This window comes from Haematobia irritans, chromosome 3, assembly GCF_050003625.1.
Source record: "Haematobia irritans isolate KBUSLIRL chromosome 3, ASM5000362v1, whole genome shotgun sequence".
NCBI lineage: Eukaryota > Metazoa > Arthropoda > Insecta > Diptera > Muscidae > Haematobia > Haematobia irritans.
In genome coordinates this window covers 215,864,704-215,936,792 of record NC_134399.1, presented here as the reverse complement: position 1 = coordinate 215,936,792, position 72,089 = coordinate 215,864,704, and the positions used below count along the sequence as shown (strand labels likewise).

Below are 72,089 nucleotides of genomic sequence, written 5' to 3'. Positions count from 1 at the left end.
AAAGCAACAAACAACAAATCCTATTTTGACTATACCCCACTAAATATTTTCAACATGTGTGTCCATTTCTTTTCATCATTGTTTGCCTAGAATGTTAAAGTGCTATATAAAGTAATTAAAGAACATATCAAGAGGTATTAGTAGAGGTTATCACATAGAAATTAATTTTTCTTTAACTGGTCTATATAAATTAACCCATATTAATAATTACTGTAAATATTACCCTAGTCTTATGTGCAAGACGTGGTGTATAAGCAAATATTTTGCATAAAATATTCCATCGCCAATTTTTTTGTAAGTTTAATTTAAATTTGTAATTATTTTTTATCCATTACTTTGAACTCATAGCTAGAAGCACTATATGCTCGTGGTATAATTAAAGTGACTTCCTGAAACCCCATTATATCCCAGGGATCCCACGCTCAGAATGGCCTGATTCAATCTAGCCCTTAGATTTCCATCGTTCAGTCTGTCCATGTGTTAGTTGTTCCTAAAATATAGTCGAAAGTTTTTAAGCAAATATGTTTAGAGTGCCATGCACTTAACTCTGCCCGACTTCGTTTTATTTTCTATAATAAATTTGGTTGAAAAAGTTTGTTCACTTCATATTTATTTGATCAAGAAATTATCATCATATACAAATTTCGAATGTTTTTAGTAGTAGCTACATATATTAGCTATCATCATCATGATTTTTGCAATATTATGAGTGCTGACAGACAAGCAAGCAAACCTCGGAAGACAATAACCACATCAATATAAAATGTTTGGGTATTGGTGACTAAGCGTTATTGTGGTATTGGCTCATTGACTAATGGCAAAAAAACCAAACGAAATCAAAAATGACAAATTTGTTCCTCTTCGACATATGTGCTACGATTGTCATAAAATGAATGTATTCGCCGTTGCTCCACATACACTTTACATTGATAGCTTTAAGTCGCCATACCATTATTGCCTGCAATCGAGAGATACAACGATAACATACAAATAATAGGGCTAAAATTGTGCCGCCTTTTTGAAATTGAATCAAGTCCAACTTACAGTCCATCTACAAGTATTCTAAGGTGCAATGTAAAATGATGCAACAGTCACTAATAACGAATGTTCGTTATATTCCTTGTGAGGAGTCGAACTGAACTGACTTTTTAGTACTGCCACTAAAATTTCCTACTCCAATAAACATAAGGAAAGTGACTTAAATATACTTTTTTCCTTCTTCTTTTTGTCGGTATTTTTTTCCTGAATCTTATTAAACGGTGATTAATGCACGGTTTAGGAAATTTAAAATGCGAATAGCTGCTTTAACAGCACGATAAATAGTACTATAACATAGACAAAACGGCATTTCGTATCACTTATTAGCAATTTAAATAAGAGATATAATTTTGTAAAAAAAGAAAGAAACAATTTGTAGTTTTCTTCCGGTATTGGATTATTCAAACTTTGATATTCATTGGGCATAAGTGGTTATTGTGCAAATCCAAAGCACTCGACCCAAAAATAATCTACAATAATTTGTAGAAAATTTTACCAAAAACTACCCAACAAAATATCTTATTTTGCCTAAATTCATTTGTATAGAAAATTTTATTTAAAAAAAATTAAATTAAATTTGTATAGCAAATTTTGTCATAATTTTATTTCTATAGAAAATTTTGTCAAAATGTTTATTTCTATAGAAAATTTTGTCAAAATTTTATTTCTATAGCAAATTTTGTCATAATTTTATTTCTATAGAACATTTTGTCAACATTTTTATTTCTATAGAAAATTTTGTCAAAATTTAATTTAGGTTAGGTTACGAACATAAAATGCTTACGAATTCAATTCATATATAATTTTAGTGACATTTTAAGTGTTAAAAATTTTATAACTTTAATCATACTCATATTTTCAGTCAGGTTCTATAGGTAAATTACTCATAAAATTTTTCGTGAGTCACCACATTTTTCGTGAGTCACCACATTTTTCGTGAGTCACGACATTTAAAAGATTTTCGTGCGTGAGTACAAATTTTCTTTTCGTGAACGTGAGTCCTACCAAAAAATATCGTGCGTGAGTGTGCGTGAATAAGATTTCTCCGTCGTGAGTGTGCGTGAGCGTGAGTAAAATATTACTCACGTGCACACCTCTACTTCTCTCATATCACTGAGTGCTGCCCGATTCCATGTTAAGCTCAATGGCAAGGGACCTCCTTTTTATAGCCGAGTCCAAACGGCGTTCCACATTGCAGTGAAACCACTTAGAGAAGCTTTGAAACCCTCAGAAACCAGCATTACTGAGGTGGGATAATCCACCGCTGAAAAACTTTTTGGAGTTCGGTCGAAGCAGGAATCGAGCCCACGACCTTGTGTATGCAAGGCGGGCATGCTAACCATTGCACCACGGTGGCCCCTTTTGTCAAAATTTTATTTTCTAGAAAATGTTGTCAAAATTTTATTTCTATAGAATTTTGTCAACATATTATTTCTACAGAAAATGTCTATTGAAAATTTTGTCAAAATTTTATTTCTATTGAAATTTTGTAAAAAAATTAATTTTTATAGAAAATGTTGTTAAAATTTTATTTCTTTAGGAAATTTTGTCAAAATTTTTGTTTCTATAGAAAATTTTGTCCAAATTTTTGTTTCTATAGAAAATTTTGTCAAAATTCTTGTTTCTATAGAAAATGTTGTCAAAATTTTATTTCTATAGAAAATGTTGTCAAAATTTTATTTCTACAGAAATTTTTTTCAGAATTTTATTTCTAAAGAAAATTTTATCAAAATTTTATTTCAATAGAGTTTTATCAAAATTTTATTTCTATAAAAAATTTTGTGAAAATTTTATTTCTACATAAAATTTTGTCAACATTTTATTTCTACAGATGTTCTGTCTATTGAAAATTTTGTCAAAATTTTATTTCTATTGAAAATTTTGTAAAAAATTTAATTTTTATAGAAAATGTTGTCAAAATTTTATTTCAATAGAAAATTTTATCAAAATTTTATTTCTATAGAAAATTTTATCAAAATTTTATTTCTATAAAAAATTTTGTCACAATTTCATTTCCATAGAAAATTTTTTCAAAATTTTTTTTCTATAGAAAATTTTGTCATAATTTTTTTTATATAGAATTTTTTTTTTTTCAAAATTTTTATTTCTATAGAAAATTTTGTCAACATTTTTTACTTCTGTAGAAAATTGTATCAAAACTTTTTTTTCTATAAAAAGTGTTCTCAAAAATTTTATTTCTATAGAAAATTTTGTGAAAACTTTTGTTTCTATAGAAAATTTTGTCATAATTTTATTTCTATAGAAAAATTTTTCAAAATTTGTTTCTACACACAAAAAAAATTTTTCTGATTCAATCACCATATTAATTGATCCAATTATTTTTTTAATTGAAATGTCTTCAATCACTTAAATGATAGTATCAATCACAGTTTTAATTGGGCATAGAAAAAATTCTTGATTAAAAAATTAATTGATTTTTCAGAAAAATTCAATTAATTTTTTAATTGATTCAATTAAAAATTTAATTGATGTTGATTGCAAAACTCAATTAATTTATTAATTAAAAAAGGTAACTATTTTTAATTACTTTCTGAATTGACTTAAAGTTTTTATTTGGATTAACAAATGATTGTTTGAAATATATTTTTAATTAAAAATTAAAAAGTTAATTGTATCAATTAATTTTTTAATTAAAAATTTTAAAATTTTCAATCATTGACTTAATTAACTTAATGTTTCTATCATGATTAAAAAGTTAATTGTATCAATAAATTTATTAATTGAAAAAAATTTCAACTTCAATTAACTTTTTAATTGGAAATATTTTGGTGATATTTTTTTCTATATATAGGAAATATTGTAAAAATGTTATTTCTTTAGGACATTTTGTCAAAATTTTACTTCTTTAGGAAATTTTGTCAAAGTTTTTGTTTCTATAGAAAATTTTGTCCAAATTTTTGTTTCTATAAAAAATGTAATGTTTTTATTTCTATAGAAATTGCTTATTTCTATAAAAAATTTTGTCAAAATTTTATTTCAATAGAAAATTTTGTCAAAATTTTTTTCGATAGAAAATTTTGTCGAAATTTTTTAAAAATTTCATGCAAATTTGATAAAAACTATGGTTTCTAAAAGCCCAAGAAGTAAAATCGGGAGATCGGTCTATTTGGGATATAAACCAAAACATGGACCAATACACGCCATTTTCGGCTCTCATATTTAAGGTCCTAAAATACCTGTAGATTTCTCATTTCAGGCAAATTGGATAAAAACTACGGATTCCAGAAACCTAAAAAATAAAATCATTTCTTGCACACCTATTTGTATTCCTAAAAACCTCCAGATATTCGATTTCAGGCAAAGTGGACAACAATTACGGTTTCTAGAAGCCCAAAAAGTAATATCGGGAGATCGGTCTATCTGATAGCTATATCAAAACATGGACCTATACTCACCATTTTCGGCATACCTTTTTATAGTCCTAAAATACTTCTAGATTTCCAATTTGAGGCAAGTTCGATAAAAGCTACGGTTTCTATAAGCCAAAGAATAAAATCTGAAGATCGGTCTATATGGGGGCTATATAAAAACATGGTCCGATACTCATCATTTTCAGCACACCTCTTTATGGTTTTAAAATACCTCTAGATTTCTAATTTCAGGCAAATTGGATAAAAACTACAGATTTTAGATGGCCAAGAAGTAAAAACGGGAGATCGGTCTATATGGGGGCTATACCAAAACATGGACCGATACTCACCATTTTCGGCACACCTCTTTATTGTTCTAAAATACCTCTAGATTTCCAATTTCAAGCAAATTGGATAAAAACTACGGATTCTATAAGCCCAAGACCCCAAATCGGGAGATCGGTCTATATGGGGGATATACCAAAACCTGGACCGATACTCACCAATTTTAGCACACCTCTTTATGGTCCTAAAATACCTCTAGATTTCAAATTTCAACCAAATTGGATAATAAGAAAGAAATCGGGAAATCGGTCTATATGGGGGCTATACCTAAACATCAACCGATAGTCACCATTTTTGGCACATCTCTTTGTGGTGCTAAAATACCTTTAGATTTCCAATTTCAGGCGAATTGGATAGAAACTATCGATTCTAGAAGCCCTAGAAATATAATCGGGAGATCGGTCTATATGGGGGCTATACCAAAACATGGACCGATACTCACCATTTTTGGCACACCTCTTTGTGGTCATAAAATACCTCTAGATTTCCAATTTCAGGCAAATTGGATAGAAACTAAGGTTTTTATAAGCCCAAGACCCCAAATCGGGAGGTCGGTTTATATGGGGACTATATCAAAACTTGGACCGATATAGCCCATCTTCGAACTTGACCTGCCTGCAGACGAAAGACGAGTTTGTGCGAAATTTCAGCACGACTGCTTTATTATTGAAGACTGTAGCGTGATTACAACAGACAGACAGACGGACAGACGGACATGGCTATATCGTCTTAGAATTTCTCCCTGATCAAGAATATATATACTTTATATAGTCGGAAATCGATATTTCGATGCGTTACAAACGGAATGACAAACTTATTATACCCCCGTCACCATTCTATGGTGGTGGGTATAAAAATATATGTATATATATAAAATTTATTGTCATACCAGCTTACGAACTGCAATAAGATCAAGATTTCGAAATACAACACCAGAAGACCGACCGGTCGGTTATCGTCTTCAAAATGTTAAAAAAATGAAAAAATAGGATTCGGCCAACGTGTATTTATGAACAAAAATTTACTTCTAATTACTCAAGTAAAACAAGTAAGGAAAGTCTAAAGTCGGGCGGGGCCGACTATATTATACCCTGCACCACTTTTGGTGGAACAAAATGTTAGTAAAAAAATATGGGAAACATTTAAATCTGAAGCAATTTTAAAGAAACTTCGCAAAAGTTTATTTATAATGTATCGCTCGATATATATGTATTAGAAGTTTAGGAAAATTAGAGTCATTTTTACAACTTTCCAACTAAGCAGTGGCGATTTTACAAGGAAAATGTTGGTATTTTGACCATATATGTCGAAATCAAAAAAACATAAAGGGTGATACGGTCAAAATTTGGTCAAGGGGAAACGCGTGTAAATCGGTGAAATAGTTTATTTAAAAAATCAAATTAAATTTCTTTTTCAAGTTCAATTAGTATAAAATTCAGGAAAAATATTCAGTTAGGCTTTCGCTTTTCCAAATCCGAATTGCCGGGCCTCACGCTTGACACCTACCATCAGATTTTGTACAGCCACCTTGTCCACCTTCTTCGCCGCAGAAAGCCAGTTTGCCTTGAACTGCTGCTCGTCCTTAGCAGTTTTTTGGTCTTCTTTAGGTTCCGCTTGACAATAGCCCAGTATTTCTCAATTGGACGGAGCTCTGGCGTGTTGGGAGGGTTCTTGTCCTTGGGAACCACCTGCACGTTGTTGGCGGCGTACCACTCCATGGCCTTTTTACCGTAATGGCAAGATGCCAAATCCGGCCAAAACAGTACGGAACAACCGTATTTCTTCAGGAAAGGCAGCAGACGATTATTCAAATACTTTTTCACGTAAATTTCTTGGTTGACAGTCCCGGAAGCTATGAAAATGCTGCTTTTCAAGCCACAGGTACAGATGGCTTGCCAAGCCAGATATTTCTTTGCGAACTTTGACAGTTTTATGTGCTTGAAAATATCTGCTACCTTTCCCCTTCCTTTTGCCGTATAAAACTCCTGTCCCGGAAGCTGCTTGTAGTCGGCTTTGACGTAGGTTTCGTCGTCCATTACCACGCAGTCAAACTTCGTTAGCATCGTCGTGTACAGCCTCCGGGATCGCGCTTTGGCCGTCGTATTTTGTTTATCATCGCGATTTGGAGTCACTACCTTCTTGTAAGTCGATAGTCCGGCTCGTTTTTCGCTCGATGCACGGTTGTAGACGAAACACCCAGCTTATTTGCGGCATCTCGGAGAGAGAGGTTTGGGTTTCGCTTGAAACTACCGGCAACTCTCTTTTTGTAGTCTCAGGGGCTTCCGGTTTTCGATTTCCCCCCGATCCAGACTTCCTGACTATCGACAAACGTTCCCCAAACACTTTAATTACTTTTGTTACGGTTGATTTGGCAACTTTCAGCGATTTTGCCAGCTTTGCGTGCGAGTAGCTCGGATTTTCGCGATGCGCGAGCAAAATTTTGATACGCTGCTCTTCTTGCTTGGACGGCATTTTGACAACTGAAGAGTGAATTCCAAAATCAAAATAGGAGCAACATTCTACACACACACCTTCAAAATGAGGGGTGTTCAGGTTTTTTAAATGCAAAATTGAAAGAAATACGTCAAGTTTATATTGACCAAATTTTGACCGCATCACCCTTTATATATGGGAGCTATATATAAATCTGAACCGATTTCAACCAAATTTGGCACGCATAGCTACAATGCTAATTCTACTCCCTGTGCAAAAGATATATCTAAATCTGAACCGATTTCAATCAAATTTGGCACGCATAGCTTCAATGCTAATTATACTTCCTGTGCAAAATGTCAATTAAATCGGAGTAAAAGATTGACCTCTGTAGTCATATAAGTGTAAATCGGGCGAAAGATATATATGGGAGCTATATCTAAATCTGAACCGATTTCAATAAAATTTGGCACACTTGACTATAGTACTAATTGTTCTTCTTGTGCAAAATTTTAAGCAAATTAGGGTAAAACTCTGGCTTCTGGGGCCATATAAGTCCATATCGGGCGAAATATATATATATGGGAGCTATATCTAAATCTGAACCGATTTCTTCAAAAATCAATAGGGTTCTGTTCTGAGCCAAAACACATACTTGTGCCAAATTTAAAGTCGATTGGACTAAAACTACGACCTAAACTTTGATTACAAAAATGTGTTCACGGACAGACGGACATGGCTATATCGACTCAGAAGCCCACCCTGAGCATTTTTGCACCATGGGTCTATCTCGTCTCCTTCTGGGTGTTGCAAACATATGCACTAACTTATAATACCCTGTTCCACAGTGTGGCGCAGGATGTACAAATTGGGTGATAGTTAAATATAAATATGAACCACCTTCATCATTTCTATATTTTTTGGGGTATTATTGTCCAAATCAGTGATGAACGCTAATGAGAGGGCAACTTTTAGGCCTCACGATATGATTTCAGAATTGTATAATAATGTTTAACCAAGATAAGTAAAATTTTAAATTAGCGCTTGGTACCCCAATATAAAATCCTGTGTTTGTTTCTTTTCCAAATGCTTGCTTTGCACCCCTTGGTACGTTTTTATATCCAACACCATAGAATGGTGACGGGGTGTCATTCCGTTTGTAACACATCGAAATATCGATTTCCGACTATATAAAGTATATATATATTCTTGATCAGGGAGAAATTCTAAGACGATTTAACCATGTCAGTCTGTCGCCTGTCTGTCTGTCTGTTGTAATCACGCTACAGTCTTCAATAATGAAGCAATCGCGCTGAAATTTGGCACAAACTCGTCTTGTGTCTGCAGGCAGGTCAAGCTCGAAGATCGGCTATATCGGTCCAGGTTTTGATATAGTCCCCATATAAACCGACCTCCCGATTTGGGGTCTTGGCCTTATAGAAACCGTAGTTTTTATCCAATTCGCCTGAAATTGGAAATCTAGAGGTATTTTAGAAATAAAAAGAGGTGTGCCAAAAATGATGAGTATCGGTCCATGTTTTGGTATCGCCCCCATATACACCGATCTCCCGATTTACTTCTTGGGCTTATAAAAATCGTAGTTTTTTTTTAATTTGCCTCAAATTGAAAATGTAGAGGTATTTTAGGACCATAAAAAGGTGTGCCGTAAATGGTGAGTATAGGTCCATGTTTTGATATAGCCCCCATATAGACCGATCTCTAAATTTTACTTATTGGGCTTATAGAAACCGTAGCTTTTATCCAATTTGCCTGAAATTGGAAATCTAGAGGTATTATAGGACCATAAATAGGCGCGCCGAAAATGCTGAGTATCATTCAATGTTTTAGTATAGCCCGATCTTCCGATTTTACTTTTGGGCTTATATAAACCGTAGTTTTTATCTGATTTGCCTGAAATTTAAATATACTGGAATTTAAGAATTAAAAAAAAAACGTATATCGGATTTAGTTTTTATCGGTCCATTTGGAAAGGCCGATATCACTTCTTAAGGGTATAGAACGCGCATTGATTATGAAAATTGCTTGAAACTTAATGTAAAAATTTCCAGATTTTACTTCTCGTAATCATTTAAATAATGGAAATGAAAATCTACAGATTTTAGATTTCAAATCAAGACGTAATTTCATCATTATCCTGCAAACTTACAAGATAATGATTTCTCTAACTTACAAGTTAATGATTTATCTAAAACTCAAACAAAAATGGTTCTTATTAATCCAGAATCATGTATAGTCTTCATAGGTAAAATCTTTAAATTTAGCTTCGGGAAGTGTACTGGTTGAACTGCTCTGCTTGGGAGATGAGATCAAACCCCCCTGAAATTTCAAGGAAAACTATTTATAATATTTGATTCATGGTGGTGTGTATTTAAGATTCCGCCCGGCCGAACTTACTGCTTTATATACTTGTTTTTTAATGATGTAGAAATAAACAGAATTTGATGTTAATCATTGTTGTAGAGACCTGGTTTATTATCTGAACTGATTTCAATAAAATCCCCACAAAAATACCCAAAATCAAAATCTTCGTCCCCACCCACAAAAATATACTCAATTTGAGGATAAATCCCCAATACTTGCAACATTGAGAGCCACACACAATAGCAATCGATCGAAAAATACCCACATATTGATCGACAAATACAAGATTTGATTTTTCAACCGAATTTTCCCAGCGCAGTGATATGGCTCAAAACAACTAGAGAAATGTCGTAAATCAACCTTTTGCGAAAAAATTAAATTTTTTGGTAAATCGACTCAAATCGGTCTTTCATGTTGATCAAAAATCCGCTAATAGAACTGAACTTTGAAAATAAAGGGAAATTTATACAATTTTTTTTAAGCAAATCCGAAAATAGGTGGAGAAACATACATTGCACTGGTAAATTTGCCCAGGTTTCACGGGTCCGGGAAATAAGCATCCAAGGAAACAAGGCCCCAAAACGGAAATAAAATAAAATCCCAAACTATTTTTAGGTTAGCCTGATATCAATGCAGACTGGTTCAACGTCCAAATCATTTAAACTAGAAATTATTACAATATTTATTCGAGCTTATTGGACAGGAATATTAAGGGAATTGACATTATTAAGTTACTGAAAAGAAAATGCCAGATACCCATCTCGCAAACATTTATATTGAAAACAAAAAATAGCGATTGTGGTACAAAATTCGCTCGAATTTTTACAATCTTTACTCTCGAACACAATCTATTTTTTTTTCTTTTATGATTTTTGGCACTTTGTTTCATTGTAGTGGGATTTTATTGCATAATCAAAATGAGGCTTAATATCATTACGAAACAAATACCCAATTTTCGAGGCATTATTTCATTTCCATTTTGGGGTCTTATTTTCCCGAGTCGGTTTCACAAGAAATTCTCAAGCCTTTTTGGATCAACATTGTTGTGTATCAATCACTTTATTATTACTCACTCACTCATTTTATAAAAATTAAGATTTTGATTACCTAATTAAATAAACAAATAAATAATTGCATTTATCATAGCTGATATGGAAGATTTTTCCCAAGACTTTTAATTATTATATGGTCATCAAATATTCACATTTTTAAGGGTAATCAAATAATAAATTAAAACAAACGTAATTTTTGAAAAATTCTTAAATATTTTTTCCCAATATTTGAAAAAGTCGAAAAATCTACCTCTTATTAAGGAATCCACATTTCAATTCTGATTACAATGCCTAAAAGCAACAAACAACAAATCCTATTTTGACTATACCCCACTAAATATTTTCAACATGTGTGTCCATTTCTTTTCATCATTGTTTGCCTAGAATGTTAAAGTGCTATATAAAGTAATTAAAGAACATATCAAGAGGTATTAGTAGAGGTTATCACATAGAAATTAATTTTTCTTTAACTGGTCTATATAAATTAACCCATATTAATAATTACTGTAAATATTACCCTAGTCTTATGTGCAAGACGTGGTGTATAAGCAAATATTTTGCATAAAATATTCCATCGCCAATTTTTTTGTAAGTTTAATTTAAATTTGTAATTATTTTTTATCCATTACTTTGAACTCATAGCTAGAAGCACTATATGCTCGTGGTATAATTAAAGTGACTTCCTGAAACCCCATTATATCCCAGGGATCCCACGCTCAGAATGGCCTGATTCAATCTAGCCCTTAGATTTCCATCGTTCAGTCTGTCCATGTGTTAGTTGTTCCTAAAATATAGTCGAAAGTTTTTAAGCAAATATGTTTAGAGTGCCATGCACTTAACTCTGCCCGACTTCGTTTTATTTTCTATAATAAATTTGGTTGAAAAAGTTTGTTCACTTCATATTTATTTGATCAAGAAATTATCATCATATACAAATTTCGAATGTTTTTAGTAGTAGCTACATATATTAGCTATCATCATCATGATTTTTGCAATATTATGAGTGCTGACAGACAAGCAAGCAAACCTCGGAAGACAATAACCACATCAATATAAAATGTTTGGGTATTGGTGACTAAGCGTTATTGTGGTATTGGCTCATTGACTAATGGCAAAAAAACCAAACGAAATCAAAAATGACAAATTTGTTCCTCTTCGACATATGTGCTACGATTGTCATAAAATGAATGTATTCGCCGTTGCTCCACATACACTTTACATTGATAGCTTTAAGTCGCCATACCATTATTGCCTGCAATCGAGAGATACAACGATAACATACAAATAATAGGGCTAAAATTGTGCCGCCTTTTTGAAATTGAATCAAGTCCAACTTACAGTCCATCTACAAGTATTCTAAGGTGCAATGTAAAATGATGCAACAGTCACTAATAACGAATGTTCGTTATATTCCTTGTGAGGAGTCGAACTGAACTGACTTTTTAGTACTGCCACTAAAATTTCCTACTCCAATAAACATAAGGAAAGTGACTTAAATATACTTTTTTCCTTCTTCTTTTTGTCGGTATTTTTTTCCTGAATCTTATTAAACGGTGATTAATGCACGGTTTAGGAAATTTAAAATGCGAATAGCTGCTTTAACAGCACGATAAATAGTACTATAACATAGACAAAACGGCATTTCGTATCACTTATTAGCAATTTAAATAAGAGATATAATTTTGTAAAAAAAGAAAGAAACAATTTGTAGTTTTCTTCCGGTATTGGATTATTCAAACTTTGATATTCATTGGGCATAAGTGGTTATTGTGCAAATCCAAAGCACTCGACCCAAAAATAATCTACAATAATTTGTAGAAAATTTTACCAAAAACTACCCAACAAAATATCTTATTTTGCCTAAATTCATTTGTATAGAAAATTTTATTTAAAAAAAATTAAATTAAATTTGTATAGCAAATTTTGTCATAATTTTATTTCTATAGAAAATTTTGTCAAAATGTTTATTTCTATAGAAAATTTTGTCAAAATTTTATTTCTATAGCAAATTTTGTCATAATTTTATTTCTATAGAACATTTTGTCAACATTTTTATTTCTATAGAAAATTTTGTCAAAATTTAATTTAGGTTAGGTTACGAACATAAAATGCTTACGAATTCAATTCATATATAATTTTAGTGACATTTTAAGTGTTAAAAATTTTATAACTTTAATCATACTCATATTTTCAGTCAGGTTCTATAGGTAAATTACTCATAAAATTTTTCGTGAGTCACCACATTTTTCGTGAGTCACCACATTTTTCGTGAGTCACGACATTTAAAAGATTTTCGTGCGTGAGTACAAATTTTCTTTTCGTGAACGTGAGTCCTACCAAAAAATATCGTGCGTGAGTGTGCGTGAATAAGATTTCTCCGTCGTGAGTGTGCGTGAGCGTGAGTAAAATATTACTCACGTGCACACCTCTACTTCTCTCATATCACTGAGTGCTGCCCGATTCCATGTTAAGCTCAATGGCAAGGGACCTCCTTTTTATAGCCGAGTCCAAACGGCGTTCCACATTGCAGTGAAACCACTTAGAGAAGCTTTGAAACCCTCAGAAACCAGCATTACTGAGGTGGGATAATCCACCGCTGAAAAACTTTTTGGAGTTCGGTCGAAGCAGGAATCGAGCCCACGACCTTGTGTATGCAAGGCGGGCATGCTAACCATTGCACCACGGTGGCCCCTTTTGTCAAAATTTTATTTTCTAGAAAATGTTGTCAAAATTTTATTTCTATAGAATTTTGTCAACATATTATTTCTACAGAAAATGTCTATTGAAAATTTTGTCAAAATTTTATTTCTATTGAAATTTTGTAAAAAAATTAATTTTTATAGAAAATGTTGTTAAAATTTTATTTCTTTAGGAAATTTTGTCAAAATTTTTGTTTCTATAGAAAATTTTGTCCAAATTTTTGTTTCTATAGAAAATTTTGTCAAAATTCTTGTTTCTATAGAAAATGTTGTCAAAATTTTATTTCTATAGAAAATGTTGTCAAAATTTTATTTCTACAGAAATTTTTTTCAGAATTTTATTTCTAAAGAAAATTTTATCAAAATTTTATTTCAATAGAGTTTTATCAAAATTTTATTTCTATAAAAAATTTTGTGAAAATTTTATTTCTACATAAAATTTTGTCAACATTTTATTTCTACAGATGTTCTGTCTATTGAAAATTTTGTCAAAATTTTATTTCTATTGAAAATTTTGTAAAAAATTTAATTTTTATAGAAAATGTTGTCAAAATTTTATTTCAATAGAAAATTTTATCAAAATTTTATTTCTATAGAAAATTTTATCAAAATTTTATTTCTATAAAAAATTTTGTCACAATTTCATTTCCATAGAAAATTTTTTCAAAATTTTTTTTCTATAGAAAATTTTGTCATAATTTTTTTTATATAGAATTTTTTTTTTTCAAAATTTTTATTTCTATAGAAAATTTTGTCAACATTTTTTACTTCTGTAGAAAATTGTATCAAAACTTTTTTTTCTATAAAAAGTGTTCTCAAAAATTTTATTTCTATAGAAAATTTTGTGAAAACTTTTGTTTCTATAGAAAATTTTGTCATAATTTTATTTCTATAGAAAAATTTTTCAAAATTTGTTTCTACACACAAAAAAAATTTTTCTGATTCAATCACCATATTAATTGATCCAATTATTTTTTTAATTGAAATGTCTTCAATCACTTAAATGATAGTATCAATCACAGTTTTAATTGGGCATAGAAAAAATTCTTGATTAAAAAATTAATTGATTTTTCAGAAAAATTCAATTAATTTTTTAATTGATTCAATTAAAAATTTAATTGATGTTGATTGCAAAACTCAATTAATTTATTAATTAAAAAAGGTAACTATTTTTAATTACTTTCTGAATTGACTTAAAGTTTTTATTTGGATTAACAAATGATTGTTTGAAATATATTTTTAATTAAAAATTAAAAAGTTAATTGTATCAATTAATTTTTTAATTAAAAATTTTAAAATTTTCAATCATTGACTTAATTAACTTAATGTTTCTATCATGATTAAAAAGTTAATTGTATCAATAAATTTATTAATTGAAAAAAATTTCAACTTCAATTAACTTTTTAATTGGAAATATTTTGGTGATATTTTTTTCTATATATAGGAAATATTGTAAAAATGTTATTTCTTTAGGACATTTTGTCAAAATTTTACTTCTTTAGGAAATTTTGTCAAAGTTTTTGTTTCTATAGAAAATTTTGTCCAAATTTTTGTTTCTATAAAAAATGTAATGTTTTTATTTCTATAGAAATTGCTTATTTCTATAAAAAATTTTGTCAAAATTTTATTTCAATAGAAAATTTTGTCAAAATTTTTTTCGATAGAAAATTTTGTCGAAATTTTTATTTGAATTTGAATTTTTGTTTCTATAGAAAATTTTGTCAACATTTTTGTTTCTATAGAAAATTTTGTCAACATTTTTGTTTCTATAGAAAATTTTGTCAAAATTTTTATTTCTATAGAAATTTTATTACTATCTGTCCATATCCATGACCGGTCAATTGCCTTATATGTAGTCAACAAAGTTGCTGTGTGCGCTCTTCAAGTGCGGAGCTTATCACAAATTGCAGTGACATGGACAGACGACTTGAAGAGGGAAGTATTTTCGATTTCCTCAAATAGTGTGGCTTAATTGACCGCATTGAATGCCTTCAATAGGTTGAGCGCTTCGGGGACCGTCCTGTCACACGGCTTGGCTGTTTGATTCTCCTATTTATGTATGCTGTAATGGCACGTAAAGCTTGGTAGTATTATGCACCTTACGGAATCACTGTTAATGGTTGGCAACTGGAAAATTCTCAAAAATATTCATTAGTCCAAGGGCAACAACTACTTTCTTAACTCTAGTAATCGATGGGTTCCTTTTCTGATACTCGGCATCTTCATATGAAATATATCACCTTACAAAATGGTGTGCATTTCATCCGAAATCTTCCTTGGATATCTTTCAGCCAAGATGGAATTCTTTCATTTTAATTTAAAATAAATGCACACATCTTCTCATTTCGGGAAATTCAACACCCTCTGCCCTTAAAAAAAACTACAACTATGCAAAAAACAACGCACTGTTACTTAAGTCAATTACCATTCTACACTAGAATCCCATAGTCTATAGGTGACAAAGTGTGTTACCAGTGTTTTGTAGCAAAACAACAAGAAAAACTAGATACTCGAAAAAACTAAAGCATGTCCTTCATTTCCGAAACACATAAAAGAGCCTCTTGGCGAAAAGTGGGGCAAGTTTACAATGAATGAGTGAGTGACTGAATGAATGGAAAACAAAAAGCGTGAAATTGTTTTGTACATAAAAAAGTAAAAAAAAAAGCAACAGAACAAAAAAACACCACCAACCAAAATAGAAAGGAGTTTAGTCAACTATTCTAGGAAAGAAAAAAAACAATGTCTAAAAATAAAATTAAATAAGAAATGTGATAAAGAATCCACAACAATGTCAAAAGAACGCGTCACTTTTGTTTTTAGTTTACACCAAAGAATGTGTGACGTTTTCCTTATTGGTCTAGTAAACATGGTCATATCAAACATTATAGGGACATTTAAGATTTATGACTAAATCGATTAATGACAATCTGGGGAAAAAACATTTAATTTTTTATTCTTATCAATTTCACTATTAATTTTACATGCAACAGTATGCCAAAGGGGTGGTGTAATGGTTGATACATCCATCTCATGAACTATTGACGAGTTCTACTCATTCCACACCGTAAATTTGATGGCATATACATACAATGAAAAATAAACCTTCAGGATGTTGAAGATGTCAAATCTATATAGGGGATGCCCTTTATGTTTCGGGATTAGAGCACAAAAGCAAATATTAATCGAAAATCGTTTTTCTTTTCCCGTTTTTCAAAATATTTCCCATTAAGATATTTGCTGCTCTGAGGTATCTCATGCATGCATTCTGTACGCATCAACTGCTTCGCTTCGTCATGTGTTGATCAGTCGACTACTGCTTAATATCGGCCTCATACGCGAGATCGTATTTTTGAGGCGTTTCTTTCGACCAATCGGTCTTTTTTGAGCAATTGACAAATTGCTTAGCTCCCAACGCGAACAAATTTTTATGACGGTTAAATGTTAATGCAATATCGATTGTATGCTGATCCCACTAATCGATGTCAATCGACATGTCTTCTTTTTTTGAGCGATAGACAAATTGTGTGGCGCCCAACGCAAACAAATTTTTTTGGCGGTTTAATGTTAATGCAATATCGATTGTACGCTGATCCCACTAATGTCTCAGGATGTCTCAATCTCAAGATAAATTTCCGCATCTGTCACGATGTCAATCGCCATGAGTCTTTTGTTTTTGAGCGATTGACAAATTGTTTGGCGTCCAACGCAAACAAGTTTTTTTGGCGGTTAAATGGTAATGCAATATTGATTGTACTCTGATCCCACTAATGCCTAAGGATGTCTCAATCTCACGATCGATGTCAATCGACATGTCTTCTTTTTTTGAGCGATTGACAAATTGTTTGGCGCCCAACACAAACAAATTTTTTTGGCGGTTAAATGTTAATGCAATATCGATTTATACTCGTCGCACTAATGCCTAAGGTAGTTTCTCACGATAGGTCTCACGACGATCTTGCAATATCAGTTGGCGCTCAGCACAACCTTCACGAAATTCATCTGAATTGAATCCATCGAGTCCCTAGCCGACACGCAATGATTTCATAATTGTAGAAACATGTTTTTTACCAATCTGAGTAATATTAAAAATTTGCACTTGAGCCCGCAAAAAATAAAACCATGTGTCCCTTTCAAGCTCAAATGTTCCATATCCCATTGCCTGCTGTGAAAAAAAGTGGAGCCAAATTTTGTTTTCTTGGAATTTTGATGATTCAATTCGCTTCTTTTTTCAATAAACAGAATTTCATATGATCCTGATTTATTATACTGAACCTATTTCGAAAAAAGTCGCAAGTTTATGGAAATTCCACGCCAAATTCCAAAGTCCTCAACTCAAAAATTTCGACGTCATTCACAAAATAAATATCCCGAATTTGGGGGATACTTGCAACTCTCGAAGTAAGCAACGGACCATGCAGGCCACACACATCTAGAGAAGCTCCGGCAGCTTGGTTGGGATGTTTTATTGTATGCATCTTATAGTTTGGATCTGGCCACAACAGATTCAGGTGAAAATTTTCGTCGCTGAAAGTCATGTCAAGCCAAGGAAGTCCAAAAAAATTAAATTTAAATGGAAACATGTATATTGCCACTTCTTAAATAAAATATGCTTCCAATATTAAAATATCCCCAAAAAAAAGTGGTAGAGAGTTGATTGCGGTGTATATGTTGTCATGAATTCCAAGGCAATGCCACTTAGTAAATATTTAATATCATCGTGTGTAAATATATTTAAAAGAAAAGTAAAAGTGTAAGAAAATCATAAAAAAACATAACATGGGAATAGTGAAGAACATGTGCTAAATCATTAATAGCGAAGCATGTTTAGTCTATGGTAAAAATATAGTATGGGGAATGACCCCCAAAAATCAACAAACTCACATACATACAAGCACGTCGAATCATCGCTCACGAAGAATTAGGTATAAAAACAAAACAGAGAAAAAAGCAAAACATCGATATAGAAAAAAATCTTGCATGCAACATTAACATGAAAATTTTGTCTGAGGTTAAACTATTGAGTAAATGGATGGGTGGTAAAGAATTAGTACTGGGAACTATAGGCACGCAAAGAAGGTGAACCAAAAAACAAAAAAGGTACCACCCCATCCTCCCATAGTACAGAGCAAATACTTTTGGCAAATATAATAAAAAAAAGCCTTTCTTACTAAAGCCAAAAAAGAAAACACTCATTGGCTACCAAACATACCCACAAACTCATTGACATAGAACCATGAGAAATATATTTCTTTAGAGTGAAATAAGAAACAAAATTCTGAAATGTGACGACAAGAATATGACAAACACTGTGAGAGAAATAAGGCAGCCATCCGACGACTGAATGAGAAAAATCGCAATGGTAAATGGCATTTTGTGGAAAATGAGAATACAAGAGGGAAAATTCAAAATTTCGTTGTTTCTGTCTCGGAAGGTATCGATGTAATATATAATCTAAACACACAAAAATAGTGATTAGGGGATGACGACTGTTGCATAAACAATAAACGATGACAGCATTGTGATTGTTTTTGCCAAAAAATATTAAAATGAAAATCATACAATTGAATTTCTTTTTTTTTTGGTATTTATTTAGGATTCCATTTATTATAGTTTTATGCTATTTAATGTCTACTTTTATCCAGATACAACCTTTCCTTTGTATACAACTCGCTTTCTTAAGGTTAATATCCTATTATTGGCCTCATTTGATTTATTGTGTTGTCTTAGTACATTGAAATTTAAATTGAATATATTAGAATCCTAATAATCTTAAACAAAAAACTTCCCCCATAATGTCTAAAAACTAGATTTTCTTTATTAAATGTGTGTTGTTGGAGGAAGATATTTAGCAAATACTTTTAAAATACGAAATACTTTTTTCTATCTAAATTGTAGATAAATCGTATTTTTATATTTACCACGTATGAACGAGAGGGTATCCGTTTACATTCTTGCATTTGGAAGGCAAAACGAAGTTTGAAATCAACAAATTTACACTTGGATTTTTTATTAGATGCCCCGAAAAGGCTACAACAGACGATATATATAATGGTTATAATGTAGTCCAGAATAATTTTATTTCTATAGAAAATATGTTTCAAAATTTCATTTCTATAGAAATTTGTTTCAAAATTTTATTTCTATAGAAAATTTTGTCAAAATTTTATTTCAATCAAAATGTTGTGAAATTTTTATTCTACTGAAAATTTTGTCAAACTTTTATTTCTATAGAAAATTTTGTCAAAATTGTTCTTTCTATAGAAAATTTTGTCAAAACTGTTGGTCTATAAAAAATTTTGTCAAAATTTTTGTTTCTATAAACATTTTGTCAAAACTTTTGTTTCTATAAAAATGTTGTCAAAATTTTTGTTTCTATAGAAAATTTTGTCAAAATTTTATTTCTATAGAAAATTTTGTCAAAATTTTATTTCTATAGAAAATGTTGTCAAAATTTTATTTCTATAGACTATTTGGTCAAAATTTTATTTCTATAGAAAATTTTGTCAAAATTTTATTTCTATAGACAATTTTTTCAAAATTTTATTTCTATAGAAAATTTTGTCAAAATTTTATTTCTATAGAAAAGTTTGTCAAAATCTTATTTCTATGGAATATTTTGTCAAAATTTTATTTCTTTAGAAAATTTTGTTAAAATTTTATTTCTAGAGAAAATTTTTGTCAAAATTTTATTTCTATAGAAATTTGTTTCAAAATTTTACTTCGATAGAAAATTTTGTCAAAATTTTATTCTATAGAAAATTTTGTCAAAATTTTATTTCTTTAGAAAATTTTGTTAAAATTTTATTTCTATAGCAAATTTTGTCAAAATTTTATTTCTATAGAAAATTTTGTCACAATTTTATTTCTATAGAAAATTTTGTCAAATTTTTATTTCTATAGAAAATGTTGTCAAAATGTTATTTCTATAGAAATTTTTTCGCAAACTTTTATTTCTATAGAAAATTTTTGTCAAAATGTTATTTCTATAGAAAATGGTTGTCAAAATTTTATTTCTACAGAAAATTTTGTTAATTTAGTCAACGCAATGGTTTTAAAGCTGAGATCAAAACAACAAATAAAATTTTATTTCTATTGAAAATTTTGTCAAAATTTTATTTCTATAGAAAAAATTTTTGTCAAAATTTTATTTCTATTGAAAATTTTGTCAAAATTTTATTTTATTTATTTATTTATTTCATAAAGAGTCAAGTCGCTAGACCATATATGACCCAAAAACTACACAATTCTTTGAATAATTGACTTAATTTATAACATATTATTTATTTCTATAGAAAATGTTGTCAAAATTTTATTTCTGTAGAAAATTTTGTCAAAATTTATTTCTATAGAAAATTTTGTCAAAATTTTATTTCTATAGAAAATTTTGTCAAAATTTTATTTCTATAGAAAATTTTTTCAAAATTTTATTTCTATAGAAAATTTTGTCAAAATTTTATTTCTATAGAAAATTTTGTCAAAATGTTATTTCTATAGAAAATTTTTCCAAAATTGTTTTTCTATAGAAAATTTTTGTCAAAATAAGAGGAAGGAAGCACGCTCAAAATAAACCCAGCCAACTGCACTCACATCGATGATGTGACGTTGGCAAAGGAAAAGAGAAATGTTTGTACAGATTTATTTAGGCAAAGGCCAACTACTATAAACCTTTTTTCGGAGGGTTCGAGTGTGGTTCACTTTGGGTTTAGTGAACTACCCGAATATAGACATTTGTTTCAAAATTTTATTTCTATAGAAAATTAGGTCAAAATTTTATTTCCGTCAAAATTTTGTGAAATTTTTATTCTACTGAAAATTTTGTCAAAATTTTACTTGTATAGAAAATTTTGTCAAAATTGTTGTTTCTATAGAAAATTTTGGCAAAACTGTCGTTCTATAAAAATTTCGTCAAAATTTTATTCTGATAATTGGTTGATAGTTTTGCTGCAAGAAGAGGATGCTGATGGGGAATGTGGTAATTCCGAAACGTGGGTCCATCCATCGTGGGTCCAATTTGACAAACATTCTTCTCCACTGTTGATTAAGCTACTCTTGTAGTTTAGTCAACGCAATGGTTTTAAAGCTGAAATCAAAACAACAAATAAAATTTAATTTCTATAGAAAATTTTGTCAAAATTTTATTTCTATAGAAAATTTTTGTCAAAATTTTATTTCTATACAAAATTTTGTCAAAATTTTATTTCTATAGAAAATTTTGTCAAAATTTTATTTCTATAGAAAATTTTTGTCAAAATTTTATTTCTATAGAAAATTTTTCTCAAAATTTTATTTCTATAGAAAATTTATGTCAAAATTGTATTTCTATAAAAATTTTGTCAAAATTTTATTTCTACATACAGACGAGTTTAAAGTTGTTTATAGTTGTTTTCCTAATTTGGCGTACTCTTTCTAACATTTCGGCCAATATCTTACGAATAAATGCTTCAATGTTGTCTTCCAATGCGTCAATTGAAGCGGGTTTGTCTAAGACGGTTTCATGATTAAATTGAAGATGTTTGACAGTAAAACAAACCACGAAACGTGTCAGTGAGAAAAAAAATCTCGAAGCGTGTGTTTACAAGTGTTGCCAAAAAGATATCTAAACAAGTATATACAGCAGTAAGTTCGGCCGGGCCTAATCTTTTTGAACCATGGACGTTAATTTGAACCATGGACGTCGTGAATGGGCAGAATGGTTCCACGAAATGGCAACAGTGGATGATCAATTTTCGAAGAAAATCATCTTCAGTGATGAGGCACATTTTCACCTCAGTGGATTCGTCAATAAACAGAAACTAACAAATTTTGTTAGTTTAGTCAACCGCAATGGTTTTAAAGCTGAGATCAAAACAACAAATAAAATTTTATTTCTATAGAAAATTTTGTCAAAATTTTATTTCTATAGAAAATTTTGTCAAAATTTTATTTCTATAGAAAATTTTTGTCAAAATTTTATTTCTATAGAAAATTTATGTCAAAATTGTATTTCTATAAAAAATTTTGTCAAAATTTTATTTCTATAGAAAATGTTGTCAAAATTTTATTTCTATAGAAAATGTTGTCAAAATTTTATTTCTATAGAAAATTTTGTCAAAATTTTATTTCTATAGAAAATTTTGTCAAAATTTTATTTCTATAGAAAATTTTGTCAAAATTTTATTTCTATAGAAAATGTTGTCAAAATTTTATTTCTATAGAAAATTTTGTCAAAATTTTATTTCTATAGAAAATTTTGTCAAAATTTTATTTCTATAGAAAATGTTGTCAAAATTTTATTTCTATAGAAAATGTCAAAATTTTATTTCTATAGAAAATTTTGTCAAAATTTTATTTCTATAGAAAATTTTGTCAAAATTTTATTTCTATAGAAAATTTTGTCAAAATTTTATTTCTATAAAAAATTTTGTCAAAATTTTATTTCTATAGAAAATTTTGTCAAAATTTTATTTCTATAGAAAAAAGATAGGAGAAAACCTATTAAAAGAGCCAAGTGTATCGAATTAACAGACTATATTAAAATACGAGTATAAATTGTCACTTTTCCGAAAGGTTTCTTCTGTTTTTTATATACTAAGTATTTACCAGACCTCCTTCGTATAATTAAATCTAATTACAATTCTCTACTCTTTAATATAAGGCATCTTATTGCACCCAAATCCTATTTTGCCCAAAACTTTTATTATTGCATTATGTAACAATGTTATGTAATTTTTTGTTTTTCTTTGTTTTATTATTATTTTCTTCAAGAATTATCATACATTTATTGCATCTTTTAAGGCTTCTTTTACACATAAGAAATAGCAAATGTATTGATTGTTTGTGTCCATCATTCATATACCGCACGAAATTGTGTGCAAGGCAGAAAATATATAACAATAAACTTTGTTCATTCATAACTTAATTCTTAGGAGAGTGTGAAAAATCATAATCACCATCGTAGAATAGTTGGACATTCCTTAAATGTAGCAAATCCATAATGAATCATAACGAACTAACAAAGTCGTTTGTGGCTAATGCATTAACTATGGAACCTTATTAAGAAAAATAGTGAATTCACATGATTAGTGGGGAAATGAGTTAATAGAACGAGCGGAATGAAACAAAACTTCATACTAAGGAGTGCCGTAAATTATTTCGGGACTTTTACAGTTTGATTAAGACATTTGGTGTATGCCGTTGTAGGGAACATAGTGAAAAATCGACTTTTCAATTTTTTTTTCAGAATTTGGAAATTAATGCTTTTCAAAATTTAAAATCCAATTCAATTCAAAAGCCAATTTTGACCAACATACAAGGCCGTTACACTTTTCGTTTTTCTTTAAACTGTTATCTCAGTCTTTTTTTTATTATTGAAATAAGAACAACCGTCGCAATATAATGATGTCCTTAACTTCAATCAAATCATTATATCAATTCCACTTCTGGAGTGTTTATATTTGATTAAGCTGATTAGTATTCCACCAGTTCTTAATTCTTCTGCTACCCCCACGATATGTGTAGCCGGGATCTAAAACTTTCATTTTTGGTCAGAATTCTATGCGAATTAACCGTACTGGAAATCTTTGCGGATTCAGATCCTATCTATGGACATAATCGAAATCTTAACTCCCATGTAATAGTGGGATCTTTGGAAACTTCTACTGAAAGAAAGAACATTGTCATGTACGTTATAATTGGATTTACACATATTCACGTTCAAATAGTTTCGTTAAACGTTAAAGTGGACAGAACTCATTGAATAGAGAGAAGTTCACGGTATATAAAGCAAAAATTCGTTTTTTGATCTATAATCTTCTGAAAGCTCTGGAAAAGCTGATATAAAGCGTACCAAACACATTCCACAGAATGACTAGGTAACTTCTACTCGAATTGCACTCACTGTCTATCGGTGAATACACACTGGTAGCTTTATGCACATAATAGTCTCGCAACAAAATATATATTTTATCCACTACAACATAAAAACCATTTAATAATAGTTGATAGGTTTAATAACTTTTGGACATCTCTCCTTTTTTGAATAAATGAATGATAAAAGTGGTGGCAGATATCATACAGACGAGTTTAAAGTTGTTTTCCTAATTTGGCGTACTCTTTCTAACATTTCGGCCAATATCTTACGAATAAACGCTACAATTTTGTCTTCCAATGCGTCAATTGAAGCGGGTTTGTCTAAGACGGTTTCATGATTAAATTGAAGATGTTTGACAGTGAAACAAACCACGAAACGTGTCAGTGAGAAAAAAAATCTCGAAGCGTGTGTTTACAAGTGTTGCCAAAGAGATATCTAAACAAGTATATACAGCAGTAAGTTCGGCCGGGCCTAATCTTTTTGAACCATGGACGTCGTGAATGGGCAGAATGGTTCCAAGAAATGGCAACAGTGGATGATAAATTTTCGAAGAAAATCATCTTCAGTGATGAGGCACATTTTCACCTCAGTGGATTCGTCAATAAACAGAATTCCCGCATTGGGGCGAATGAGAATCCAAGAGTGATTGTTGAAGAACCAATGCACCCACAAAGAGTGACTGTTTGGTGCGGTTTATGAGCTGGCGGCATCATCGGGCCGTATTTTTTCCAAAATGAGGCCGGTCAGACAATGACTGTGAATGGTGTTCGCTATCGCGAGATGATAACGAACTTTTTATGGCCCGAATTGGAAGATATGGATGTGGACGATATGTGGTTTCAGCAGGACGGTGCCACTTGCCACACAGCTAACGAAACAATGGCTCTTTTGCGCAACAAATTCAATGGCCGTGTTGTCTCACGTAATGGCGATGTCAATTGGCCGCCAAGATCATGTGATTTGAGACCGTTGGACTTTTTTCTTTGGGGTTATTTGAAAGAAAAGTTGTACGTCGATAAGCCAGCAACAATTCAAGAGCTAAAGGATGAGATAATTCGGCACATTACCGGCATAGAACCTCCATTATGCCTCAGCGTCATCGAAAATTTGGACCATCGGATGAAGGTGTGTGTGTAACCGAGGTCGCGGCGCCCATTTGGCCGATATTTTGTTCCATACATAATTGAGTAATACCAATATATCATAATAAAATAAAATTACAACAATTTCCTAAATAGTTTGTGTTTTATTCAAAATCAACATCGGCCCTTGAAATTTTAAGCACCCTTTAAAACATGGACCGGTATTCACCGTTGGATAAAAACAAAGGTTTCTAGAATCGCAAACAATAAAATCAGTTCTTGCACACGTATTTATAGTCCTAAATAATCTCCAGATGTTCAATTTTAGGCAAATTGGACAACAGTTTCTACAAGCCAAAAAAGTAATATCGGGTGATCGGTCTATGTGGGGGGCTGTACTAAAACATTGACCGATACTCATCATTTTCGCCGCACCTCTTTATAGTCCTAAACTACCAATAGATTTCCAATTTCAGGCAAATTGGATAAAAACTACGGTTTATATCAGCCCGAGAAGTAAAATCGGGAGATCGGTCTATATGGGGGCTATGTCAAAACATGGACCGATAGGTTAGGTTAGGTTAGGTTAGGTGGCAGCCCGATGTATCAGGCTCACTTAGACTATTCAGTCCATTGTGATACCACATTGGTGAACTTCTCTCTTATCACTGAGTGCTGCCCGATTCCATGTTAAGCTCAATGACAAGGGACCTCCTTTTTATAGCCGAGTCCGAACGGCGTTCCACATTGCAGTGAAACCACTTAGAGAAGCTTTGAAACCCTCAGAAATGTCACCAGCATTACTGAGGTGGGATAATCCACCGCTGAAAAACTTTTTGGTGTTCGGTCGAAGCAGGAATCGAACCCACGACCTTGTGTGTGCAAGGCGGGCATGCTAACCATTGCACCACGGTGGCTACATGGACCGATACTCACCATTTTCGGCACACGCTTTCGTGTTCCTAAAATACCTATAGATTTCCAATTGGATAAAAACTACGGTTTATATCAGGGGCTATGTCAAAACATGGACCAATACTCACCATTTTCGGCACAGGCTTTCGTGTTCCTAAAATACCTCTAGATTTCCAATTTCAGGCAAATTGGATAAAAACTACGTTTTCTATAAGCCCAAGAAGTTAAATCGGGAGATCGGTCTATATGGGGGCTATACTAAAACATGGACCGATACTCACCATTTGTGACACACCTCTTTATAGTTCTAAAATACCTCTATTTCTCCAATTTCAGTCGAATTGGATAAAAACTAAGGTTTCTATAAGCCCAAGACCCCAAATCGGGAGGTCGGTTTATGTGGGGACTATATCAAAACCTGGGCCGATATAGCACATTTTCGAACTAGACCTGCTTGCAGACAAAAGACGGGTTTGTGCAAAATTTTATCACGATTTCTTCATTATTGAAGACTGTAGCGTGATTACAACAGACAGACAGACGGACATGGTTATATCGTCTTAGAATTTCTCGCAGATCAAGAATATATACTTTATATAGTCGGAAATAGATATTTCGATGTATTACAAACGGAATGACAAACTTATTAGACCCCGGTCACCATTCTATGGTGGTGGGTATAAAAATATCATCATTATGGTAGGTTTGGTTTAGTTACAGTCAGGCTCACTTAGACTATTCAGTCCATTGTATCACCGCAGTGGTAAACTTCTCTCTTATAGCTGAATGCTGTCCATATTTAGCTCAATGGTAATGGACCTTCTTTTTATAGCCGAGTTCAAATGGCATTTCATATTTCAGTGAAACCACTTTGAACACTTTGAAATGTCATCAGTATTTATCGCTATTTCACTTTATGGTATCGTAAATATTTTTTTTAATCATCTTGAATCATATACTGTATTTATGAGATTGTAGTCTTTTGTATGTGAAATTATAAATTAAACAAACAAACAGAGAAGGGACAATCCCCTGCTGAAAATTTTTTTGGTGTCCGATAGAAACTGGGAATGAACCTACGACCCTTTGTAGCAATGCAGCCATGCTAACCAATTGCACCACATTTCAGAAGTGCATCATGGTTACCTGATTCTTTCAAATTTAGTAATGATTTTACAGTTAATAATGAAAATTCGTCAAATTTCGATAGGATACCGTGATCCAAACCTTTAATTGTATCGACAATTTTTTCGATACGATAATGAATTCGATATCGAATGCCGTAAATAGCCCCAGTTCTTTGATAACAAATTTGAGGCATTACTTTCCAGAAGTGAACCAAGATTACTTGATTCTTCCAAATTTAATGATGGCTTTACAGCACTCAGATTAGACAGATTGGCTAAGGTTTAATATTTCAACAAGTGCCAGCATAAAAATGCACTTAGTCAAGCTACAATCTATTTCTTAGATTTCGTCTAAACCATTGCAAAAGATGACGGATGAAATCTTCGCCATGCCTTCAGTTTTAGGTTCAGAGTTCTAAGATTTATCTTACATCCGCCTTACGGCTTCAAATTACAAAGTTGAGCAAATAAATGAAATTTTGTGCATGATCAGGCAGTTCCAATGCATTGCAGTGTATAAGTGTATAACAAGTAGAAATGCATATATGATAGATTCGCGAAAAGAACCAGGTGACCAATTAAAGTTTAAAAAAGGGCCATTTCCATGATTAAGGATGATGACATAGAACTAAAAACAAATAACGATATACGGGCTTTATGCAACTAAGAAAGTAGGAAATTAATGAACTAATTTTTGTTAGGAAATACAACGGAATCACATTGCCTGTTTCTGAAAACAACAGACAGAATGTTACCCCCTATATATTGTTTTGTGCATTTTGGTTCAATCACCCTTTATAAAAGATGAAATATCATTCAGTATTTTGTCAAAATTTAAATCTTTGTAATTTTTTGTTGACCCTAATTGTCTTCAAAGTAACAATGAAATTAGTTGTTCCAATTTGAAATCGATTTAAAAAGCTCCGAAGAAAATTATCTCAAAGCAATTAGAAAATTGTAGATTATTTTCTAAATACATACCAATGTCCAACACAAATTGTCACCATATACCCTCTTTCTCTTCAATAATTCTTATCAGGCCATATGAAAATAACCAAAACAAAATTCAAATTCCAAATGCAAGAGTAGCACCTACGAGTACCACTTGTTAAGGTTTTCTGCTTGCAATTGATAAAACTATGCCAATGACATGCAAAAGTGAAACAATGGAATAAGTGAATGTCAAAGTTCGCTTCATCGACCTCCCTACGGAAATAAAACATATAAAGAATTTGCGGTGAAGTTAGAGTCTCTCATCCTATATATGATGGGATTAAAAAAAAAAAAAAAAGAAAGTACGATGATGAATTTCAAATAAGCTCCCCCATTCAGAGTAAAAATAAACAACAGCAAAAATTAATTAGTTTTTAGGCGAAAATATATAAAAAAAAAATAAAAACAAAACGCCCATGTTCTAATTCTAGACCAAACGGGGGGATATACTAGTACACGCACACACGTCAGTCAGCGCTAAACAGCAAACATATGGGCCCACCATGCACATGTCAAGCGCCTAGACAACACCACATTCTATCAGTCATCCGTAAATAAGGAATTCCTCTGAATTCCCTTTCTAAATGAACACCTTAAAGCCCCATACATACAGAGGTCCACAATTACTCAAGTCATTCACTCATGTCTTACATTGAAAAAAGTCTATCCTTCCTGCCTTTGCTGCTGGCTGCATAAGGTTCCGTGTGTTCATATTACCCAAACGTTACACATTTAACCATATTATCAACGTCGCAACGAATGTGCGTTTCGTGTTCCGGGGGTGCGCGGAACTGTTTTCAAGAGGGGGTTCCTCATTATGAAGAAGCATCTGACTACTTACCTCGAAAGCGTAGTTCATTTGGTGGGTCAATGATCAGCTTGGCTCTTAACTGGGCTTCTGTAAAACCAGACATGGTTATGGATTTGCTGTTTCTGCTTTTCTAAAACGATTGGTCAACAATAACAATGTTTGGTTAGATGCTACAGAATTTTCGCAAATATTTAATTAATTTTATTTGCTATACTTCTACTTGTTCTTCTTCTTCTTCGTTTTTTGTGTGTGGTTCTTGCGCTTCTTCTATTTATTCAACCTTCGCTTTCGTTTATGGCGATGATGATGATGACTTGATGACTGCACGGGAATTTTTTTGTGCTACCAAAAAAAATTATTCGTTTTTTGCCACCGATTTAATTTTTCACGCCGGGTCTCAAATTGCAGTTATCCCGAATGCGTAAGTTTCGTTTTATTCAAACTTCAAAATGTTTTACTTAGGAAATAAGTTAACTTTTTACACAATTAGATTCAGGAAATTTCCTTCTTTTTCTTTTGGATGAACACACAAATTTCCTTAGAATTTCTTCCTTTTTCCTGTGAATTTCTATATTTTTGCGAACCTTTTCGAGCGACACGATTAACACGATTGAAAACGATGGGGGCAGTGTTGCCACATTATGTCCATCATTGTGCTCTCAAATTCTTATTATTTTACCCCTAAAAATATGAGAAATATTTGGTCTAAATCTCCTAAAAATTCTCAAGTTATGGTTGTCTTTCCCACTCTGTGTGAACGTTTAGAAACACTGGCATCTCTGCATTCGTTTTTCTTTTTCAAATTTGTAGGGCTATTGCATTATCCCTGTCACACACATAAACAACATTTGTATAGTTGATTATAAGAGAGAGAGGGTAATATAAATGATGCAATAAAAGAGAATGCAAAAATATTTTATGACTTGCAATTATGGTTGCCACTTTGGCGGACAAATAATTTGAATTGTATTCTCTAATTGCAGGAAGGAAATGGACTTCATGCAAAGGCCGGTATTAAGTTCGCATTATCTTGCTAAAATTGCCATTTTTTCACGATTACTTTTCATTTTAAAGCAAATAAACTTCTTTAATTAACAATGTTTATAGCACAGATTTTATTTATGCGCTTTACACACTATCAGTTATTCCGGGCGACAGTGCTCATGTCGAACATATCCAATATATTGTGCACATTATAAGTTAAGTCCGAAGGCATAATCGGTACTGCTGCATGTTTATGGGATCGATAACACATTTACCGATTATTTAGTCATCGCCGACAAGTCGTATCGATCCGACACACTGTAAGATTCTTTACAAACACCGACATTCCGTCCGGAATAACTGATAATCTGTAAAGCGCATTGGAGTGGGTAAACGCAACAATGGCGATAGGCGTTTGGCGCAAATTAAAATCTATTTTAACCCTCTAATGCCCTCAGCTGGCAAAAAAATTGGGGCATTAGAGGGTTACTGCTTGTTTCTGTATGTCGAACAAGCTCTATCGATCGACTGAAATGCGTAGAAACAGCTGATTTTTGGTTATAAATTCAGCTGTTTGTTTCCATTTCAGTCGATCGATAGAGCTCGTTTGACATACAGAAACAGGCTATTAATTCCTTGGCAGAAAATGGTATAGTGTTACCATCGCTTATCATTTTTTTGTCACCATTGTTGTTGCCTGGCCACGTGGAGATTATTTTTCTTGAAATAACTCAACAAAAAACAAGCCATTGCATGCTTTTTATTCAACTTCAAAGTTTAATATTGAAAAATAATGCTGTATTGACAACAAAAAAACGCTAAGAAACATGAACAAATGAAATATTCGCCGACAAGCTTATTGTATCTATCGGCGCGGCAAAAATGTTTCGCCCATCGCTATGTTTAAATTTACACACTAATACGAACGGACCATAGGACTGGGGCAACTCCGATGCGCTTCCTAATTATAGGGCTGTTTTTTTTAGCACTGGATACCCTAAGCCGTGAAGGACTAAAAGAAAACAGAGTACTCGAGAGTACTTATTCAGGACATCTTATCCAGGATATCAAAAAAAAAATGCAACACTGTCATCAGCTGTTTAAAAACAATCACAGAAAAGAAGTGAAATCGTGCATTTTTAATGTATGAAATGCTCCAATTAGTAATAAATATTTACTGCTGCGATTATTTATGACACTGTACCACTTTGAATTACTTGTTTTTCGATAAATTAGTCACAATAAACTATTGTGAATCGAAGAAGCGTCACTTTATTAAAATACAATCTGGCAACATCGGTGGCAGTCATGAGGAAAATTTCTCTAATATCATGCAGTTTTTGTCGGCGCTTCTCTCAAATATCATACAGTTTGCGTCACCCAATTCAGATCTCTGCCGGCTTTACGAAACGTAAGGAAAATAGGATTTAGAACCTACTTTGTGATAACAAATGTTATTTTATATAAATCTTTTCATTCTATTAATTTTTTGAAATTATTTGAAATTATAACTGCCGATGCCTTTATAAACAATTTACCAAAACAGCGCTTCGTCCCTTTGGGTTTTTATTCTCTTTGCTTGCACTGATGAGATTAGGGATGCCAGACGTGCTCTTTTAAAGAGCGCATGTGCTCTTTTTTACAAAATGTGCTCTTAAAACAAGATAGGCCAAAAGAGCACGCATTTTTAGTTAAGTAATCTTTTTGTGCTCTTTTTATGCATCACAACAATTATTACTCCAAAGCGATTCAATAAATGGTAAAAGTAAACTGAAAATACGTAAATGTCACACTGCGAGATTTTCCTAGGCCGTTATTTTCTAATTAAATAGTGTTTTACTTTATATATCAGAGTCGAAGGAGAGCACACTGATGTTGCTTCTTCATTTTGTACTCTGTTCTAAATGTAAACAAACTTCTTTCAACATTTTTCACAAAAACATCAAAAAAAGAAAAATGACTTACAAAGTATTGTAAGAAAATTAGCTTGAGTTGAAAGTTGGCTATTTTATGTTTATGTTATGACCTTTTTTGTTATGTTTAAATGCATTATATTAAAATAAATTGGAATTAAATGTTTTTATTTTATTTTAAAAAGTGTGCTCTTGTTTTCGTATGTGCTCTTTTTATAAGCTGAATGTGCTCTTTTTGCCTCTTCAAAATCTGGCATCCCTAGATGAGATGTTTTGGATAGAACACCAGTGCAACGATCTTCTGGATAGTTAATACAAATGTTGCATCCAGTGCTCAAATAAAACAGCCCTGATATAGATTAGGGATGCCGTGTCTGACGTGAATTTCCCAAAATTCTACAACAAAATTTCTGTTGCAACGACCTATAATGCGCTCTTACTTATATAACTTTTTGGGGATCTCATATAAAACAAACTGAATTGACTCCATAGATTGCAACAGATTCGACCCCAGATAGACCCCTTTAACAAAAGAAACTATACCACATTTTGTGTTTGTTTTTTGCAAATAGTCAAATAAATTGTGTTTTAACATAGGATTTTGAGTATAACAAACGAAAAGAATTCATTACTTTATTATAAAAGTAAGCTACAAACTATATATATTATAGGAGCTTAATACAAAAACATTTCAACTGGAATAAATCACAATATGTAAATTTTTAAAAGGACCATTATTGTTACACAACATATCGAAATAATTCAATATTTAAGACATCTCTGTAACCAAAGCCCTAAATTTGTCGGTAAATATTGATTTAGCACTGCAATCTTTCATAGTGTCGACAAATTTTAGTATATTCTTTGATATATTTTCCTCCATGGGGCGGCCACATTTCTTCACAATATCCAAAAGTAATGATTCAAAACTCATAAATGTCTCTTCATATATTTGTTCTGGTGCAGAGGAGATTATTTTCAAAACTTTAATTTCCAACTTTTCAATATTCTTATTATCATCCTCAATCTGAGGCAATAAGAATTGTTTAACTATATTTGCATAGTTGGCTAAGCAATGACGATAATTATTGATGGCATTTGGATTTTCAGTTTCATTGACGACACCACTCAAAATTATCATAACATCGGAAATATGGGGTAAAAGACGTTCACTGCGAGCTAACCATTCGGTTTCCTTCATGGTACATCGAACATAATTCTAAAGATAAGAATTAACATTGTAGCGATTCTACTATAAATTTAAATAATCATATATACTTACAATAATTAAAAACATTTCAGCCTCTGATTTATCCTCAATGTCGAGTCGTATAAGAAATCGATCAAATTCCACAGGAATTTGGTCTGGTGTCATTGAATATTTTTGGAAATAATACTGTGTTAATGGTTTGTATGAATCTTTAATAACCTTTGTTATCCATTTGCGATCTGTAAAAAGAGAAATTGTATTTTTGTTTATGTTGGAGCAATTTATTTTATTGTATCAATAAATTTTCACTACATACACAGAAAAAAAAACATCACCAAACTATTTCCAATTAAAAAGTTAATTGAAGTTGAAAATGTTTTCAATTGATACACTTAACTTTTTAATCAAGGTAGAAAAATTAAGTTAAGTAAGTAAATGACTGAAAATTTTAAAATTTTTAATTAAAAAATTAATTGATACAATAATATAATTAAATTCGAAAGACTAAGTCAGTTAAAAAACTGATGAACATTTTTTTTATTTTATAATTAAAAATGTATTTCAAACAATCATTTGTTATTCCAAATAAAAACTCTAAGCCAGTTCAAAAAGTAATTGAAAATATTGACCTTTTTTAATTAAAAAATTAATTGAGTTTTGCAATCAACATCAATTAAAAAGTTAATTGAGTTTTGCAATCAACATCAATTAAATTTTTAATTGAATCAATTAAAAAATTAATTGAAATTTGCTAATGAAATCAATTACTTTTTTAATCAAGAATTTTTTGTATGCCCAATTAAAACTGTGATTGATACTATTATTTTCGTGATTGAAGACATTTCAATTAAAAAATTAATTGGATCAATTAATTTTGTGATTGAATCAGAAAATGTTTTTTTGTGTGTATTATTACAATGTTCATTCAAGCTTATTGGTTAAGAAGATGAGGGGAATTGATACTATTACGTTATTGAAAATCAACACAAGCCTGACTATACACATGTTTCATCGCTGGCTAATTCGAATTTCCATAGTCTTTAATATAGAATGTGTGTGGAGATAATTTCGAATTCGAAATTTGCGCAAAAAAAAAAAACTTAGCCGAGACACAAACCATCAGCCTAAATACGAATTTACTTTTTGCTTTAATTCGAATTTTTATTTGGCTTTCTATGCCAAAAATAGACCGCGTGCGGTATATAGACTAAGTTCATTGGAAAGGGCTTGAGCTCAGCTTTCACAATCATTAGAATAGAATTTGTGAAAGACGCAAATATGAAAATACTTTTTTTAAACAAATTTTTACAACGGGGCTTGAGTTCAGCTTTCATAATCACTAAAGTCTTCATAAACAAGTAAGGAAATTCTAAAGTCTGGCGGGGTCGACTATATTATACCCTTCACCACTTTGTAGATCTACATTTTCGATACCATATCACATCCGTCAAATGTGTTGGGGGCTATATATAAAGGTTTGTCCCAAATACATACATTTAAATATCACTCGATCTGGACAGAATTTGATAGACTTCTACAAAATGCACTAGGGTGGAACACAATGCTAGTACAAAAAATATGGGAAACGTTTAAATCTGAAGCAATTTTAAGGAAACTTCGCAAAAGTTTATTTATGATTTATCGCTCGATATATATGTATTAGAAGTTTAGGAAAATTAGAATCATTTTTACAACTTTTCGACTAAGCAGTGGCGATTTTACAAGGAAAATGTTGGTATTTTGACCATTTTTGTCAAAATCAGAAAAACATATATATGGGAGCTATATCTAAATCTGAACCGACGCATAGCTACAATGCTAATTCTACTCCCTGTGCAAAATTTCAACTAAATCAGAGATAAAAATTGGCCTCTGTGGTCATATGAGTGTAAATCGGGTGAACGCTATATATGGGAGCTATATCTAAATCTGAACCGATTTCAACCAAATTTGGCACGCATAGTTACAATGCTAATTCTACTCCCTGTACAAAATTTCAACTAAATCGGAGCAAAAAATTGGCCTCTGTGGTCATATGAGTGTAAATCGGGCGAAATCTATATATGGGAGCTATATCTAAATCTGAACCGATTTCAACCAAATTTGGCACGCATAGCTACAATGCTAATTCTACTCCCTGTGCAAAATTTCAACTAAATCGGAGCAAAAAATTGGCCTCTGTGGTCATATGAGTGTAAATCGAGCGAAAGCTATATATGGGAGCTATATCTAAATCTGAACCGATTTCAACCAAATTTGGCACGCATAGCTACAATGCTAATTCTACTCCCTGTGCAAAATTTCAATTAAATCGGAGTAAAAGATTGGTCACTGTGGTCATATGAGTGTAAATCGGGCGAACGATATATATGGGAGCTATATCTAAATCTGAACCGATTTCAATAAAATTTGGCACGCATAGCTACAATGCTAATTCTACTCCCTGTACAAAATTTCAACTAAATCGGAGCAAAAAATTGGCCTCTGTGGTCATATGAGTGTAAATCGGGCGAACGATATATATGGGAGCTATATCTAAATCTGAACCGATTTCAATAAAATTTGGCACACTTGACTACACTACTAATTGTACTCCTAGTGCAAAACTTCAACCAAATTGGGGTAAAACTCTGGCTTCTGGGACCGTGTTAGTCCAAATCGGGCGAAAGATATATATGGGAGCTATATCTAAATCTGAACCGATTTCAATAAAATTTGGCACACTTGACTATAGTACTAATAGTTCTTCTTGTGCAAAATTTTAAGCAAATTAGGGTAAAACTCTGGCTTCTGGGGCCAAGGCCGTAGCCAGGATTTTAATTCGGGGGGGTTCAACTTTTAAAAAAAATATTCATATAATCTCATGTGTAGAAAATTTTATTTATGCATAGGTATGTATACAATATTTTTATACCCTAAACTACATAGGGGTTATTATACCCTAAACCACGTAGTGGTTACGGTATAATAAGTTTGATCTGCCAAAAAATGTGCCTACCAGAAATATTTATTTTAGACCCCATAAAATATATACCGATCGACTCAGAATCACCTCCTGAGTCGATCTAGCGCTTGGTGTCCGTCCGTCCGTCCATGTATTTGTTGTTCACAGGATTCCGGTCGCAATTATTGACCGATTTTGATGAAATTTGGTACAGGGAGTTTTTTGGCACAAGGACGAACGCTATTGAATTTGGAAGAAAACGGATCAAATTTAGATATAGCTCCCATATATGTATCGCCTGATTTCGACAAATTCGGTCACGTTGTGCTTTTTTTCAAACGGATCGTCACCAAATTTGGCAAAAGGTTATCTTCTTTACCGCCCTTCAAGTCTGCAAAATTTCATCCAAATCGGTTCAGATTTGGATATAGCTCTCATATATATGTATCGCCCGATTTTCCCAAATTTGGCCACAAAACCTTTATTTATCAACCGATCTTACTCAAACTTAGCTAAATGTAATCTTCCATAGCATTAACTATATGTGCAAAAAATCATCGAAATCGGTTCAGATTTAGCTATAGCTCTCATATATATGTACCGCCCGATTTTTCTAAATTCGGCCATAAAACCCTTATTTATCAACCGATCTTACTCAAAGTTGGCTAAATGTAATCTTCTATAGCACTACCTATATGTGCGAAATATCATCGAAATCGGTTCAGATTTAGGTATAGCTCGCATATATATGTATAGCCCGATTTTCCCAAATTTGGCCATAGAACCCTTATTTACTAACCGATCTTACTCAAAGTTGGCTAGATCCAGTCCACTAGTACTAACGGTATGTGCAAAATTTCATCAATATCGGTTCAGATGTAGATATAGCTCCCATATATGTATCGCCCGGTTTTGAAAAATTCGCCCCTAATAACCTTATTTTTGACCGTAGAGGCCTCATTTCTTAACTGATCTTTCTCAAATTTTGCACAAGATAACCTTTTGTGATGATAATCAAACCCGCAAAATATTATGCAAATTGGTTCAGATTTAAATATAGCTTTCATATATATGCATCGCTCTATTTTCCCTAATTTGGCCATAGTACTCTTATTTATTAACCAATGTTACTCAAATTTTAAATTTTGATGTACTACCCGATCGTATTTATACGTACTTGTAGCTCTTACATAAGAATATTGCTCGATTTTTACAAATTTGGAGTTATTACCCACACTAATTGAACGATTTTCTCTTTTTTAATAATGGGCTCAATATTAGTGACATACTAACTCTTTTGGTGCAAAATAAACTATAGCTCCTAATATTAGACATTTCTGCTCAGATTGTGACACGACACCCATAAACATGTACCCCCCTTTATGTTCTCCAAAACCTATACCAATGATACCCCACAAATGCTTATGTTTACTAATTCAGTAGGGGTGGTTTAGGGTATGATATAGTCGGCCCCGTCCGACTTTCTACTTTACTCACTGGTTATAATATTAAATTGAGCCGACGGGCTTTTTGGGCAGCAAATAAATCAATTACTTCTTCAGTCGGCACATTTATTCGGCGATGAACCAACATTAATGCCAATCCTTTGAGTCTACTCTCGCTAGTCGAATTTCTTAGATACGTCTTTAATCTCTTCATTGTTGAAAATGAACGTTCGGATGAGCACGTAGTAACTGCAGGGATGGAAAATGCAGTACTATAGTACTTTTTTCAAACCTTTTCACCCCGGTCAGTACCGTAGTACCCCCGCGAATGATTTAGTACCTTTTGTGTAGACATTTTTGAGTCGATATCAGATTTATGGTACAATAGCTTTGACCAAATATTTTAATATTTTGAGAAAGTCTTTATCAACCTTATTTGCTAACAGTCATTTACAAATATGGAAAAAAAGACATGTTCATGTGGGAAGAAAATCTCGATTTTGTAAGACATAGTCAAAAACAGGATTTTATTGAACTTCAAGAAAGTTTTAGTCGAAAAAAGTATGCGATTCTATATTATCGATTTTTTATTTCGGTAGAAAATGTTGTCAAAATGTTATTTCTATATAGAATTTTTGCAAAAGTTTATTTTTATAGAAAATTATGTCAAAATTTTATTTCAATTGAAAATTTTGTAAAAATTTTATTTCTATAGGAAATTTTTATTTCTATAGAAAATTTTGTCAAAATTTTATTTTCTTTAAAATTCAGTCTCTTGACAATAATCGTTCCGCTCAAAAAATACCTTTTTTGTACTTTCTTAAAAATTGTATTTTCCATCCCTGAGTAACTGGCAAAGTGGCCAAAAATTTTTAAAAGAATATGCACGTTTGGAAATATCTCTTTATTGCTTCCATCGCTGAATTAGGCAGGTTTTTTCGCAGATTTTGCGCCATTTCATTTACACTTGTGTGTTTGGCTGTTTCGTTGTTGTTGCTATGGCCAAACAAAGCGAGTCATGTTCACAAAAAGAACAATAAACACATATAAAAAGCAGAAATACATTTTCCAAAAACCAAATTTGTGGTGCGAGAACAAAAACAATTTGTTTTTTTTTACCGTCGTTTGACGGGCTTTTCAACTAGTATTCTATGATTTGTGCAAGTTTTATAGGTAAGCATTTTTCAAAATAAAACCTCCAGCTTTTCTTCAACATCTTCGATAAGATTTTTCTATGCAGCTAAAAATATATATTTATTTATATAAAAATATTCATTCATTTCGGGGGGGGTTTGATCCCCCTCATCCCCCCCCCCTGAATACGGCCTTGTCTGGGGCCATATAAGTCCATATCGAAATATATATATGGGAGCTACATCTAAATCTGAACCGATGTCTTCCAAAATCAATAGGTTTCTATTCTGAGCCAAAACACATACTTGTGCCAAATTTGGAGTCGATTGGACTAAAACTGCGACCTAGACTTTGATTACAAAAATGTGTTCATGGACAGACGGACATGGAGCCCACCCTGAGCATTTTTGCCAAAGACACCATGTGCACTAACTTATAATACCCTGTTCCACAGTGTGGCGCAGGGTATAAAAAAGAATTTGTGAAATTGACCAAATTATTCAACAAATTTTTACAACGGACCCTCTGTGCCAAAACTAAGACTCGTGTGGTATAGAGACTAGGTTCATTGGAAATGGCTTGAGCTCAACTCAGATCGCCAATTTGTAACCGTTAAGAAGTTATAGATCAATTTGTATGCGGTCAAATCTGGGAATAGTCTGCAATTTGTTGCTGATACACTCAAAGAAATTTATTTATAGAATTTGTTAATAAAATCACAAAAATCCGGCTGAAAGGGAAAGTAATCGATCTTTGCTGACAATGTCTCCTGGTTATTATAAAATATGTTTTAGTTCGGCCAAAACAGACAAAAAAGTGGCCATTTCGGCTTGGTTGTGAAATGAGTAAAAAAAATAAAATAAAAAAGTAAACTTTGAAAACAAATCAACAATGTCAATTTTTCTCAAATTAAGTCATAGCAGCAAAATGTTTGCTAAACGGTTTTTTAAGTTTTCAGGAATAGTAGGGGTCTGAAATTAAAAAAAAACTAATTTTGTTTCTTGAAAATCCTTTGGGTAACATTCTAAAAACTAAACATTTGTTATTCGCTAGATCAATAATTGCTGTTTTTTTCAATCAGTCTTTTTTCCTATGGGTATAGGAATTTACAAAAAAAATTTTCAAAAATTATTGCAATAGAAATTTTACGTTACACTTTACCTTTCTCCGTGGCATTTGGTAAAAATTTCTTCGATGTCTTCTGGATAAATTGTATACATTCCCGTACTATTTCATCGCGTACATCGGTATATGTAATTAAATCCCATCTTGCCTTGTCCATTATTTGAGCAGCCATTAATAGAACCGGAGCGGTTATTTCACCAAAATTAAGTGGCTTATTAGACTGGGTCTCACCATACGAATTAATCAAATTCAAACATTTCACCAAAGGCAACAAATACGTAAACTGTTGATTATCCAAAAATTCATTAACTTGTTTATGAATGATTTTCTTAAGGAAATCGGTTTTATTATCTGGATAGTAAAGTGTGAAATAAATATCGCATAGCAATGCTGGAAAGTAACGTTGTTCCAAACATGACAAATCATTGAAGGCAGCCATCAATTGGGGCTGAAAATAGTTATTCGATAATGGGCGACATTGTTTAACGGTGGCCGTATAATTGCATATGTGTTCCATGTTATGGCAAGCACATTCAAAGAAATTTTGCCACAACAATTGAGGTTGTTCGAATGTGTACATGAGAAATTGTTGAACATCAAACTGCGAAGAATCCCCAGAGCATTTATTGAAAAATTCAGTACTTCTATTGGAAATATCAGCTCGTGAAAATAATGTTGTGGCATAGCCAAACAGTTTACATTCATAATTGAGAACTTCCAAAATTTGTGGCACATTGAAATTTGGCAAAGCCAAGATTATCAATTCAGATATTTCTTCATAATCTTCAGGATCCAAGTCCATATTTTGTATATCGGGTTTTATATCATCTGTAGATGTATCAAGCTCCTCGGCATGATTTCTTAGTATTTCCATTTTTATAAAGTCCAAAATCTGTAGGCAATGTTCTACACGAATGAGTTTTATATTCTGCTTTATGGTGTGCATACACTCATCATTACCCAAAGCAAGAACGGTGCGATTTATAAGCTCATCAAACCAGACCCGTCTTTCTTTGTACTCCAATTTGGTGTCATCCAAGGCATTCAATATATCTCCTATGCGGGATTCCTTAATGACTTCCTCCAATGTTTTGGGTTTTATGGCAATGCCTTGAAGTTGATGTTGTACATCATGACCAAAAGTCCGGTTTTTCACCATTCGCTCACCGACGTGATATGCCATTACTCCTACTACCTCCTGCAACGTTTGCTTTTCATTCAAATCAATTTCTACCCAATAAAGAAAAATGTCCAGTTTTACCAAAAGGACATTATTTTGTAAGGCATTTAGCAAAGCCGTTATAATTTTCAATTGCTGTGTCTTCACATCTTCTAAATCTTTGGAGGTCTTTTTATCTATCTGTTTATTCGGTTGTGAGCAAATATCATATTCCTTCCAATCTTCCAAGGGTTTGCATACATCCGCATTTTCATATACATCAAATGAGTAAAGTACCAATTGCAAAAGATGCTTCAAAGCGAATCCCGAATATTTGTACATCTTTTTCTTATTGAAATCCTTGAATTTCTCTGCATCGGGTGTATAGAAAAGTCTAAGCATGTTCATGGCATAATCATATAGCTTATTGAAAATTATCTTTTTATCTACACTGTCCATAACTCGCAGATAAGATCTGCTTATCGATATAATTATGGCCTTGAGTAATTGTTCGACCTTGGCCAGGACTTCAAAGGCATCGTCTATGTATTTAAGTGAATCGGTGGCTGGTTCAAAATACTGAAAGGAGAACCAGCAAGGTGAATAGGATAACATTTCATTGAAATACTGATCCAAGTGCAATTCCCACACCAAAGTGACTAGTAAAAATTTTGGCATTAATGGGCACATTTCCAGTACATGGACAATATTGTGGTCATCCTTCAAATTATATTTGTATGTGGCGTCCGTATTGAACATAAGGAACATAAGAATCTTTCTTAGCTTTTGGTCTTTACCGGGCAATGGTATTTTGGTTTCCTTATCCACCAAATCAACATCAGCCAAATAATTCTGCAAACGACGGACCAATTCATTAATAACCGCCTCATTACCTGAAACCAAAATAATAGCCATAACAAATATGTAAGCTCTATGGCAGAAATCTGAGGGAATTTTTTACTAACCCCCTCGAAAGAATAGTTTATTGAAGGGTTTTACATGCTTGTTGCAATACTCCAAAATAGATTTGATGCCATTGAATTCTTCACAATATTCCATCGGTGTTTCCACTTTTAGTATTTCCAATGTTTTGAATAAATCACGCATTTGTTTAGGACGCTTATTAAAGTAGGATCACTTTTTCTAAAAATGATTTTTTTGCACAATTTTTGTTGTTGTTGCTTTTGGCACATGTAAACAAATTTATTTTGGCAAGCGGTTAGGGTTGCCAGCCACTTTTAATTTGACACATATCCGTTATATATTTTTCCGGACGGATTATAAATTTTTCCGGACGGAATGTCTGTGTTTGTAAAAATCTTACAGTGTGGCCAATCGATACGAGATGTCTGCGATGACTAAATAATCGGTAAATGTGTTATCGATCCCATGAACATGCAGCAGTAGCGTTTATGCCTTCGGACTTAACATATAATGTGGCCAATATATGGGATATGTTCGACACGAGCACTGTCGTCCGGAAAACCTTATCTTCTGGACGGCGCATAAAATGTAATCTTGTTCTGGAAATAACATTTTGGCACATTTACCCCATCACCGTTGGCGATTGTTATAGTGTCACTTAGAGTCTAGGGTAGCGACGGGGATGAAATGTAACTTTGAATTGCTGGCAGGGCAGTTGGCGTTTGTTATAGTGTCAAAAATAATCTACCAAAATTTGAAGAAAATTTTACCAAAAATCTACCGAATTTAAAAAAAAATATCTGGAAGAACATTTTATCAAAATTGGAATTCTATAGAAATGTTTGTCAAAATGTTAATTCTATAGAAATTATGTCAAAAATTTATTTCTATAGAAATTTTATCAAAATTTTATTTCTATAGAAATTTTGTCAAAATTTTAGTTATATAGAAAATTTTGTCAAAATTTTATTTATATGGAAAATTTTGTCAAAATAGTATTTAAATAAAAATTAAAGAACATCTTAAGGTTTTTCACCAAAAAATTAAATTAAAAGTGCAAAAATATATGTGAAGACCATTACATTTTTATCAAGTCTTGTCAAATTATGGATGGAACCGTTTAATATTTCTAAATTAATTAAAAAAGTAAACGTGAAAATAAGCTGGGCTTCAGCTTGAAAACCAAAGATTATCTGAATTAACAAGATGTCTATATGCTTCCTCTTTTTTCCCAATAGGCTCATGAGTTTAGGTCCATACATGTATGAGAGTTGGAAAAAAATGGGTATGATGTTACGAATCTAAAAAAGAAAAGAAAATTAAGAATTTTCAAGTTGGTTAATAGGCCTGTTTCTGCACTCTTTTCATTCAACATTTATGCCGAAAGAAATTACTTCAAGTAAATTGTGTTTATTTTTATTTTGTTGTGTCTTTATTGGTACCGTATCTTCACAAATTGCATTGCCATACAAGATATAATGCCTAATATGGTTTATTTATAATTATATGATGATAAAAATGGCAATTTTAACGGATAAACTGGTACTTACTTAATACTCACCTTAAGTCACTAAATCATTAAGAGATGTCTATTATGTTCCCTGGTGTTCTTTCTGCGTTAAGTTTTGTACGGTTTTTCTGAGAAAGTAGGAATTTTTACTTTACAGTGTTAATTTTGGAAACACGCCTGTAGTAGCGGCCAATTCAAAATATTTCCCTCTTTTAACTTCTTTATTTGTCAATTGTTGTTTTTTATCTCTTTTTCGTGTTCGTGTTTTTGTCTAAACGAAAAATTTTAGAGTCACAAATTATTATACATTATTGGTCCCCGAACACAGCTATTTACACACATGATTGCTACGAATACAATTTTAAAGAGGAATTGGAGAAAATATTGCAAAGAAACCTGCCAACAAGCAAAATAGATAACGAACGTGTGTGAACCTAAAGTCGTGCACTTTTATCTATTCAAGAACAAGAGGCAATTTGGACATCTTGTTATAATTACAAAGTCTTTGTTGAAAACTGAACTAGTACTTACTTACCTTTATGCACTTTACAGACTATCAGTTACTCCGGACGGAATGTCGGTGTTTGTAAAGAATCTTACAGTGTGTCGGATCGATGCGACTTGTCGGCGATGACTAAATAATCGGTAAATGTGTTACCGATCCCATAAACATGCAGCAGTATGGATTATGCCTTCGGACTTAATTTATATTGTGCACAATATATGGGATATGTTCGACACGAGCACTGTCGTCCGGAATAACTGATAGCCTCTAATGCGCCTTACAGATTATCAGTTATTCCGGACGGAATGTCGGTGTTTGTAAAGAATCTTACAGTGTGTTGAATCGATACGACTTGTCGGCGATGACTAAATAATCGGTAAATGTGTAAAGGGCACCTTATACGTTCGGATAATCCCTGCGACACAACACGTTGCGGCGACAAATCCGATTGTGTAAGGTCGTGTTCGGCTGTCGCGGGGACGTGTTGGCATAAAATCAAAACAACTTTGATTTTTTCTGGTTGGGTGGTACAAATCATTGAGTGTAAGGGGATGTTCGACAAACATTATCAAAGACAAATTTATTTTTACATTAAAAACAGGCATTTCTGCAATGAAATTAATGATGGATCGCCAATTCTGGTTGAAAATTAAAGAAATACATAAATCTAAACCAGTATTGTGGCAAAAACGTGGAAAAATTCCACTTCCAATCAATGGGAAACCAGGCGACAAGTATTTTAAATTCATCAAGTAATTTGTAATATATTAAATGTGGATTACTTCAGGAATCATTGTTTTGACACATATACCAGGATTTTGTTTTATTATTTACTTCCATTTTTCAGTAAAAAATGGTTTCAACCATAAATCTTCGTACAACTTCATTGTTTGTTTATGCTTCTTCTTATTTTTTCATGTTGTCATCACATTTGTTCGTGCAGTGTAAGAACAAAACTTGAACGAACACACAACAAATAGACGAACCTCTGTCGGAGCGTTTATCCGACCGTCTAAGGTCCGCTTTACCGATCCCATAAACATGCAGCAGTATCGATTATGCCTTCGGACTTAACTTATATTGTGCACAATATATGGGATATGTTCGACACGAGCACTGTCGTCCGGAATAACTGATAGTCTGTAAAGGGTTTAAGACAATCTAAATATAGTACCACCTATACTACTACCCAATTGACATTAGCGCCATCTTGAGAATGTACAAGCATTCATTCACAATATAAAAATACTACATTCAAGATAGTCTGCTATTTCCATTACTGTCAAAATGTCTATTGTGAATTAAAATAATTACGATTTCATAAACAAACCATAAACAACAAAAAAAACGAAACATTTTTCACAGGAAGGCATTGCAATTTGTTTCAGTGTGAAAAACTCTGAAAACCAGCAAAATACAATGATTTAATTTAACGCATTAATTAACAAACAACCTTATGCATCCATACATGACGACGACAGCAGTGACGGCGATAGCAATGAATGAAGAGATCGAATTAAATCATCTGCAGCAGAATGATGGTGGTGCTGGTGTTGGTGGCGTTGTTAGCGGTGTCCAAGATGCTCCCATAACAAATAGCAATTCTAAAGCGGAATATTTCATACAACAGTTAAATTCAAATAACTTTAAAAAATTAGCTTTATGTATGGTTGTGGGTTTCATCATATATCATGGCATCCTCAATTGGCAATTTGGTAAGGACCAATGTTGTTGTTGTTGTATGCACCAATAGTAATTCCAATTTTAATTGTCGCGTTATTTGGTTTCCCTGTTATTTTCTTATAGGCAATGATTCCTGTCAATGGCTGCTATCCAAAGGACGATTTAAGGGTAACAATGAATGGCAGCCCGGCTGTATGGTACACAAATATACGCAAACGTAAGTTCAAATGTGTTTGTTCATATCTTTTTTAAAACCCTTCAAGGTCTTTTGAATATTTTATTAACTACATATTTTGTAACTGTGATTTGTTTTTCGTGATTCACAAGTTGGAATGTTGGGTGTTTATTTTGGTATTCACGATGTTTGTATTGGTTTTAATTTTGAGGTTTAATCGGGATACTATTTCAACTGATAAGAAGAATGTGTTTTTTGCAATTTCAAGTTATTGGGCTGCACACATAAGAATCAGCAATAAGCAGCCAGTAGAATTTACACTCACTCTGTTGGTTTTCATTAAGAACAATTATGGTGATTAATGCCGACTGTAGTCTTATTATCCATAGCACACAATACGAAACATGAAAATATTTGCATATTTTGCATGTCTGTCTGATCAGTCATTTCAAAGAGGTAGTGGGGTGGGATGGGGTGGGTAGGTTGGCTCCTCGTATAATTTTAGTATTATATCTTATTACTATGTTGCTAGAATGTCTCACCACTTGACCTCATCTATTATCTCTTATCGTGGAACATAAAAGATTATAATTTAAAATTTTTATATCATCCACAAGAAAGAGGGAGTGAGTGATATTGTATCTTTGCCATACTTTTGGTAATGTATGAAAATTAGGTTTGAGACCGTATATTAAAGTAAATATATCATATTATGAAAGGTGTAGTCATCTATTGTAATTATACTATAGCTTTCAATGTTGAAATTTGATATATGTTCCTTTTTATCTGTGGACATTGCAAGTGTTTATAAATTATCAAGAAGAAATGCCCAATTAATCAAAGCTTCAATGTGTCCTCAATTTTAAACGAAAATTTTCTATAGAAATAATATAGAAATAATCCATTTTGAATGTGGATTTTCTATAGAAATAAAATTTTGACAAAATTTTTTATAGAAATAAAATTTTGACAAAATTTTTTATAGAAATAAAATTTTGACAAAATTTTTTATAGAAATAAAAATTTGACAAAGTTTTTTATAGAAATAAAAATTTTACAAAAATTTAATATATATGCTCAATTAATCAATGCTTCAATATGTCCTCAATTTTAAGCGAAACTTTTGATCATATGGAGGTAACATAGGTAACCATTTGTATTCTCAGCTCGTACGTGATATTGCAATGTCTGGGTATGTACTTGAAAAATATATGCTGAAAACGGTGAATATTACCAACGTCTTACTTACAGTTGCCATATTGACCACTGTACCAGTTTATTATTAAATAAAATTCTTGGTCTATATTCATATATTCGGGAACAAAAATTTTTTTATAAAGAAGAAGCAGAATTTTTTTTTATTTTTAAAATCAACTATTGAGTTTTGTTTTGGAAAATCTAGCCATATCGACTTTTTTATATTAGCCAAACTTAATAAAATAACTTTGACGAAAAACTCGAAAATTCTAAATCATATTCATGGTCATGGGGCACTCTCATATTTACGCTCGGGTTGGAGCACTCGTACCAGTCTACTCGATTTTCAATGTTGGTCAAACTAAACCTTTAACTGTATCGACTTTTAAAGACAAACTCAAAAAATCCATTTTGAATGTGGAATGTGAAATCAAAAGTCAACATTTCTAAAACTTAAATAGATCCAGTAGTTGATATTTTGATTCTCAATCTAATCCCTACTCCCAGGTGCAACAACAAAAATTGAATTAATGCAAAACATATTTAGAAATAAAATTTTGACAAAATTTTCTATAGAAATAAAATGTTGACAAAATTTTCTATAGAAATAAAATGTTGACAAAATTTTCTATAGAAATAAAATGTTGACAAAATTTTCTATAGAAATAAAATTTTGACAAAATTTTCTATAGAAATAAAATTTTGACAAAATTTTCTATAGAAATAAAATTTTGACAAAATTTTCTATAGAAATAAAATTTTGACAAAATTTTCTATAGAAAAAAAATTAGACAAAATTTCCTATAGAAATAAAATTTTGACAAAATTTTCTATAGAAATAAAATTTTAACAAAATTTTCTATAGAAATAAAATTTTAACAAAATTTTCTATAGAAATAAAATTTTAACAAAATTTCTATAGAAATAAAATTTTGACAAAATTTTCTATAGAAATAAAATTTTGACAAAACTTTTCATAGAAATAAAATGTTGAGAAAACTTTCTATAGATATAAAAATTTTAACAAAATTTAAAAATTTTACAAAATTTTCTATAGAAATAAAATTTTAACAAAATTTTCTATAGAAATAAAATTTTGGCAAAAATTTAATATAGGAATAAAATTTTACCAAAATTCTATATAAAAATAAAATTTTGACGAAATTTTCTATAGAAATAAAATTTTGACAAAATTTTCCATAGATATAAAATGTTAACAAAACTTTCCATAGAAATAAAATTTTGAGAAAACATTCTGTAGATATAAAAATTTTAACAAAATTTTATATAAAAATAAAATTTTGAGAAAACATTCTATAGATATAAAAATTTTGACAAAATTTTCGATAGAAATAACATTTTGATAAGATTTTCTATATAAATAAAATTTTCTATAGAAATAAAATTTTGACAAAATTTTCTATAGAAATAAAATTTTCACAAAATTTTCTATAGAAATAAAATTTTGACAAAATTTTCTATAGAAATAAAATTTTGACAAAATTTTCTATAGAAATAACATTTTGACAAAATTTTCTATAGAAATAAAATTTTGACAAAATTTTCTATAGAAATAAAATTTTGACAAAATTTTCTATAGAAATAAAATTTTGACAAAATTTTCTATAGAAATAAAATTTTGACAAAATTTTCTATAGAAATAAAATTTTGACAAAATTTTTCATAGAGATAAAATTTTGACAAAAGTTTCTATAGAAATAAAATTTTGACAAACTTTTCTATAGGAATAAAATTTTAATAAATTTTTCTATAGAAATAAAATTTTAACAAAATTTTCTATAGAAATAGAATTTTGACAAAATTTTCTATTCTAAAATGTTGACAAAACTTTTCATAGAAATAAAATTTTGAGAGAACATTCTATAGATATAAAAATTTTGACGACATTTTCTATAGAAATAAAATTTTGATAAAATTTTCTATAGATATAAAATTTTGATGAAATTTTCTATATAAATAAAATTTTGACGAAATTTTCTATAAAAATAAAATTTTTATAAAATTTTCTGAAGAAATAAAATTTTGACAAAATTTTCTATAGAAATAAAATTCTGACAAAATAAATAAAATATTTACAAAACTTTATATAGAAATAAAATTTTGACAAAATTTTCTATAGAAATAAAATTTTGGCAAAATATAAAAATAACATTTTGATAAATTTTTCTATAGAAATAAATTTTCACAAAATTTATATAGAAATAAAATTTTGGCAAAAATTTAATTTAGGAATAAACTTTTAACAAAATTTTATATATAGAAATAAAATTTTGACGAAATTTTCTATAGAAATAAAATTTTGATAAAATTTTCTATAGAAATAAAATTTTGACAAAATTGTCTATAGAAATAAAATTTTGACAACATTTTCTATAGAAATAAAATTTTGACAACATTTTCTATAGAAATAAAATGTTAACAAAATTGTATTTCTATAGAAATAATGCTTTGAGAAAATTGTCTACAGAAATAAAATTTTGACAAAAATTTCCATAGAAAAAAAATTTAGAGAAAACATTCTATAGATACAAAAATTTTAACAAAATTTTATATAGAAATTTCTATAGAAATAAAATGTTAACAAAATTGTATTTCTATAGAAATAATGCTTTGAGAAAATTGTCTACAGAAATAAAATTTTGACAAATTTTTCCATAGAAATAAAATGTTGACAAAACTTTCCATGGAAATAAAATTGTTGGGAAAACATTCTATAGATATAAAAATTTTAACAATTTTTAAAAATTTGACATTTTCTATAGAAATAAATTTTTGACAACATTTTCTATAGACATAAAATTTTGATAAATTTTTCTATAGAAATAAATTTTCACAAAATTTATATAGAAATAAAATTTTTAACAAAAATTTAATATAGGAATAAAATTTTAACAAAATTCTATATATAGAAATAAAATTTTGACGAAATTTTCTATAGAAATAAAATTTTGACAAAATTTTCGATAGAAATAAAATTTTGACAACATTTTCTATAAAAATAAAATGTTAACAAAATTGTATTTCTATATAAATAATGCTTTGAGAAAATACAACCGCCTTGCTCGATTTTTTTAGAATTGGACTTACGTTTTCAGATTTGCTTGAACTCGCAGACGGTTGAACCGAAGGTAAAATATGATCATTTGGTAGAAAAAGGTACTCCCTTTTGTTATATCCGGTCGTGGAGAGGTACCTCCCCCTTGCCCAGCTTTTTGTTAATTTGACTTACGTTCTTCGATTTGCTTAAAATTTTCAGTGAAAGTTGGGGGTGACTATGGAACAAAGATCCGCAACTTCATTTTCTGAAATTGGATCAGGGAAGGGACCCTTTGCCGGAGGGGTACCTCCCCCTTGCCAATCCTTTTTCAAGTTTCGGATTTGCTTGAAGTCGGAAACGGTCAAACAGATTTACTTTAACTTTTCAAGAATGTAAAGGGTAACCATGTGGTGAAAATAGGGTACCTCATTTGTTGGTATCTGGTCGGGGAGGGGTACCTCCCCCTTGCCCGATTTTTTTTGAAAATTGGACATAAGTTCTCCGATTAACTTAAAATTTTTCAGGATGGTAGGGGTGGCCCCTAGAAAAGGAACCGCTAATTTATTTTTCGAAATTTAGTCGTGGAGGGGTCTCTCCCCTTTACTCTACTTTTTTTTAAATCCAGTACAGTAAAATACAGTGTACAGTACTACTCTTCTCGGGTTTTATTGAAATTTATGCAGTAGTCGTGTAAAATGTTTTTAGGAAACTGTTCTACGTGCTTTTTAAAAACGAAATAGTGCGGACACGCGTATCTTTTGATATTAAAAAAAACTATTAAATTGTGGCTTTGTTATTTTACCTTTCATAACTATTACCGATAAAGTAGTCAGTGTGAAATCAGTGTGTAGCAATAATTACCTTCGATTATTACCATTTGCATTCACAACTCTGTAACTCCTGTAATAAATTTTTAAATCATGCCAATGAAGAAGAAGGCAACTCTTACGAAACTTTCTATAAAATCGCATCAAATCCTGTCACAAAGATTTCGATCAAGCACATTAGTTGATACCTGATTTTGTGATATTTGGCCGGAAGAGAGGCCGCCCTTTTAGGCTTATAATTTGCTTGACATTTTCTGGGACGTTTACAAAAGATACGCTACATCACTTTTCGATATTTAGTCGGGGAGGAGGTCCTCCTCTAAAACTGCAAAAAAAAACAACAATTCTTAAGTTTTCTTGAAATTTACATAGGCAGTGGGGGAAGGTTATGAACGAAGAGGCAACCTTCCTTGCCCCACACTTGAAGGAAAGTTTCAAGAATTTTCAGGGAAGGTTAGGGGTGCTTTTCACTACGGTGTTTGTCGATATTGTATCGGGGAAAGTGACGTCCCTTTAAAACAATAGAGGAAAATTTAAACATCTCCGATCTACTTGAAATTTACAGGGACGTGGCAGGAGGTGATTAAATTTATACATGATTTTTAAATTTGTATATGATTTTTCGATATCTGGTTGGGGAAGGGGAAAATTGAAATAAACTTTGTCGATTTACTTCGATAGAATTTATATGGACCATTGAGTAGTTGCGAAATTAATATAGGGTACGTGATAGTCCGATATCTGGTCGGAGTGGAGCGAAGGTGGCGAGAGGGTTCCCTTTTGTCCGTTTTTTTTGTTTTTTCTTAAATTGAAAGTAGAGGTTTGTCCGTAAATGGGAACTCGGTACATAATTTTATGATTTTTGCACAGGCTTCTGCCAGACTTCTTTTTAGTAAAGAGAGGGTTCTCTTTTAACCGTTTTTTTTTTCTTAAGTTGAAAGTAGAGGGCTGTCCGTAAATGGAAACTCGGTACATAATTTTATGATTTTTGCACAGACTTCTGCCAGACTTCTTTTTAGTAAAGAACTTAAATTTACATGAAATTGGCAGCCAACGTAGAGGGTGCATCATTTTCCAACATTTTAGCAAATGTTAATGTGGTAAAATTTTTTACTACTTTTGCTTTTTCCGATTTATTGGATGGGAAACAGTAATTCTTTGTATGTTAATATAATATAGTGCTTAATTTTCAGATATATTGAGGAGAAGGATACCTTTCCTTGACAAACCACATTTAAAATTCACAAGAAATATAGAAGATTGTCCAACTACTTGAATACAGAACATTATTAAAAAAATTGGAGGAAAGGGTACACACTCTCCCGCCGTATTTGTACCTATATACGAAAAATCAAGTAGTCCGATTTGTTTAAAAGAATTGAAATCTTTTCGAATTTGTTTTCAGCACGAAGGATATAGTTGACTAAGTTAACGCAAAATGTTCCTCCAAATACGCTTCGGAAGGCGCAGCGAAGCGGGCCGGGTTACGCTAGTTTTATATAAAAATAAAATTTTGACGAAATTTTCTATAGAAATAAAATTTTAACAAAATTTTCTATAGAAATTAAATTTTGACAAAATTTTCCATAGAAATAAAATTTTGACAAAATTTTCTATAGAAATAAAATTTTGACAAAAGTTTGTATAGAAATAAAATTTTAACAAAATTTAATATAGAAATAAAATTTTGACAAAATTTAATATCGAAATAAAATTTTGACAAAATTTTATATAGAAACAAAATTTTGACAAAATTTAATATAGAAATAAAATTTTTACTAAATTTTCTATAGAAATACAATTTAGACAAAATTTTCCATAAATAAAATTGTCGAAATTTTCTATGGAAATACAATTTTGACAAAATTTTCTATAGAAATAAAAATTTGACAAAATTTTCTACAGAAATAAAATTTTGAAAAAATTTTCTATAGAAATAAAATGTTGACAAAATTTTCTATAGAAATAAAATTTTGACAAAATTTTCTATAAATTCGCTATAAGTTTTCATTTTCGTCCTACTATCCCATTGTAAGTTCTCCCTTTTTGTAGAAGCTGTAATTGAAATTTACTTATAGTATTATAATAAAGCATTTCTCTTGAAGAAAAAACATTTTTTCATACTAATCAAAAAATTTTGATCAAAAACTTCAAAATAAGAATTTTTTTATTTTTAATAAATTTTGGTAGATTATTTTTGGCACGAGTGGCAACGTGCCAATCGCTCAATATTTCAAGTATCACCTCCAGTGAAACCTCTGAGAAGTGGACACTCACGGTCGACGGTATTTTGAGCATATTTGTTTAATTTTTATTTTTTTAGAATAGCACAAAGTCCCAAACATCTGTCCACTTTTGGGAGGTGTCCGGTTTTCAGAGTATTTTAGAGGTTTCACTGTTTTTTCCAACCCGATTATAATTTCTCATTATTTGTTTTTGTTTTTTGTTCTTGCAGTGACACTCGTCGATGTTTACGTTATTTGGCATTTTGGAGCTACAAAAATCATTTCATATTCGTTGGTGATTATTCGATACATGAATTCTATAAGGAATTCATAAATCACTTACATCCCACTGATGATGAAAACACTTCGAAACAATCACAACCTCCCATTGATACAGAATATGAGGATGCTAAATTGAAAATGCGTGCCACTTACATCTATGCCAATGAGGTGTCGGATAGTTTATTGGAAACACTTACGAAATTCCATGATTCCAGTGAAGTGAGAACAGTTTTTATTGTTGGCTTTACGCATCGTAATTTTCTCAGTGGCAATGTAACCGAAGATCTCTTGAAACAATATAAGACCAACTTGACAAGACTCGTTTTGCCATTTGATCAATTGGTAGCTGAAAAAGCCATAGTTTTGTGGAAACTACAAGATCGTGTTAATGAGGAGAAACTGATTGATTCATGGAAGCTGGTTAAAAATGAGGACATCGATCGTCTTAATCATATAGCTCGTAGTGTTTTTCGTTATACCGATGCCACTGTGTGGGAATCAGCTTGGCAGATATCTAATGGTTTGGTAGATGCTGCTGTAGATGGCTATAAGTTATGCACTTTGGGTTTGAAGCATTATACCCAGCTGATTTTGAATATGTATTGCAATGATAATATGAACTATAATGATGGTAGTTGTTGTAGTAGTGCCGAGCCGTATACACTATTGCAAATTGTAACCTATGCGGTTTTTGGAGTATGGTAAGTTTTGAAATATTTGCATATAACTACAATAGGACTTTTTCGCCCCGTGAAATTTAATGTTGGGAGGAATTATCGAAAAGCCAAGATTGAAGAATTTATATAGGGCCAAATGTTCCCACATGGACGAATAGCATGAAATTAATAGTGGTAAAATGTCATAAATATTCACAACATTAAATTTGCAGTTCAAATTTGAAGCGGCTCGGATGTAATGTATTCCTTCATGAGACCAGTACTGCCAGTAATTCTCAAAAATCCCCAATTTAAATTAATATTCCTCACAAAAATCTCAAAAAAAAATGTTTGGACAAGTTGTGAAAACAATAAAAAAATAAAGTAATAGGCTCTGCTGTAGAAAATCTGTAATATAAAAATGTTGTCATACCAGTTTTTGAGCTGATATAAAATCAAGATTTCAAAGCACAACACCGGAGAATGGTGATTGTCAGCCAAATGAGGGGAACAAGCTTTAGGCCCCTGTCCTCAAGATTTTTTTTTCACAATTGTAGAAAAATGTCAGAGTAAATCTACGAATTAGCGGTTGGGCCCCAAAAAACCTGGTTTATCTTTGAAGCACACATACAATCGACTGATGTTTACTTTCGGCAAAGCCCTATAGACTGCAAGATGATTGGATGGACGTACGTTTCGGAATTACCACATTCCTCATCAGCATTCTCTACTTGCAGCAAAACTATCAACCAATTATCAGAATAAATTCAGGCAGTTCATTAAACCCAACAATGAACCGCACTTGAACCTTCCGAAAAAAGGTTTTACATGATAGCCGGCTTATGCCGAAATAATTTCGTACAAACATATCTATTTTCCTTTGCCACCGTCAAATCATCGAGTGCAGTTGGCTGGGTCTATTTTGAGTGTGCTTCCTCTTTTTTTCATTCGTTTTGTTTTGTTATTGTTGTTTTTTTCTTCTGATGATTAAAGAAAAAAACCAACAATAACAAAACAAAACGAATGAAATAAAATTTTGACAAACATTTTGACCAAATTTTCTATAGAAATCTAATTTTGACGATATATTCTATAGAAAAAAACAAGTACATACGGCCGCAAGTTCGGCCAGGCCGAGTCTTATGTACCCACCACCATGGATTGCATAGAAACCTCTACGAAAGACTGTGATTTAGTCCATACATGGTATATATTAGACAAAAAAGTTATTGATATGGACCAATTTTTGTGTGATTGGGGATCGATTTATCTGAGGGCCATATATAACTATAGACCGATATGGACCTAGTTAGCCATGGTTGTTAACGACCATATACTAGCACAATGTACCAAATTTCAACTCACTCGGATGAAATTTGCTCCTCCAAGAGGTTCCAAAACCAAATCTCGGGATCGGTTTATATGGGGCTATGTACGATTATGGACTGATATGGACCACTTTTGGCATGGTTGTTAAATATCATATACTACCACCACGTACCAAATTTCAAGCAGATCGGATGAATTTTGCTTCTCCAAAAGGCACCGGAGGTCAAATCTGGGGATCGGTTTATATGGGAGCTATATATAACTATGGACTGATAGGAACCAATTCCTGCATGGTTGTTGGATACCATATACTAACATGACCTACCAAATTTCAACCGAATGGCAAGAATTTTGCTCTTCCAAGGGGCTCTGGAGGTCAAATCTGTGGATCGGTTTATATGGGGCCTATATATAATTATGGACCGATATCGACCAATTTTTGCATGGGAGTTTGAGGCCATATATTAACACCACATACCAAATTTCAACTGAATCAGATGAATTTTGGTCTTCCAAGAGGTTCCGGACGTCAAATCTGGTGATCGGTTTATATGGGGGCTATATATAATTATGAACCAATGTGGACCAATTTTTGCATGGTTGTTATAGACCATATACTAACATCACGTACCAAATTTCAGCCGGATCGGATGAAATTTGCTTCTCTTAGAGGCTTCGTAAGCCAAATTTTGGGGTCCGTTTATATGGGGGCTATACGTAAAAGTGAACCGATATGGCCCATTTGCAATACCATCCGACCTACATCAATAACAACTACTTGTGCCAAGTTTCAAGTCGATAGCTTGTTTCGTTCGGAAGTTAGCGTGATTTCAACAGACGGACATGCTCAGATCGACTCAGAATTTCACCACGACCCAGAATATATATACTTTATGGGGTCTTAGAGCAATATTTCGATGTGTTACAAACGGAATGATAAAGTTAATATACCCCCCATCCTATGGTGGTGGGTATAACAAGTAAGTAAAGTAGAAAGTCGGGCGGGCCGACTATATCATACCCTAAACCACCATTACAGTGGTGCATATTTAAGAAAATTAAGGGGTATAAGTCTATGGGTGATTTGTGTCAATCTGACTATAGCTCATAGTCAATGTTGCCACGGAAAATGTTCGGTTTACCCTACAAGAACAAGAAAAGTTCCCTACTTTCTCATACATTCCCAAACAATTTTTCCTACTATATTTTTCGTTAAATTTAAAAAATTTTACAAAACATAAATGGTTCTAAGTACTTTATTATCTTAAACCATGAATATGCAACGTATATAACTTAGAATATAAATTTGTATTACCACCACGGTTGCCACAGTTGGTAGAATTCTACCCAAATTAGTAATCGTTTTTGTTAAATCTCTATAAAAATAAAATTTTGGAAAAAGTCTCTGTAAACAAATTTTTGTGAGAAATTTTTCTATAAAATAAAATTTTGACAATAAATTCTATAGAAATAAAATTTTGAGAAAAAATTCCACAGAAATAAAATTTTGAGAAAATTTTTATAGAAATAATATTTTGAAAAAAATTTCTATAGAAATACAATTTTGACAAAATGTTCTATAGAAATAAAATGTTGACAAAATTCTCTACAGGAATAAAGTTTACCACACATTGTTAAAGATCAAGCCTTGCCGGCTTCTAATTTCCTCCTCTAGAGCCACCAAAATGTAAAAATTATTACAAAATGTGTTGTGTGAAAATGTCCTACATTGTGGCCCTACGTCCCTACAAGACGCTAAATATTAGAAAAACCCTACATATAGGGAATTTCCCCTACTTCCAGCAACACTGGCTGTGTTGATATTGCGCCTACGGAGTTAGTATGCCACTAATATTGAGCCCATTATTAAAAAAGAGAAAATCGTTAAAATAGTGTGGGTACTATGGCCAAATTTGGGAAAATCGAGCGATGCATATATATGGAAGCTATATTTAAATCTGAACCAATTTGCATAATATTTTGCGGGTTTGATTAATACCACAAAAGGTTACCTTGTGCAAGATTTGAGTAAGATCAGCCACGAAATGAGGCCTGTATGGTCAAACATAAGGTTATTAGGGGCGAATTTTTCAAAATCGGGTGATACATATATGGGAGCTATATCTACATCTGAACCGATTTCGATGAAATTTTGTACATATAGTTAGTACTATAGAGAACTGGATCTAGCCAACTTTTAATATGATCGGTTAATAAATAAGGATTCTATGGCCAAATTTGGGAAAATCGGGCTATACATATATATGGGAGCTATATCTAAATCTGAACCGATTTCGATGATTTTTTGCACATGTAGTTAGTGCTATAGAAGACTACATTTAGCCAAATTTTGGTAAGATCGGTTGATAAAAAAGGGTTTTATGGCCAAATTTAGAAAAATCGGGCGGTACATATATATGGGAGCTATAGCTAAATCTGAACCGATTTCGATGATTTTTTTGCACATATAGTTAGTGCTATAGAAGATTATATTTAGCCAACTTTGAGTAAGATCGGTTGATAAATAAAGGTTTTGTGGCCAAATTTGGCAAAATCGGGTGATACATATATATGAGAGCTATATCTAAATCTGAACCGATTTGGATGAAATTTTGCAGACTTGAAGGGCGATGGAAAAGATTACCTTTTGCCAAATTTGGTGACGATCCGTTTGAAAAAACGCGCAACGTGAACCCATTTGTCGCAATCGGGCGGAGCTATATCTAAATTTGATCCGATTTCTTCCAAATTCAATAGCATTCGTCCTTATGCCCAAACAACTCCCTGCACCAAATTTCATCAAAATCGGTTAATAATTGCGACCGAAATCCTGTGAACAACAAATACATGGACAGACGGACGGACACCAAGCGCTAGATCGACTCAGGAGGTGATTCTGAGTCGATCGGTATATATTTTATGGGGTCTAAAATCAATATTTCTGGTAGGCACCTTTTTTGGCCGATCAAACTTATTATACCCTGACCACTATGTGGTTTAGGGTATAAAAATTTGACAACAATTGTTATAGAAATCAAATTTTGGCAAAATTGTCTATAGAAATGAAATTTTGACAAAATTTTCTATAGAAATAAAATATTGCCACAATTTTCTACAGAAATCTACTTTTGACCAAATTTTCTATAGAAATAAAATGTTAACAAAATTTTCTATAGAAATACAATTTTGACACAATTTTCTATAGAAATGAAATTTTGACAAAATTTTGTATAGAAATAAAATTTTGACAAAATTTTCTATAGAAATAAAATTTTGACAAAATTTTCTATAGAAATAAAATTTTGACACAATTTTCTATAGAAATAAAATTTTGTCAAAATTTTCGATAGAAATAAAATTGTGACAAATTTTTCTATAGAAATAAAATTTTGACAAAATTTTCTATCGAAATAAAATTTTGACAAAAGTTTCTATAGAAATCTAATTTTGACCAAATTTTCTATAGAAATAAAATTTTGACAAATTTTTCTATAGAAATCAAATTTTGACAAAATTTTTTATAGAAATAAAATATAGAAATAAATTTGTTTAGGCAGTAGTCGACTATCAAACCCTTTTTCGGGAGGTTCAAGTGTAGTTCACGTTGGGTTGAGTGAATTACCCGAATTTATTCTGATAATTGGTTGATAGTTTTGCTGCAAGTAGAGGATGCTGATGAGGAATGTGGTAATTCCGAAACAGCTGTACATCCAACCATCTTGCAGTCTATAGGGCTTTGCCCAAATAAATTTGACAAGCATACTTTTCCTCTGTTGGTTAAGCTACAATTGTAGTTTAGTCAATGCATGGCTTTAAGCTGAGATCAAAAAAACAAAAAAACAACAATAACGATTGAAGAGAAGCCAACAATAACAAACAAAACGAATGAAGATAGAGGAAGCACGCTCAAAAACAAACCCAGCCAAATACATACAAATCGATGATTTGAGTTTGGCAAAGGAAAAGAGATATGCTGGCAAATTTGTTTAGGCAGTAGTCGACTATCAAACCCTTTTTCGGGAGGTTCAAGTGTAGTTCACGTTGGGTTGAGTGAATTACCCGAATTTATTCTGATAATTGGTTGATAGTTTTGCTGCAAGTAGAGGATGCTGATGAGGAATGTGGTAATTCCGAAACAGCTGTACATCCAACCATCTTGCAGTCTATAGGGCTTTGCCCAAATAAATTTGACAAGCATACTTTTCCTCTGTTGGTTAAGCTACAATTGTAGTTTAGTCAATGCATGGCTTTAAGCTGAGATCAAAAAAACAAAAAAACAACAATAACGATTGAAGAGAAGCCAACAATAACAAACAAAACGAATGAAGATAGAGGAAGCACGCTCAAAAACAAACCCAGCCAAATACATACAAATCGATGATTTGAGTTTGGCAAAGGAAAAGAGATATGCTGGCAAATTTGTTTAGGCAGTAGTCGACTATCAACCCCTTTTTCGGGAGGTTCAAGTGTAGTTCACGTTGGGTTGAGTGAATTACCCGAATTTATTCTGATAATTGGTTGATAGTTTTGCTGCAAGTAGAGGATGCTGATGAGAAATGTGGTAATTCCGAAACAGCTGTACATCCAACCATCTTGCAGTCTATAGGGCTTTGCCCAAATAAATTTGACAAGCATACTTTTCCTCTGTTGGTTAAGCTACAATTGTAGTTTAGTCAATGCATGGCTTTAAGCTGAGATCAAAAAAACAAAAAAATAAAATTTTGACAAAATTTTCTATAGAAATAAAATTTTGACAAATTTTTCTATAGAAATCAAATTTTGACAAAATTTTTTATAGAAATAAAATTTTGACAAAATTTTCTATAGAAATAAAATTTTGACAAATTTTTCTATAGAAAAAAATGTTGACAAAATTTTCTATAGAAATAAAATTTTGACAAAATTTTCTATAGAAATAAAATTTTGACACAATTTTCTATAGAAATAAAATTTTGTCAAAATTTTCGATAGAAATAAAATTGTGACAAATTTTTCTATAGAAATAAAATTTTGACAAAAGTTTCTATAGAAATCTAATTTTGACCAAATTTTCTATAGAAATAAAATTTTGACAAATTTTTCTATAGAAATCAAATTTTGACAAAATTTTTTATAGAAATAAAATTTTGACAAAATTTTCTATAGAAATAAAATTTTGACAAAATTTTCTATAGAAATAAAATTTTGACAAAATTTTCTATAGAAATAAAATTTTGACAAAATTTTCTATAGAAATAAAATTTTGACAAAATTTTCTATAGAAATAAAATTTTGACAAAATTTTCTATAGAAATCAAATTTTGACAAAATTTTCTATAGAAATAAAATTTTGACAAAATTTTCTATAGAAATCAAATTTTGACAAAATTTTCTATAGAAATCAAATTTTGACAAAATTTACTATAGAAATAAAATTTTGACAAAATTTTCTATAGAAATAAAATTTTGACAAAATTTTCTATAGAAATAAAATTTTGACAAAATTTTCTATAGAAATAAAATTTTAACAAAATTTTCTATAGAAATCTAATTTGGACCAAATTTTGACAAAATTTTTTTATAGAAATAAAATGTTGACAAAATTTTCTATAGAAATAAAATTTTGACAAAATTTTCTTTAGAAATAAAATTTTGACAAAATTTTCTATAGAAATAAAATTTTAACAAAATTGTCAATAGAAATAAATTTTCACAAAATTTTCTATCGAAATAAAATTTTGACAAAATTTTCTATCGAAATAAAATTTTCATAAAATTTTCTCTAGAAATAAAATTTTGACAAAAATTTCTATAGAAATAAAATTTTGACAAAATTTTCTATAGAAATAAAATTTTGACAAAATTTTCTATAGAAATAAAATTTTCACAAAATTTTCTAAAGAAATAAAATTTTGACAAAAATTTCTAAAAAAAATAAAAATTGTGAGAAAAATTTTCTATAGAAATAAAATTTTGACAAAATTTTCTATAGAAATAAAATTTTGACAAAATTTTCTATAGAAATAAAATTTTGATAAAATTTTCTATAGAAAAACAATTTTTATATAGAAATAAAATTTTCACAAGTTTTCTATTGTCAATTAAAAAATTAACTAACACAATTAAATTTATAATCAAATTGAAATTGGAAAAAATCGATGGTTTTTATTTTATATTAGTATTACAACTCAAAACTGTGGGTTTGTGTTTCTGAAATTTAATGATTATTTTTATATATCCAAATCCGCTAATAAATCTTCCTTTAATTTCAATTTTTCTTTTGTAGCATTGTATTGGCCTGTGGCATGTTCTTTCGACGATGGCTGCTGCATTTACGAGGACACACATTCTATACACCATTGAAGGCAGAACGTCATGGCCTGCACACAGCACCAACAACATCAGCATCATCATCGTCATCCGGGCTGGCCAATGGTGGCCCATCATTGGTCATGACACGCATAGATTATTCAACGCCCATTGTGGCCTTGGCCATGCTGGGCATTATTATGACCTATTTCTATTTATGTGATCGCACAAATTTTTTCATGAAAGAGAACAAGTACTATTCGGAATTTAGTTTTTGGATACCGGTGGGCTATGTTTTTGCTTTGGGTTTATTTTTCACGGAAGATTCGCGTTTCACAAAAGTCCTGAATCGAGATCAATCGGATGAGCTAAAGGGCTGGATACTTTTGGTGGTACTCATCTATTATATGACGGGAGCTGATCGTGTGCTACCCATACATATGCATATTAAGCTATTGCTAAGTGGTTATCTATTCCATACGGGCTATAGCCATTTTTCGTATATGTGGCAAACTGGTAATTCGGGATTTAGTTTTTTCCAGGTCATGTTCCGTCTGAACTTTATGACAGTGATTTTATGCTTTTGCATGAACCGTCCATATCAATTCTATTATTTTGTGCCATTGTTATCGTTTTGGATGTGTGTTATATATTTTTTGCTCGCCTTGCCACCTCGCATAACTGCCAGTTCGGTAGAGGCAAATCCTTTGCACTACCTCTATTTGGTGGGGAAATTTGTGGGTTGCTTTAGTGTGGTCACCATACTCTTTATGTCTGAGGTATTCTTTGAGAGAATATTTGTCACCAGGCCTTGGAAGGCCTTATTTGTGACCACCGACGACGATATCCATGATTGGTGGTATCAATGGAAATTGGATCGTTATACGGTGATGTTTGGCATGATCTTCGCTGCCTGTTTTCACATAGCCCAGAAATACAGCATTTTCGATGATAATAATCATGGCAATCTCTTTGCCCGTAGGACATCGATAACAGTGACTTTATTGGCTGTTTTGGGTGTAGGATTCTATACCACATTTTCATTTCTATGTCGTAACGAACAAAATTGTGAAGAGATTCATTCGTATATACTCTTCATACCCATTATTGGCTATATAATTTTAAGAAATATTTCGGGGATATTGCGGACCAGATATTCATCGTTTTTTGCCTGGTTTGGTCGCATATCGCTGGAGTTGTTTATATGCCAATATCACATATGGTTGGCGGCCGATCGTCATGGTATTCTGGTGTTGTTGCCAGGATTCCCCACACTTAATATGATAATAACATCGTTCATATTTGTATGCGCTTCACATGAAATGCATCGTATTACGGAAATCCTACTGCCCTATGCAGTACCAAATGACTGGAAATTAGTAACACGTAATCTAATCATATTTCTTATAATACTAATCCCTATAGCTCATTCCGATGGTATGTTTTAGATGGGGAGGAAGAAGAAGTGGACAAGCGTAGAGATAGAGGGTAGATAAATTTTAGGAGCACGATAGAGCACCTTTTTTGCCAGATGATAATAAACAAAAAACAAATGACTAAAGCATAATAGAAAACCAAATTTTTTCAATAATAAACTAAAATAAAAAATGCTTAACAAATTTAGTAGATCACAATAAATAAATGATAAAAATAATTAAAAATGCAAAGTATTGAGGTGTTAGGTCTTGGAGATTGGAGCATAACAAGTCAATTTAAGTCCTTAGAAAGTTTTAAACTGCTAGTAGTCTACTATTAATAAAAAAAAAGAAAACAACAACAACAACAATTGTTGTTTCATAATCATATTAGTCTTTCATTTTTACAAAATGTCTCTTTCAACTTAATTATTATTATTATATTATTATTATTATAGGAACACTTATTTATTTATACTCGTACTTATTAACTAATGGAATATCCAGATTTTTTTGTTTTGTTTTCTTTTGTTTTCTCTCTTAGTTTAGCTTGGCTCAAGCACAAAAAAAAAACAGAAATGAACGATAAACAAATCAATACAAGTTTTGAAATTATACAATAAAAAAAAAAACAAGAATGGTAAAAAGCTCAAAGATCAAAAGCATGGTGTATCGATCCTATTTGCAAATTTTGGGGAAATTTATGAAATGAATTGTCTGCCGGCGTTGGTGATATTTGCATGCTAGGTAAGTTTGAAACGCACATATATACGGGGGTACTAGATTATAGTATATAGAATTTCAGCTGAATTTAGTGAAATATATACCATCAAGAAAATCGCTTCTGATTTGAATTTGAGTTTTAGAGGACTTTCGCAATTCTCTATATCAGAGTTTCCCAAATGGGGGGGCGCGCCCCCCTAGGGGGGCACCACGAGGTTCCAAGGCGGGCGCAGCTTCATTTTTGGTTGAGCAGGTTTTGTATCATTAAACTTCTTAAAACAACACTAATTGTTAAGTTCAACAAAACATCAATAATATACAAAAAAAAAAAAATGCATACCATTCGTACATTGCGAAATATTCATTTATAACCACAGTGAGAGAACAATAAAAGTTACATGCAATTCTATAATTTGTTGTCGGTTTTCCATTATTAGTCGTTCACTTTATTTGCAACAGCTAAATTTCTTGCTAAAATATCAGAACCAGTACCCACTTTTGTATTCACACATTTTAAAAATTTTGAAAGCATTTTTGTCACTTTTAGACATAAAGTCACAATATCTGTCTTGCCTTCATGTTGAAACTGATTTAAGGCGTACTTTATCAGTAATAGTACCAAATATTAAAAATCTAGCTAATGAAAGGAACAATTGCCAAATTTTCCACTAATTGATAAACTCTTTTATATTCATTAACATTTTTATTTTTATACCCTAAACCACATAGTGGTCAGGGTATAATAAGATCGGCCAAAAAATGTGCCTACCAGAAATATTGATTTTAGACCCCATAAAATATATACCGATCGACTCAGAATCACCTCCTGAGTCGATCTTGCGCTTGGTGTCCGTCCGTATGTCCATGTATTTGTTGTTCACAGGATTTCGGTCGCAATTATTAACCGATTTTGATGAAATTTGGTGCATGGAGTTGTTTGGGCATAAGGACGAACGCTATTGAATTTGGAAGAAATCGGATCAAATTTAGATATAGCTCCGCCCGATTGCGACAAATGGGGTCACGTTGCGCGTTTTTTCAAAGGGATCGTCACCAAATTTGGCAAAAGGTAATCTTTTCCATCGCCCTTCAAGTCTGCAAAATTTCATCCAAATCGGTTCAGATTTAGATATAGCTCTCATATATATGTATCGCCCGATTTTGCCAAATTTGGCCACAAAACCTTTATTTATCAACCGATCTTACTCAAAGTTGGCTAAATATAATCTTCTATAGCACTAACTATATGTGCAAAAAATCATCGAAATCGGTTCAGATTTAGCTATAGCTCCCATATATATGTACCGCCCGATTTTTCTAAATTTGGCCATAAAACCCTTATTTATCAACCGATCTTACCAAAATTTGGCTAAATGTAGTCTTCTATAGCATTAGCTATATGTGCAAAAAATCATCGAAATCGGTTCAGATTTAGATATCTCCCATATATAGCTTTCGCCCGATTTACACTCATATGACCACAGAGGCCAATTTTTAACTCCGATTTAGTTGAAATTTTGCACAGGGAGTAGAATTAGCATTGTAGCTATACGTGCTAAATTTGGTTGAAATCGGTTCAGATTTAGATATATCTCCCATATACAGCTTTCGCCCGATTTACACTCATATGACCACAGAGGCCAATTTTTAATTCCGATTTAAAGGGTGATTCTTTTGAGGTTAGGATTTTCATGCATTAGTATTTGACAGATCACGTGGGATTTCAGACATGGTGTCAAAGAGAAAGATGCTCAGTATGCTTTGACATTTCATCATGAATAGACTTACGATCTGCCACAACGTCGAATTTTCAGTGAATGGGCCCTAGAAAAGTTGGCAGAAAATCCGCTTTTTTATCGACAAATTTTGTTCAGCGATGAGGCTCATTTCTGGTTGAATGGCTACGTAAATAAGCAAAATTGCCGCATTTGGAGTGAAGAGCAACCAGAAGCCGTTCAAGAACTGCCCATGCATCCCGAAAAATGCACTGTTTGGTGTGGTTTGTACGCTGGTGGAATCATTGGACCGTATTTTTTCAAAGATGCTGTTGGACGCAACGTTACGGTGAATGGCGATCGCTATCGTTCGATGCTAACAAACTTTTTGTTGCCAAAAATGGAAGAACTGAACTTGGTTGACATGTGGTTTCAACAAGATGGCGCTACATGCCACACAGCTCGCGATTCTATGGCCATTTTGAGGGAAAACTTCGGAGAACAATTCATCTCAAGAAATGGACCGGTAAGTTGGCCACCAAGATCATGCGATTTGACGCCTTTAGACTATTTTTTGTGGGGCTACGTCAAGTCTAAAGTCTACAGAAATAAGCCAGCAACTATTCCAGCTTTGGAAGACAACATTTCCGAAGAAATTCGGGCTATTCCGGCCGAAATGCTCGAAAAAGTTGCCCAAAATTGGACTTTCCGAATGGACCACCTAAGACGCAGCCGCGGTCAACATTTAAATGAAATTATCTTCAAAAAGTAAATGTCATGGACCAATCTAACGTTTCAAATAAAGAACCGATGAGATTTTGCAAATTTTATGCGTTTTTTTAAAAAAAAAAAAGTTATCAAGCTCTTAACAAATCACCCTTTAGTTGAAATTTTGCACAGGGAGTAGAATTAGCATTGTAGCTATGCGTGCCAAATTTGGTTGAAATCGGTTCAGATTTAGATATATCTCCCATATATATGTTTTTCTGATTTCGACCAACAATTTCCTTGTAAAATCTCCACTGCTTAGTCGAAAAGTTGTAAAAATGACTCTAATTTTCCTAAACTTCTAATACATATATATCGAGCGATAAATCATAAATAAACTTTTGAGAAGTTTCCTTAAAATTGCTTCAGATTTAAATGTTTCCCATATTTTTTTACTAAAATTGTGTTCCACCCTAGTGCATTAGCCAACATAAATTTTGAGTCTATAGATATTGTAGAAGTCTATCAAATTCTGTCCAAATCGAGTGATATTTAAATGTATGTATTTGGTACAAACTTTTATATATAGCCCCCAACACATTTGACGGATGTGATATGGTATCGAAAATTTGGATCTACAAAGTGGTGCAGGGTATAATATAGTCGGCCCCGCCCGACTTTAGACTTTCCTTACTTGTTTTTAATTATTAAATTAGCTATTGTTAATCATATTTTCAGCTTTTGTTAATATTTATTTATGTTTGGGTAAACAAAATTTAGGTTGGCTGATAAGTCTCCGGTCTGACACATAGATGGCGTCGCTAGTATTAAATGCATATTATTTTTATATAGTACAAACCTTCAAATGATTCGTGTCAAAATTTGACCTCTGTAAGACAATTAGTTTGTGAGATAGAGCGTCTTTTGTGAAGCAACTTTTGTTATTCTGAAAAAAAAAAAATGGAAAAAAGGAATTTCGTGTAAAATACTGTTTTCTGAAGGGAAAAAATACGTTGGAAGCAAAAACTTGGCTTGATAATGAGTTTCCGGACTCTGCCTCAGGGAAATCAACAATAATTGATTGGTTGCAAAATTCAAGCGTGGTGAAATGAGCACGCAGGATGGTGAACGCAGTGGACGCCCGAAAGAGGAGGTTACCGACGAAATCATCAAAAAAATCCAAAAAATGATTTTGAATGACCGTAAAATGAAGTTGATCGAGATAGCAGAGGCCTTAAAGATATCAAAGGAACGTGTTGGTCATATCATTCATCAATATTTGGATATGCGGAAGCTCTGTGCAAAATGGGTTCCGCGCGAGCTCACATTTGACCAAAAACAACAACGTGTTGATGATTCTGAGCGGTGTTTGCAGCTGTTAACTCGTAATACACCCGAGTTTTTCCGTCGATATGTGACAATGGATGAAACATGGCTTCATCACTACACTCCTGAGTCCAATCGACAGTCGGCTGAGTGCACAGCGACCGGTGAACGGTCTCCGAAGCGTGGAAAGACTCAAAAGTCCGCTGGCAAAGTAATGGCCTCTGTTTTTTGGGATGCGCATGGAATAATTTTTATCGATTATCTTGAGAAGCGAAATACCATACACCGTGACTATTATATGGCGTTATTGGAGCGTTTGAAGGTCGAAATCGCGGCAAAACGGCCCCATATGAAGAATAAAAAAGTTTTGTTCCACCAAGACAACGCACCATGGCACAAGTCATTGAGAACGATGGCAAAAATTCATGAATTGGGCTTCGAATTGCTTCCCCACCCACCGTATTCTCCAGATCTGGCCCCCAGCGACTTTTTCTTGTTCTCAGACCTCAAAAGGATGCTCGCAGGGAAAAAATTTGGCTGCAATGAAGAGGTGATCGCCGAAACTGAGGCCTATTTTGAGGCAAAACCGTAGGAGTACTACCAAAATGGTATCAAACAATTGGAAGGTCGTTATAATCGTTGTATCGCTCTTGAAGGGAACTATGTTGAATAATAAAACCGTATTTTGGCAAAAAAATGTGTTTTTCTTTGTTAGACCGGGGACTTATAAGCAAACCTGTTAAATAATTTTTAAATATTTTTTTTGTGATTTTTGTCTCAATCGTTTGACTTCAAATATTTTTTTCGTTACTTTTCTAGAATGGATTCAGCATTGTTTCGACAAAATTTAAATAATTTTCAGCATTTATTAATTTTTTACTATTTGATTTTTAACCTACTTGAAACAAAAAATGATAAAATTACCCATTAACAAGTATATACGGCTGTAAGTTCGGCCAGGCCGAAGCTTATGTACCCTCCATCATGGATTGCGTAGAAACTTCTTCTAAACACTGCCATCCAGAATCGAATTACTTAAGTTGCGGTAACGCTTGCCGATGGCAAGGTATCTTAAAACCTCCTAACACCATCTTCTAAATTGTATGTAAGTCCATACGTGGTATATATTAAATCAAAAAAGATCGATCCAATACGTATATAATTCAGTTTGACAAAGTAGACATAAAATTTTGACAAAATTTTCTACAGAAATAAAATTTTAACAAAATTTTCTATAGAAATAAAATTTTCACAAAAATTTCTATAGAAATAAAAATTTTGACAAAATTTTCTATAGGAAGAAAATTTTGACAAAAATTTCTAAAGAAATAAAATTTTAACAAAATTTTCTATAGAAATAAACTTTTGACAAAATTTTCTATAGAAATAAAATCTTGGTAGATTATTTTTGGCTCGAGTGGCAACCATGATTATGAACCGAATAAAATTTGAACAAAATTTTCTTAGAAATAAAATTTTGACAAAATTTTCTATAGAAATAAAATTTTGACAATGATGAAAATTTTATTATGAACCGACTAAAATTTTAACAAAATTTTCTCTAGAAATAAAATTTTGACAAAATTTTCTATAGAAATAAAATTTTGGTAGATTATTTTTGGCTCTAGTGGCAACCATGATTATGAACCGATATGGACCAATTTTTGTGTGATTGGACCAATTTTGGTATGGTTGTTAGCAACCATATACTAACACCACGTTCCTAATTTGAACCGGATCGGATGAAATTTGCTTCTCGTGGAGACTTCGCAAGCCAAATCTGGGGATCGGTTTATATGGGGGCTATATATAATTATGAACCGATGTGGACCAATTTTTGCATGGTTGTTAGAGACCATATACCAATATCATGTACCAAATTTCAGGCGGATCGGATGAAATTTGCTTCTCTTTTAGGCTCAGCAACCCAAATCTGGGGATCGGTTTATATGGGCGCTATATATAATTATGGACCGATGTGGACCAATTTTTGCACGGTTGTTAGAGACCATATACCAATACCATGTACCAAATTTCAGCCGGATCGGATGCAATTTGCTTCTCTTTGAGGCTTCGCAAGCCAAATCTGGGGATCGGTTTATATGGGGGCTATATATAATTATGAACCGATGTGGACCAATTTTTGTATGGTTGTTAGAGACCATATACCAACATCATGTACCAAATTTCAGCCGTATCGGATGAAATATGCTTCTCTTAGAGGCTCCACAAACCAAATCTGGGGATCGGTTTATATGGGGGCTATATATAATTATGGACCGATGTGGACCAATTTCTGCATGATTGTTAGAGACCATATACCAACACCATGTACCAAATTTCAGCCGGATCGGATGAAATATGCTTCTCTTAGAGGCTCCACAAACCAAATCTGGGGATCGGTTTATATGAGGGCTATATATAATTAAGGACCGATATGGACCAATTTTTGCATGGTTGTTAGAGACCATATACCAACATCATGTACCAAATTTCAGCCGGATCGGATGAAATTTTCTTCTCTTTGAGGCTCCTCAAGCCAAATCTGGGGATTGGTTTATATGGGGGCTATATATAATTATGGACCGATGTGAACCAATTTTTGCATGGTTGTTAGAGACCATATACCAACACCATGTACCAAATTTCAGCCGGATCGGATGAAATTTGCTTCTCTTTTAGGCTCCGCAAGCCAAATCTGGAGATCGGTTTATATGGGGGCTATATATAATTATGGACCGATGTGGACCAATTTTTGCATGGTTGTTAGAGACCATATACCAACACCATATACCAAATTTCAGCCGGATCGGATGAAAAATGCTTCTGTTAGAGGCTCCACAAGCCAAATCTGAGGGTCCCTTTATATGGGGGCTATACGTAAAAGTGGACCGATATGGCCCATTTTCAATACCATCCGACCTACATCGATAACAACTACTTGTGCCAAGTTTCAAGTCGATAGCTTGTTTCGTTCGGAAGTTAGCGTGATTTCAACAGACGGACGGACGGACGGACGGACGGACATGCTTAGATCGACTCAGAATTTCACCACGACCCAGAATATATATACTTTATAGGGTCTTAGAGCATTATTTCGATGTGTTACAAACGGAATGACAAAGTTAATATACCCCCATCCTATGATGGAGGGTATAAAAATATGAAAATGGGGATTTTTAAACAATTAAAGTCGGGCGGATCCACATGTTCGATACCATCTCAAATCCTTCGTATATATTTATAAAGGTTTATATTCCCAAAATTGATTCAAATTCGAGTGACTACGTTTCTTTCGACTAGGTTTCCGTTCGATATACAGAAATAGGGCATGAGATTGTCAACACTGTTTATGGTAACTCAAATACTCTTAAAAGTTTGAAAGATAAAAAAGAGAGTTCAACTTAAGAGAATGCATAACAAAAGCTTTTTATATTTATTCTCTTTCCTCAAGTTCTCTGTTTACTGTAAGAATATGTGCGGAGCAACAATCAGTTGTTGCTTGCATGTCACAAGGATAAGACTTGTCAGAGGATACGAATTTTATTCCATAGATGATGGTTTTCGATGTGCTTAAAAGCATTTGCAAATTGTGAGATTTCGTATTTGAGAGTTCAGAATTTTGTTATTTTTGTTGCAGTTGGCTACAAATACAACTGAGTTGTACACGTGTCGTCTATTTTCATAGGACATCTTTGATGAATGGATATTTGTAAATGCTTGCACACATACATACGCAAGTATTTGCTTTCATTTTAAAGGATGCTGGAATTTTTCAGCCACAAACCATAATACATTCATCTAGTGTCCTTTCATACAAGTGGATATTACATCTTTCGTTTTTTGTTGTTGTCCGGCTTTCCACAGAAAGACCATTGAAAGGAAAAGCATTTTCATAATAAAGCAAATATGAAAGCAGATGGACTATTACAGGTATTGACAAGCTGAAGAAAGATTTCGAATTTTACAAATGCGAAAGGGAAGTTGATTTTTATTGAATTTCAAACTAAACAGAATTAACTATGTGTCAATTTGGGGTCAGGTTGTACAAATTTATTATATCCATCACAAGATAAGAAGGATATGTAACTTACAGTTTGGGATAAACAGTTTTCTTTTCATTATTTATTTATTTATTCAGCCATGGTAAGTAAGCCAGTTCAATTATGAGTACAATAAGTTTTCATAAATTACGGTTGAATTAAAATGATTACGGACCAGAAAAAAAAAACATAATTAAGGGTATACAAAACTGCTTTTAATCTTAAAATGACATAGAAAAAATAAGTTGAGAATAAAAATAACAAAACTTGAGTACGTTGACATAATAAATGGATAATCACAGACAGGAACATAAAACTGGGTAGAGTTAACTGGTGACAGGAAAAATTGAAGCGATCAGATGACAGGATCAATCAGGAAATAGTAAATATTAGCAATTAAGAGAACGTTAGTAGCAGGAACAATGTGCTGACAAACGAAACAGGAACAACTTGGAAGGCTGATATGTTCAATCTTCGAAACAGCCATTA

General features: G+C 32.0%; 2 protein-coding genes and 2 long non-coding RNA genes across 4 annotated transcripts; 1 reads left to right on the top strand and 3 right to left on the bottom strand.

Moving 5' to 3' along the window:
* Nucleotides 1-579: 579 nt before the first annotated feature.
* LOC142230666 (uncharacterized) lies at nt 580-1,207 on the bottom strand. Its single transcript, XR_012720766.1, has 2 exons — nt 1,045-1,207; nt 580-958 (listed from the first exon to the last, which is right to left on the bottom strand). It is a non-coding gene; the product is annotated as an uncharacterized LOC142230666 (long non-coding RNA).
* A 10,287-nt stretch (nt 1,208-11,494) lies between these two features.
* Nucleotides 11,495-12,122, bottom strand: LOC142230652 (uncharacterized). The gene is made up of 2 exons (XR_012720762.1): nt 11,960-12,122; nt 11,495-11,873 (listed from the first exon to the last, which is right to left on the bottom strand). It is a non-coding gene; the product is annotated as an uncharacterized LOC142230652 (long non-coding RNA).
* A 20,471-nt stretch (nt 12,123-32,593) lies between these two features.
* LOC142232110 (gem-associated protein 4b-like) lies at nt 32,594-42,214 on the bottom strand. Its single transcript, XM_075302826.1, has 4 exons — nt 41,977-42,214; nt 39,889-41,904; nt 33,277-33,443; nt 32,594-33,213 (listed from the first exon to the last, which is right to left on the bottom strand). Exons 1-4 carry the CDS (start codon nt 42,116-42,118, stop codon nt 32,764-32,766), a joined length of 2,775 nt encoding a protein of 924 aa, XP_075158941.1. The 5' UTR covers nt 42,119-42,214; the 3' UTR covers nt 32,594-32,763.
* Nucleotides 42,215-45,264: 3,050 nt separating this feature from the next.
* Nucleotides 45,265-63,470, top strand: LOC142232109 (N-acetylneuraminate (7)9-O-acetyltransferase). The gene is made up of 4 exons (XM_075302825.1): nt 45,265-45,665; nt 45,757-45,850; nt 53,346-54,098; nt 61,648-63,470. Exons 1-4 carry the CDS (start codon nt 45,407-45,409, stop codon nt 63,116-63,118), a joined length of 2,577 nt encoding a protein of 858 aa, XP_075158940.1. The 5' UTR covers nt 45,265-45,406; the 3' UTR covers nt 63,119-63,470.
* The last annotated feature ends 8,619 nt before the right edge of the window (nt 63,471-72,089 follow it).

Excerpts from the sequence above, each read along its gene's own strand:
- LOC142232109 (XM_075302825.1), top strand. The coding sequence starts at position 45,407 with ATGCATCCATACATGACGACGACAGCAGTGACGGCGATAGCAATGAAT. Across the intron at positions 45,666-45,756 it reads CATCCTCAATTGGCAATTTG|GCAATGATTCCTGTCAATGG; the intron begins GTAAGGACCAAT and ends ATTTTCTTATAG. Across the intron at positions 54,099-61,647 it reads TATGCGGTTTTTGGAGTATG|CATTGTATTGGCCTGTGGCA; the intron begins GTAAGTTTTGAA and ends TTTCTTTTGTAG.
- LOC142232110 (XM_075302826.1), bottom strand. The coding sequence starts at position 42,118 with ATGCGTGATTTATTCAAAACATTGGAAATACTAAAAGTGGAAACACCG. Across the intron at positions 41,905-41,976 it reads TAAACTATTCTTTCGAGGGG|GTAATGAGGCGGTTATTAAT; the intron begins GTTAGTAAAAAA and ends TTTTGGTTTCAG. Across the intron at positions 33,444-39,888 it reads ACCAAATGCCACGGAGAAAG|ATCGCAAATGGATAACAAAG; the intron begins GTAAAGTGTAAC and ends CTCTTTTTACAG.